We start from the raw sequence: 60,948 nt of genomic DNA, 5'->3' as shown, positions 1-60,948 counted from the left end.
ATCCCAAAGGTGCGAACAGTAATCGAACATTGGTAATATATATGACTTGTACATTTGCTCTAATGATTTTCTTGATAATCTGTATTTAAAACTACGTAGACAATTTACCAATGGACGAACCTTTTTAACTAATTCACCAATGTGGGAGTTCCATTTACAGTCTGATTGCAAGGTTACTCCTAGGTGTTTACGGTAGCCGACTTATTAACTTATTTGTCATGCAAAATTGGTGTGTATATATGTGTGATTGAACAACCCTGTTTACTGAGATAGGAATAGGAACTTTGAACTTCCTCAAGACGTGCACATATTAGTCTGTAAAAGACATTGACATTTATGTGTATATGCTCATGAAAACCTTGTTTGGCAAGATGTGCCTTTCCATTTAGCTATTGGGTGCATGTTCATATTGTATTTCAATTTTGACAAGTACATGTAGTGGGATTGACAAATTGAATGTATCTATACAACATCCCTCTGTATGTCTAGGGTGGCGATAGGGAATGCTCATAGCTGTTGACACATTTCTGGACGTGAAATCTGTGTTACACAATCAGAAGTATCAATACAAACAGTTTGCGCCAAGTCTACTGAGTGTTGTAACTGTGCCGTGTCTATTCAGAGCTATATTTCTTAAGAATACTAAAAGCATTTGTTCCTTACATGACCATAACAGCTCACATATTTGTGTTGTCGTAAGTTTATGATGTACTGAATATAAACATTGAGTCATGCAGGTGGAATTTTGCTCGACTGGTACAATCAAAGTTACACAATGTTAAACGCGGTGAAATCTTTAGTTATCGAGTAAAAAAATGTTAAATGACTGCGCAATATTTCATTTTATGCGAGAGAAAGTCTCATGTTTTAAACTTCAACAGATAAATATTGTGGTCGCCCATGTACGTAAAACGGAGGCTGAAACGTTCTGAGTTTTAGTGCGGTTGACTGCATCGGTTACTAAATATACTGGACAACAATAGTTAGGGATGTATGTAAATTTTGAAATTATGAATAACGATCTATATATTCATTGACACACTGAAAACATATCAATCAATACCAATATCCCTTACTTATTTTGTCCAGTATATTTCAAGCATAAATCCCATCCGAGGTCCACAAACTTCTCAAAAAGATGCTTAATTGAATGAATGTAACTGGTGTAGAATGTCTCTCCCTGGATTTGTACCAATGTCTGTTTGTTTGTTGTTGGTTTCTTTCTTTCTTTTTGGGGGGGTTGGTGGGGGGGGGTGTGTGTGTGTGTGTGTGTGTGTGGGGGATTATATAGATATAAATCATACAGAGGTTGTTTTGCTAGTAAATGGTCTGGTATATATTTCTGCCTTAATTCCTGATAACAATGTAAAATGAATTTCATTTTCTATTCCCACGTTACATAAAGTACAATAAAGGTTTTTCTACCCTCGTCAATCATTAAAAATAACGAACCTGAACCATGCGCAGAATACATACACTATCTACTTTCGTATTTGTTCTCTTCCTTTCTTCAGTTACATGTTATTATAAATGAGTCATGACAGCCCAGCATGACAACAAGTGGGGGCGTAAAGTATGCTTTCATATAGATATAATGCTTTAAACAACGTTGAAAAATCTGTCTGTTTCCTCTGCACAAAACACGTCAGGAACAAAAATAGATATTCCACGTTCTCTGTTGGAAAGCAACTCTGTTTAACCACGTTAAAAATGTGTTTTGTCAAGGTTCGATAGAGCTCGTGTGTCACCATGGACCAGCTCACGATGACTGTACTACCTTTGTACGGAATACGTTTCAGGCTACAGCTTTGAATGAAATCCCCTCTATTTGTAAGAAACAGCCAACATATAATTTGTCACATTTATCCTGAATTCACCGAAATGGTAAACGTCTGGGCATTTTCATTCAAATCTTTTTGTCAGATTGTTGATTTGTCTCGACACACAGAGTTTCCTTGTGAGATTGTGGAGTTGTGAGGCAATGTTAGTACCTAAAGTAGTGTATAGTGAGTGAGTACGTTTTTACGTCGGTTTTAGCAATACGCCAACAATATCACAATGGGGAACACTAGAAATGGGCTTCACGCATTGTACCCATGTGGGAATCGAACCCGGGTCTTCGGTGTGACGTGCAAACGCTTTAACCACAAGGCTACTCAACGGCCCATTAAATAGCTCATTGGCAGAATGCTAAGAATTTCATGCAATACAGCACACATCTAAATACTGATAACCTCAGCTGAAATATATTTAAAAGACACCATTTATGACATAACATCAATGTTAAATTTGAGATTTCCGCGCAATACTATGATAACGTTTGACGAAACAATATGACACAGAGAAGCAAGAGGTAAGAGGTTTTGAATTTCATGCAAAAAGTACAATGTCACAATCAAGTACATATGAAACGCTGTAACCGAATGTAAGGGTGAGTGAGTCTCTCTCGCTCTCTGTCTCTCTCTCTCTCTCTCTCTCTCTCTCTCTCTCTCTCTCTCTCTCTCTCTCTGTGTGAATGTGCGCGCGCTTTTGCGGGTGGGGGTGCGGGTGGGGTGGTCCAGTCGAACTGTTGAAACTTGACTGTGCGTTCTAAATCTCGGTTTATGTTTCGGGTATTTAGCAACATACTCTACCTTTCAGGTTCCATCGCAGTGGAACATGTTTAAGACCTCCATCACTTCAGGCTATCTTGTCCAAGCGGCGATGAGCTCAACTCAGTCACAGTTGGTGTAACCAGCCGTCGCGTTATCTGTGGTAATGTCAGTATTATACCCTGTGGTAATGTCAGTATTATACCCGGGACGCGGTGGGCGAACTGGCTAAAGCGCCAGGCTAGTGATCCTGCGAGCTTGAGGTGACGGGATCGAGCCCACCTGTGACCGGGTGTAAAACCTTGGAGTCAACTTTGTGTGCAGACTCTTTCAGTGTTGTCACAACCCCTAGTGTACTGACACAACCCTGTGCACTTAAAAGAACCCACGAATCCGTTGGTATATGACCAGATGGTGGCCACATGAATACGTGCAAACACCCAGTTGTGGGTACAGCAGTAAACTTGGACAAAGTACTGTGACTATGTGTCCCAGTCCACCCAGCTGTGAATGGGTACCTCGTAAGAATGGGAATGTCACAATAACTCGGTGCGCCTAGTGGCTGCAAGAGTTGTATGGTCCCCAGGGAGTTGAGAATGACAATAAGATGTGCCGTTCAGATTGACATCCAGTGAACGAGGGAAAAACAAAGCGCCTTTGAGCAGCTGAGCTGAGCTGGATATCTGCGCTATACAAATGTTAGTATGTATGTATGTTGCCTAGTTACCTAGATTATTTTGGCTCTGAGAGACCGTGTGTGAGAGAGTGTGTCCGAGAGAGACTGTGTGTGTGACTGAGAGAGTTTCCGTGTCATGGTGTGTGCGTGCGTGCGTGCGTGCGTGCCTGCGTGCCTGCGTGCCTGCCTGCCTGCCTGCCTGTCTCCGTGTCACATGTTTACCCTGAACACCACATTAAAAGTGTAACCTATGTACAGAAATACCACTTGACAAGATAAGGCCATTCAATCGGCATTAAATCACCTCATTGTGGCCTGAAAGGAAAGGCGCATAAAGATATTGTGGGAGGGTTGAGGTTTATACGAGATAAGAGATAAGACAGCACAAGAGGTTGCCAATGTGAAACCGATATTTTCTAGCCGTGTCATGGGTCCACTGCTCCGACGCAAAAATCCCCGGATACCCCGCATCACAATAGTACACATAATATATATCTTAACGAATGTTTAAAGACAGATAGACATAGTATATTAAAGTGGCCTATGTATGTAAACAAGATACAAAATACATATAAAATAAACACATAATGTTTTACATACATCCAGCCTTAACAGACTTATGAGACAGTTATCTGGAAGGTCAAAATATACATCATATAAAGATTTTTATAAAACCACATAATTACATAACCTTGGATAAATTATCTTAAATCTCTCTTCATGTAAACATAGCATCAAAACAAGCTGAAATTCAGTCATATATTTCACTAACATGGTACTGACTAGTCGATTTGAACCACTGCTTCACGGTTCACTGACTACCGTGGATGCATGATATATTCTGCCTGATGATTTGTACTACACCACCCAAGCAGTGTACGACCGTGCACCCGGCATACATGGTAATTTGTTCAAGATCACGGTTATGAAAACCCATTGCGAACTTTTAGAACCGTGTAGAAACGTACTACGAGCTTCTTTAGAACAATGCATTTTGTTTTGAACATATGTGCACGGAGTAGCAACTAAGGACGTTATGCGGTCGAGTTAGGTCTGTCCGGGAACGGGATGGACGTGGTGGAAACTGTACAAACGTATTGCAGTTGATGCACGACTGCACTACGTCCGCACACGTCCCCAGTAAGATTGAAGTTCGGCAATTCCGTTTGTAGTACGGCAATTCCGTACGTAGTACGGGAATCTCGTTTGTCCTCCATCACAATTTAGAACGGGTAGAACGTTGGATATGTTCAATGTTCTGGAGCACCCTTCCGTCCCTAGTCCGACCGAGCCCCTCCACAAAGTTCTTAAGCTGAGTGTAAACAGGTGCCACTACGTCCTGTCCGTTCGCACACAGTTCGAGCATCCGAACATTTTTTTCAAGAACGTACTGAGAACGAGTTTGGTGTGATGGGGGTATTATAATAATGCTAAACCACTTTATGAATGAACCTTATCCTAACTTGGTATCTGTATTCAGTGATGAGTTTCGTTATATCAGTATGATACAATGTGTACTATCTACTTTACCGTCATATGGTTTGAAGTGTCAGTAAATATTAGTCCTATCATTTGGTAAACAGTACATGAATGAATGAACATTTTGTAAAAGGTATGTACTGGAATGTAAATCAACATTTTGTAAAAAGTATGTACTGGAATGTAAATCAACATTTTGTAAAAAGTATTTACTGGAATGTAAATCAACATTTTGTAAAAAGTATTTACTGGAATGTAAATCAACATTTTGTAAAAGTATTTACTGGAATGTAAATCAACATTTTGTAAAAAGTATGTACTGGAATGTAAATCAACATTTTGAAAAGTATGTAAATGTAAATCAACATTTTGTAAAATGTATTTACTGTAATGTAAATCAACATTTTGTAAAAAGTATTTACTGGAATGTAAATCAACATTTTGTAAAATGTATTTACTGGAATGTAAATCAACATTTTGTAAAAAGTATGTACTGGAATGTAAATCAACATTTTGTAAAAAGTATGTACTGGAATGTAAATCAACATTTTGTAAAAAGTATGTACTGGAATGTAAATCAACATTTTGTAAAAAGTATGTACTGGAATGTAAATCAACATTTTGTAAAATCTATGTACTGGAATGTAAATCAACATTTTGTAAAATCTATGTACTGGAATGTAAATCAACATTTTGGAAAAGGTATTTACTGGAATGTAAATCAACATTTGGTAAACAGTATGTACTGGAGTTTAAATCAACATTTTGTAAAACGTATGTACTGGAATGTAAATCAACATTTTGTAAAAAGTATGTACTGGAATGTAAATCAACATTTTGTAAAAAGTATTTACTGGAATGTAAATCAACATTTTGTAAAAAGTATTTACTGGAATGTAAATCAACATTTTGTAAAATGTATTTACTGGAATGTAAATCAACATTTTGTAAAAAGTATGTACTGGAATGTAAATCAACATTTTGTAAAAAGTATTTACTGGAATGTAAATCAACATTTTGTAAAAAGTATGTACTGGAATGTAAATCAACATTTTGTAAAATCTATGTACTGGAATGTAAATCAACATTTTGTAAAATCTATGTACTGGAATGTAAATCAACATTTTGGAAAAGGTATTTACTGGAATGTAAATCAACATTTTGTAAAAAGTATTTACTGGAATGTAAATCAACATTTTGTAAAAAGTATGTACTGGAGCGTAAATCAACATTTTGTAAAATCTATGTACTGGAATGTAAATCAACATTTTGTAAAATCTATGTACTGGAATGTAAATCAACATTTTGGAAAAGTATTTACTGGAATGTAAATCAACATTTTCACTCTGTCGGGCTGCATGCTTCTCTGTGGTTATCTTGAAATTTTCAAAATAAAATTGTGCTACACAGGAAACTGTTCACATACCTTCCTTCAATGCTTCGTGCACCTTGGTCAACCAGTCTATTTTGCAAGACAGGCACATTCCTCCTCGAGAGAATAGCTTCTTGCGCAGAATCACCTTCTATCTTGGCAATGACGTCCTGGGCAGCCGGTCTACCCTGTTGGAAGGCGGCTCGCTCTCTGGAATCCACACCCGCGACAAAGACAATCAGAATGAGAATCGTGTACCGCATTATGCTGAAATGATAAAATATGAAATTTGCCAAACCAGCGTTTACTGATGTTCAATACGATGAAATACATAAACATCAGTACAACATTTCAGAATCAGAAGTTCCTACTGTTATGAGAATGTGTTTTTGTGAATGGAAATGCCACATTGATTAACTTTTCATTATTATGGGTCACAAAATTTCAAAGCTCTGAGTGTGATTTGAACTTGCATCTTGCTTAGGCTATGTAATTCCCCCTGTTGAGAGTGGGTTGATGAGCTGTGCTCGGGAGTTACCTCCTCTTTATTATGCTCCCGGTTTGCTTCTTCCGGTGTAAGACTGTGGCATTCATTCGAGTGAGTTCTACACAATCGTAGTGTGATCTATGGGACGTAGTGAGGCGTAGCTGCTGCTAGAATTATCGAGAACTGTGTGATAGGTATGTCAGGATTGGTTGCTGAGATGTTCGAGACGACTTTGAGACGTCTGCTGACATCGTCCGCTCTCCACGGCTTAACTACTGTCAACAATCTCCACTCAGTACATCGACAAGAATCAAGACTGTGGTACCTCCCTATAGACATTTAGTTGATATTTTAGATTTGTGACCCAATATTTTAGATTTGCGACTTAATAGTATTGTATTAGAAATTTGTAGTGTGATTCATTGTAACCTTGGTCATTGTTTATTCAGTACATTATTGAATATTTTATACTTGTCTGTGTTTTATTTTGCTGGTTTGCTGAATTTTAAACCGTAACACTACTAAATGTAGTTAATGCCAAAAATATTTTGCAAACAAAGTAAGAAACAAGCCCTTTTTAGAACCATATTGTTACATGCATTACCTTACACAATATCTTTACAACAGACACACATGCATTGCCTTACACAGTATCTTTACAACAGACACACATGTAAGGCCTTACACATCATCTTAACAACAGACACACATGTATGGCCTTACACATTATCTTTACAACAAACACACGTGTGTGGCCTTACACATCATCTTTACAACAGACACACGTGTATGGCCTTACACATCATCTTTACAACAGACACACATGTATGGCCTTACACATGATCTTTACAACAGACACATCTGTATGGCCTTACACATGATCTTTACAACAGACACACATGTATGGCCTTACACATCATCTTTACAACAGACACACGTGTATGGCCTTACACATCATCTTTACAACAGACACACGTGTATTGCCTTACACATTATCTTTACAACAGACACACATGTATGGCCTTACACATCATCTTTACAACAGACACATGTATGGCCTTACACATGATCGTTACAACAGACACACATGTATGGCCTTACACATTATCTTTACAACAGACACACGTGTATTGCCTTACACATCATCTTTACAACAGAGACACATGTATGGCCTTACACATCATCTTTACAACAGACACACGTGTATGGCCTTACACATTATCTTTACAACAGACACACGTGTATGGCCTTACACATTATCTTTACGACAGACACACGTGTGTGCCCTTACACATTACCTTTACAACAGACACACATGTATGGCCTTACACGTCATCTTTACAACAGACACACATGTATGGCCTTACACATTACCTTTACAACAGACACACGTGTATGGCCTTACACATTATCTTTACAACAGACACACATGTATGGCCATACACATTACCTTTACAACAGACACACGTGTATGGCCTTACACATTACCTTTACAACAGACACACATGTATGGCCTTACACATTATCTTTACAACAGACACACATGTATGGCCTTACACATTATCTTTACAACAGACACACATGTATGGCCTTACACATTATCTTTACAACAGACACACGTGTATGGTTTTACACATTATCTTTTACAACAGACACACATGTTTGGCCTTACACGTCATCTTTACAACAGACACACATGTATGGCCTTACACATCATCTTTACAACAGACACACATGTATGGCCTTACACATTATCTTTACAACAGACACACATGTAAGGCCTTAGACATTATCTTTACAACAGACACACATGTTTGGCCTTACACATTATCTTTACAACAGACACACATGTATGGCCTTACACATCATCTTTTACAACAGACACACATGTATGGCCTTACACTTTATCTTTACAACAGACACACATGTAAGGCCTTAGACACTATCTTTACAACAGACACACGTGTATGGCCTTACACATTATCTTTACAACAGACACACATGTAAGGCCTTAGACATTATCTTTACAACAGACACACATGTATGGCCTTACACATTATCTTTACAACAGACACACATGTATGGCCTTACACATTATCTTTACGACAGACACACATGTAAGGCCTTACACTTTATCTTTACAACAGACACACATGTATGGCCTTACACATTATCTTTTACAACAGACACACGTGTATGGCCTTACACTTTATCTTTACAACAGACACACATGTATGGCCTTACACATCATCTTTTACAACAGACACACATGTTTGGCCTTACACATTATCTTTACAACAGACACACATGTATGGCCTTACACGTCATCTTTACAACAGACACACGTGTATGGCCTTACACATTATCTTTACAACAGACACACATGTATGGCCTTACACATTATCTTTACAACAGACACACATGTAAGGCCTTAGACATTATCTTTACAACAGACACACATGTATGGCCTTACACGTCATCTTTACAACAGACACACATGTATGGCCTTACACATTATCTTTACAACAGACACACATGTATGGTCTTACACATCATCTTTACAACAGACACACGTGTATGACCTTACCTTGTTAGCTGACTGTAGGCTTTTGAATGGATGGGAAGTTTCCCGTTGGATTTATACACCCTGGAACATATGATCTCATGCAGGCCTGAGATGCCAATTGTTTATGGTTATTATCAACGGAGTACAGTAAATGTTGACGATCAAACTATACCTATGTTATACTATGTTTTCATGGCTCAAATATGAATCTTTCATTCTCTTAATAAAGGATCAAAGGCTTATAGTGCGATGTTTGATATAAAACTGCAATCTTTCTGAAGTACCTGTCTGTCTTATTTTAACTTCTATATCGTTATTGAATCATGGAAACTGGACAATTGATAAAGAATCTTGATGCTTTGCGTAAACTGATGATAGCCATTGATAAAGTAATGGGCGATGTTTGAAGTGCTTTGATCCTATTGATAACAAATGATCAAGATATCGTAATATAATATCATTTGCTTTTATTTGCTGATCAATGGGCGATATTTGATCTGACAGAAAGATACAGGTGTCAGAAAGAGCGTGTGGCTGTCCGTTGGGATTACCAGTAAACAGTAACTAAAATACAAATGATAATAGTCAACTTTTATAGCGCAATTCCAGGAGGAATATCTTCCTGAGAGCACCATTTTTACGGATAACCAAAGCTGCCTGTGAGGCACTAGAGGGTTAACAGTCACATAATTTATCCCACTGGGTACCCATTTTGTGCTGGGTGAAGAGAGTCAATATTGAACAAACTCACCTGCCTAAGGTGAGACCACATGTGTCACATGCGCTTCTTTGTGGGACAGGATTGACGTCCTAGAAACTCTCAGGAGTCAAGCTGCCAAACACAGTCACCCATCCAAGAACTCTGCGCACTCAAGGTTGCTTGATTTGCGACCTGAGCTGTATGCACAGGACCACACGCCACCACTGGTGGCAATGTTATAGTCCTTAACTACATTATAAACTATGTGTGCTTAAGGATGACCAGGTTGAAGTAGTTCCATCCTACAATAGTTTTGGTAGAAGAATTTCATGGAGATGAAATTAAATTTTCGTTGTAGTTCCTGCATTCTGATTGGCCGAATGGGTCACATATTATGGCATTGCTGTATGCAGTGAATGTTAAGAAGAATAATTGGGCATTTTACCTTTTTTGCTGTTGCTGTATGGGACAGCTCTGACTGAAATTCGTAACGTGACGTCTTATTGACCAGAGTAACTTCCCTTAGGGCCATTATACCAGCAGTCATTGGAGACTTTCGTCATCTCGTGGATATCGTCTCTAAAGCACAAGGTAAGCTTCATAGAATTGACATGCCGTGGGACATAATATATTTAGAGAATACTTGTTCGGAGATGGAACTAAAATAACATTAAAATATCAGTAGGTGTTTAGACCAGTGTGTTTGAGAATCATCCCATGGTGTAACACTTATGTAGCTTAGCATCTAGAAACCAACGCATAATGACATCCAGGTTAAACACTGTCTTTCCAGAGGCGAGAACAAGTGATTCCTGCAGACGGATCAGATTCTCCACTCTGCTGAAAGGTGGAAAGATCCCTGATCATTTACCCTAACTGGTGCTTTTCCCTAATTTTTTTCACATGCACTTGTGTTGCACGTATACTGTACGACATAAATGACTCCCTTAATCATTTATCATTTGCTGACTGACAGTCTTCGCAGGATATCTTTCAAGTGTGCCATGTGTCACATTAAAGCGCAATGCTTCTTGAACCACGTGAATACCATAGTCACATTAATTACAATGTACCTGATAAATATTCCTACTCTTAATCTTATCAATGATAGCACAGCCCATTGCAGTTATCTGGTTTAAATATTAAAGACCTTATCTTTACTGCATTTGATCAGTATGTATGAAGTCATCAAACTCTGGTTGGATGACTGGATAAGTGGATTGTGACAGATCAGTACCATCATCAAACGTCATCATCAAAGGTCATCATCAAAGTTTCGCACAATGTCAGTCTTTGATCCCACTTAGACACTACAAAAGCAAACCCTTTCATAGAATAACAACATTAACAGCACATAACAACATCAGTGTTGCATACTCATTGATCGTATGTCAATCACTCTTTTTCAATATCACTAGTACAAACACAATCATTGTGGCATACGCTCATTGTGACGTTTGTCGCGGGTCCTGGCCGCTGATATTCGCCAATCGGACTGAGGCGTGGTTGATTAAAATCTGTTTATTCTGTAAAATACACATGAACATCAATATAATATGATGTATGGCCGAGGGGTGTATCAACTCACCTCGGCCGTGGCGTGACATGAAGTGGCAAATATGAAGATGGCGCACGAATTTTACCATTTATAAAATGGTCTTTATAGCATTTTATGAAATATTGCACTTTGAATATTATGAGCAAAATTAAAGGGAAGCAGACATCACTCACACTTACTTACGTGCTGGTGCCAGTGTTTAATTAGTAATTTCGTGCAACGCGATGCCTTATTATAGAAATATTATAGATATTATAAATACTATGATATCGCGCACCTTTACGATAATACGTTTAGAGGATGACAAAGAAAGTAGACAGAAAAGGTACATACCTGTAAAATACACATGAACATCAATATAATATGATGTATGGCCGAGGGGTGTATCAACTCACCTCGGCCGTGGCGTGACATGAAGTGGCAAATATGAAGATGCCTACGTCACGGAACAGGTAATGCACGAGATGTCACGGAACAGGTAATGCACGAGATACTACTGGTATTACAACCAGAGTAAGAGTGATAGAAGAAGCGCTCGTAAATGAGCAGAGAGGAATAACGTAAGAGATACGCAAATGTATGGGGAAATACATCCGGCGACATCCTCCCCTCCTTTGAGAAATGTTGTCCTCAACATTTAAATGCAGCAACACATTAAAACTGAACAAAACACAAACTTATACAACTAATTACACCTTGAGCGCACAAAATGACAACTCATACAAACACTTCAAAATCCAAGGTACCAGCCACCGCTGGAAAAGTATCAACCAACCTAACCTCTTCAGCTGACAAAGCAACAGGACGACCTGGGGAAGATGGAAAAGCCTGAATACCAAAATTAGTGACCCAATCGCCACTCCTTAACCAAGCTGGTGGAACTCTGGTACGGGTAGGCCTCCCCATATCAGAGTTCGGCAACGGCTCAGGATCAACTGTGTCTTCAACAACGGTATCAGAAGCGGAAGATGTGTTGAGCCCTTGTTCAGCTGAAGCAGATGACTGTTCCACAGGGGTTGATGGGATTGCTAAACTGCGTGATGTTCCAGGTGATTCTGTGAAAGCTGGAGATGAATCTTGAAATCCATATACAGTTCCAACTGTTTCCAACGTAGAATCTCCAGTTCCTGTTACGTCTTGCGCTTCAAATGCATCGGTAGCATGTACTGTCGATGCCTCCGGTATAGGAGTGGCTGGTAGCATCACCATCATCTCGCAAAACACTTCCTTCATCCGAATCGTTCAGTTCTTGGAATTCCATATTTTTCAAGGACATTGACTTTCTCGTTCCTGTTCTTTTGTTTGTCTGTGGCGCTAATGGTTTAACTGGAACTGACACAATAGGAAGAAGCATATTCCGGTGCAAAGTCTTCTTAGAACCTTTGCCATCTTCCTGCTGCACAGTGAAAACTGGGATCTCTTCATTCGGTTGATTAACTACAGTGAATACTTCCCGTCCCCACTTGTTTGCAAGCTTGTGTTTTCCAGTGAGTCCTACTAACCGAATGAGAACTCGGTCACCACGTTGAAGAGTTGAGGCGCGCACCTTTGTGTCGTATCTCTGCTTGTGTCGTCGGCCTGCCTTACGGGCTTCCCTTGACGCACTTTCGTAAGCAAAGTTCAATCGTTTCCTCAGATTATTAACATACTCCGTTTTGTGTGATCACCATGAGTGTTGTCTATTCCCAGGAATGCATCAACTGGCAGTCGTGGATGTCGACCAAACATCAGGTAGAAAGGTGAAAATCCTGTACTATCATGTTTCGTGGCATTGTAGGCATGTACCAGCGGAGATACATAACTCTTCCAATCAGCTTTCCTGTCATCCTCGAGAGTTCCAAGCATGTTGAGAAGTGTCTGATTGAATCGCTCACACATTCCATTACCTTGGGGATGATATGGTGTTGTTCGAGTTTTCTGTATTCCAGTGATATGGCAAAGCTCCTTGATAATGTTGCCTACGAAGTTTCTACCTTGATCGCTGTGTAGTTTGGCAGGAAATCCGTAATGAACCAGGAAATTATCGAAGAGAACTCTTGCTGTTGTCTTGGCGGATTGGTTCTTAGTAGGAATGGCAATGGCGTAACGTGTAAAATGATCAGTGATGATCAAAATATTTCCAAAACCTCCTTTCGATTCCTCCAATTGCAAGTAGTCCATGCAAACAAGTTCCATTGGGCACGTTGTTTGAATGTTCACTAGTTCAGCAGATCGTTGTGAAGTTGGTGATTTCCTTCTGATACAGTTTCCACATTTTCTGATGTAACTCTCCACATCCTCGTTCATTCCAGGCCAGTAAAACCTGTTGCGGATTAAGTCAAGAGTACGATCTCTGCCTTGATGTCCTGAGTTGTCATGAATTGCCTTGAGAACCGTTTCCCTTTGATGTCTCGGAAGAATGACCTGACTAAGAACTTCATCCTTGACCTTCACACGTCGATAGAGAACTCCATCATTCATAGTCAACTTGTCCCATTCCAGAAGAAGCTTTCCAACTGAAGGAGTCTCAAGTGATCTCAACCTTGAAGTAAGCTTGTGACCTTCCATGAATAGTTGTACAACTCTGGAGATGGTTTGGTCTTTGGATTGTTCCTTCTTCCAACTGTTGATGTTAGCTGACAAAGTTATTGATGGTTCTTTGGGTAAAACTGCATTCTCATCAAAAGATAGACTCTCTGCTTTGTTGCAGGTTGTGGTGTGCACATGACAAATGGCCTTGATGCTCGGGATATCAACGTTCCTGGATGCTTCCTGATAGTCATACCGTCGAGACAAACCATCAGCATCTTGGTTTCTTGTTCCCTGACGATACGTAATCCTGAAGTCATACGCTGATAAAGCCGCCAGCCACCGATGACCTGTAGCATCAAGTTTCGCAGTTGTGAGGACGTACGTTAAAGGGTTGTTGTCTGTTTTGACTTCAAATTGATTCCCATAGAGATATTCGTGGAATTTATCAGTGACAGCCCACTTGAGAGCTAAGAACTCCAGTTTATGTGCGGGGTAGTTCTTCTCACCTTTCCTAAGAGCTCGACTAGCATAGGCAATAACTCTTAATTTCCCTTGTTGTTTCTGATAAAGTACGGCCCCAATCCATCTGCACTTGCATCCGTATGTACCTCAAATGGTTGAGTGTAATCGGCGTAGGCTAGAATCGGTGGTTCTGTCAAGTGTGATATCAAAGTTTCAAAGGCATGTTGGTGCTCCTCTAACCATGTCCACTCGTCCTTACATGTAGTCCGTCTCCGTTTCTTCTTTGGCTGTCCAACGAGAAGATCATTCATGGGTTTAGCTATCTTGGAAAAGTCTTTGACAAAACGACGATAGTACCCGGTAAATCCAAGAAATCTTCTTACGTCATCGGTATTCTTTGGAACAGGCCAGGTTTTGAGTGCAGTTGTCTTTTCTGGGTCTGTCTCTATACCATTTACTGATACAATGTGTCCTAGATACTTGATCCTTTCTCTGAACAGTTCACACTTAGATGGTTTCAGCTTGAGTCCATGATCTTTCAAGCGTTGAAACACTGCTTCCAACCTCTTCATGTGTTCTTCAACAGTATCAGAGAATATGATTATGTCATCCAGATATATAAGACATTCTTTTAGATTCAGATCTCCCATGCACTTTTCCATCAGTCTCTGAAATGTTGCTGGCGCATTGGTGAGACCAAACGGCATCCTGTTACATTCATAAAAAACCTAATGGTCCGACAGAAAATGCAGTTTTCTCCTTGTCCTCTTCTTCGAGCTCTACTTGCCAGTATCCCGCTCGAAGATCAAGCTTACTGAACAGTCTAGCACCAGACAAACAATCCAGAGTCTCATCAATCCTTGGAATGGCATACGAATCCCGAATTGTCCGTCCATTAATAGCTCTCAGGTCAATGCAAAAGCGTAAAGTGTTGTCATGCTTCCTTACCAGTACCACGTTAGAAGAGTAAGGGCTGTGGGACTCTCTGATAGCTCCACAAGCAAGCATTTCATGTAGATGTTCCCGAACTTCTTCAAATAATCCAGGAGGGATTCGTCTATGTGGCTGTTTGAAAGGGATGTCATCAGTCAGCTTGATTGAGTGCTTCACAGTGGTACAACATCCTAAGTCTGTGATACTTGAAGACATAATAGAGTCCCAGCGCTGTAGCATCTCTGAAACTTGCTGCTTCTGTGTATCATCAAGTGGACTATCCGACAAATCAAACTTACAACTGCCACTTGAAGAAGTGTCCTGTGGTGATTGAGTAGGTTTGTCTACAGGTACATCAATAGGTACTTGGGTAACAACACGAACCTGCTGTAGCTGACAGAGTTTAGCCTTCGGGGGGAATGGTAATAACTCGGGCGGATAGGTTGCAGCATCTAACTGGAATCCTTGATGTGTTACCATGTTTACCAACCTCTACCACTCGTGGACATATGGAAAGACCTGTCTGTAAATCCGAATCAGCTTCAAGATGTTCTGTGACAGCAGTGTAACTTCCAGGTATATGACGTACAAGACCGGTGATGGTGATCATCTGATTAGGTTGAATGGCTATAGGCTTATTCCTAGTTGACTTGACTGTACCCAATACTCCCTTGTGACAGATGGAATTCAGAGCTGTTGTCCACTCCTTTGGCACGTCCTTCGAAGTATCTTGCAAATCAGACTTTAGACGCTTGATGACATTCACTCCAATGCAAAGTGGAACTCTTTGGTTGTACTCTGTGTCCTTGGTGATCAACACTGGTATCAGATATTCAACATCATAAATAGGAATGTAGATAGGAGCCTCAATATAACCTGTGTATGGAATCAAGTTGTCTCCAGCACCCATGATGTCAAGTTCAAACTCTGTTAATGACTTGCGTTCCAAATCAGATAGTGTTGACTGGTAGTATGCTTCACTTACGGATGTTATCATGGAACCTGAATCCAGAAGGGCAAGACAATCAAATCCAGCAATAGCAACCATAGCCTCATTAGCATCACCGATCATCCTGTCTCTGAGATAAGTTTCGTTATTAGGGCTGTGTTCTCTCTCGGCCTCTACTTGCCCTGCAGTAGGTGGCCTCTCTAATTTAAAGAACCTCCTTGTTTCCCTCTACCTCGCTTACCACGACCTCGACCTCTAACTGGATGAGAACTGTCAGCAGCAGGAGTGCCCCTCTGTGCCTCTAGTACTGTAAGTCGGTCCAAGATCTGTCTCAAGATTTCATTCTCCACAGGAGGTGGTGGTGGTGGTGGTGGTGGCTGTTGTCGCCTAAGTTCCAACTTGTCCAGTTTCTTGATAACCTCTGATAACTGTTGTGCTATCTTGTAAGGAGAATCTGAGTCTGAAGTCTGTTGTGGATCAGTCACCTTAGGTTGATGAATAACCTTGACCTTTGACTTGTGTACATGCAGGGAACGATCCTGAAGCTCATGCTCTATCTCCCTGACAGTCTGTATAAGGTCTTCAAATCCTTGTCCAGAGTGGAAAGCAGGTCTTGTGGCATTCTTCAGAGTGTCTCTAACAAGTCCGGTCCAGAACCTGTTCCTAAGGATACTATCCCTGGTGTGGACATCAATACGACTTCCTCTGTCTGTAGCCTTCTGAAGTAGAGTTTCCAAACGTATTCCCCATGATGCGACAGATTCAGAGTCATGTTGATGAGCTGTGTAGAACTCTTGCATCAAAGTCTCTGGGTTGTCCAACGTTCCATAGAGTCCGTCTAGTTTCCGAATTATAGCTTCCACCGACGCAGTGTGTCCTAACGATAAAAGGATACTTGCGGCGTCACCTTTCAGAGATTTCCTTACAGCCTGGGCTATCAACGCAGGTGGATAGGCGGCGTCCTGAAGAAGACATTTCAGTTCCCATTTCCATGATTCAAATGAGGCTTCATTCTTCGGAACCGGAATCTCTCCAGAAAAGGGTGAAATCCTTGGAAGCTGAAACTGTTGGAGCTGTGGGTTCAGAAAACCTTGATTAAAATATGGGGTACTATACATGGGTATCTCAGGTGGAGTCTGTTGAAACCTCATGTGCGTGTCTGGTTTAAATCCTTGACGCCTTGGTGTGAATTCCTCCATCTTAGGAGTGAACTTCTGATCCTGAGTAGAAGGACATAAAGGAGGAATAGGTCGAATCTGATATCGTCCTGTAGCTGATAAGTAATTGATCATCTTCCTCTCTTCCTCTTCTGAGATGACCTGAGTGTCCACATCCAAATCCTCAACCCCAGAAGCCATAATGATACCAGCTGAATACCTACACAAGTTCACACTGTTCATTCACTAACACTAGGACTAACTAGGACATGTCTAACTATGTATGGGGATATTCAGACGAAGCAGGAATATAACCAACCGCAATAGAAGCCAAGAACCAATGAGTCTGGACCACAAAAATACTATCAAAATCCAAACCAGAATAAATCCACAATGACCCGAGTATCTAAGCAACTGGGCCAAAAGGAAGAATACCAACAACCAAACACTAAAGTATATACACTAGAAAATATGCAATGCCACTACCAAGTAAAAAAACATGTAAACAAAGGAAGCGGATGTCGACCGATGTATACTGAAAATACAAAGGTGTAAAGCATATATCCAACAGTGAAAGTGGATAGTAAGGAAAAGTTATTACTAATGACGAAGGCAATGAAAATGTCAAAAGTAATAATAAAGTAAAACAACAAAGAACCTGTCAAGTTTATTGAACTAACGCGAAGTTGAAAAACCGGAAGCTAAGTAAACCGGAAATACACCTACCGGATGTTTACAAATTACATGAGTAATACGGAAGTATAAGTCCGGAATGTAAACACGCGAAAATAAGTTACAAGTGCTATGCGAAACGCGAGTGTAAGGCACGGTCGCGATCCGAAACGCGCAAAATTGTAAACAATAACACGAAATACGCGAAAACAATGTACTATGATGTTTTAGTATAAGTGCAGGTGAGATGTATTCGCGCACACTCTCAATCACTCCATGATATGAATGTATAAAACTAAGTTGAATAAAACTATCAAAAAGTTAAACACACGATGTAAAATGAGTAACTGACAAAGCCCTAAGAGACAATTAACTAAAAGACATAAGTTGTACAATGTCTTATTGTCTCTCTAAATACTATACTAAGTGTGTACAAACTATAGGCCTGTAGCTAACTAATGCTAACTTATCCTCTGCAGAGATACACTGTATTCTTACCAACTCATAGTAAACACTCAATATGTCTACTATGACGATTTATAAGAATATACAAACATGTTGTAATGTGCACATGAAACACAGCAAAATATTTCACATGAGAATATTGATATCACATGAAATATATCAAAACATAGTTCATATATATATAGAGAAAAGAGCATAAATATCAATATCAGGAAATGTTGAACATATCATAGTTTCAAAATGTCTCAAATGTCTCACATGGGAATCTCAACGTTCAATCCGTGGAAATCATGCATGATTGATGAATCATGAATATGTGAAATGTCATAATATAAGGCACAAATAGTATCACAGCCGAAATAACACATGTCCATACGAAATCACTTGGTAAAAGTCACTGCACAGTCCTAGCACATGAGACATGTCAAGTGGATATGATATAAAATCATCAAAATGTCAAATCGTGGCATACCTATCGCTGAAACTGTAGCGGTAGCAATGTTGGTGCATGACTGTGACGTTGACGTGACGGTGACGGTATGGATGATGATGACCTGGCTGACGGAGCGTCGATCGACCCGATGGCGGAGAAGACATCGATGACATGGGATGATGTGACGTCAGCACTGTTGTCGTTGTGTCTCAACCCTCAGTCCCTGTTCGGGCGCCATTTTGTCGCGGGTCCTGGCCGCTGATTAATCGGACTGAGGCGTGGTTGATTAAAATCTGTTTATTCTGTAAAATACACATGAACATCAATATAATATGATGTATGGCCGAGGGGTGTATCAACTCACCTCGGCCGTGGCGTGTTTATGAAGTGGCAAATATCAAGATCGCACGAATTTTACCATTTATAAAATGGTCTTTATAGCATTTTATGAAATATTGCACTTTGAATATTATGAGCAAAATTAAAGGAAGCAGACATCACTCACACTTACTTACGTGCTGGTGCCAGTGTTTAATTAGTAATTTCGTGCAACGCGATGCCTTATTATAGAAATATTATAGATATTATAAATACTATGATATCGCGCACCTTTACGATAATACGTTTAGAGGATGACAAAGAAAGTAGACAGAAAAGGTACATACCTGTAAAATACACATGAACATCAATATAATATGATGTATGGCCGAGGGGTGTATCAACTCACCTCGGCCGTGGCGTGACATGAAGTGGCAAATATGAAGATGCCTACGTCACGGAACAGGTAATGCACGAGATGTCACGGAACAGGTAATGCACGAGATACTACTGGTATTACAACCAGAGTAAGAGTGATAGAAGAAGCGCTCGTAAATGAGCAGAGAGGAATAAATGTATGGTAAGAGATACGCAAATGTATGGGGAAATACATCCGGCGACAATACTAGGTGAATGTGGAACATACCCAATCTATATCTTGGTACTGAAACTTTCTATCTCATATTGGTTGAAACCCATCTCAGTGTGTCCTCATCGCTATCGATCAAAAGCCTATCAGATGTTGTTGTATTTGCTTGAAAATACAAGAAATAATATAACTGGGCTATGTTAATTAAAAAATACACTGTTTCAACTGGGTCGTGGATATGCATGGACTGGGAAGGGAGCTGGGGATATTAGAGCTGTTTTATCGAACAAATGTGTGACGATTGCTTTCAGCATTCTCTGTTTAAACAATATTTTATGTGTGAAAAGTATTTAACTTTTGTAAATGTAAGGAGATTGAGTGTATCAGTGTCACAGTTTCGATCTGGTTATTATGATTTAATGTGTTTTTAAAAACATTTCATGCTCCTGAGAACCAGTCCTGTAAAATGTGTGACAGTGATAATAGTGAAGATGAATATCACGTTCTTCTTCTTCTCATCTGTCCACATTATGAAGATCTAAAGAGCCATTATCCCATGTTCATCCTGGCCCAAAACTTACAAATTCTCTTTACCAATGTCAACCTTCTTCTATGCACAGTTAAAACACACACGTGCTTGTACCACTCACCCATTATAACTGTTTTTACTTGTACTACTGGCATCTGGCCTACAGTTCAGAAATAAAGAATCACTGATGTTACTTTCGTTGGTTTCAGCAACATGCAGTACACACTAATGGGGGTGATCATTGGTCTCGGCAGCATCACATCCGCCACGGAAGATGCTCCTGTTAAGGAAGCCAGTGCTTTGAAAAGATGGGTTAACAGACATGGACATAGGTGGTTTGATGAGGAGTCTGCCAAGGTGAAAGATGCTCCTTTGAACAAAGTCAGCGTTGTGAAGAGAGGAACGGATGGGATTGGACATGGGTGGTTTGATGAGGAGTCTGCGAAGATGAAAGATGCTCCTTTGAACAAAGTCAGCGTTGTGAAGAGAGGAACGGATGGGATTGGACATAGGTGGTTTGATGAGGAAGCTGCCCAGATGAAAGATGCTCCTTTGAACAAAGTCAGCGTTGTGAAGAGAGGAACGGGTGGGATTGGACATGGATTGTTTGATGAGGAGTCTGTCAAGATGAAAGATGCTCCTTTGAACAAAGTCAGCGTTGTGAAGAGAGGAACGGGTGGGATTGGACATGGATTGTCTGATGAGGAGTCTGCCAAGATGAAAGATGCTCCTTTGAACAAAGTCAGCGTTGTGAAGAGAGGAACGGATGGGATTGGACATGGATTGTTTGATGAGGAGTCTGCCAAGATGAAAGATGCTCCTTTGAACAAAGTCAGCGTTGTGAAGAGAGGGACGGGTGGGATTGGACTTGGATTGTTTGATGAGGAGTCTGTCAAGATGAAAGATGCTCCTTTGAACAAAGTCAGCGTTGTGAAGAGAGGGACAGGTGGGATTGGACATGGATTGTTTGATGAGGAGTCTGCCAAGATGAAAGATGCTCCTTTGAACAAAGTCAGCGTTGTGAAGAGAGGAACGGATGGGATTGGACATGGATTGTTTGATGAGGAGTCTGCCAAGATGAAAGATGCTCCTTTGAACAAAGTCAGCGTTGTGAAGAGAGGGACGGGTGGGATTGGACATGGATTGTTTGATGAGGAGTCTGCCAAGATGAAAGATGCTCCTTTGAACAAAGTCAGCGTTGTGAAGAGAGAGGGACAGGTGGGATTGGACATGGATTGTTTGATGAGGAGTCTGCCAAGATGAAAGATGCTCCTTTGAACAAAGTCAGCGTTGTGAAGAGAGGAACGGATGGGATTGGACATGGATTGTTTGATGAGGAGTCTGCCAAGATGAAAGATGCTCCTTTGAACAAAGTCAGCGTTGTGAAGAGAGGAACGGGTGGGATTGGACATGGATTGTTTGATGAGGAGTCTGCCAAGATGAAAGATGCTCCTTTGAACAAAGTCAGCGTTGTGAAGAGAGGAACGGGTGGGATTGGACATGGATTGTTTGATGAGGAGTCTGTCAAGATGAAAGATGCTCCTTTGAACAAAGTCAGCGTTGTGAAGAGAGGAACGGGTGGGATTGGACATGGATTGTTTGATGAGGAGTCTGTCAAGATGAAAGATGCTCCTTTGAACAAAGTCATATTTCACTGATGCTTTAACCATTTTTGTCTCTGCCCAGTAGAAATGTGGGCACGTTTTATGATATCAAACATCTCATCAATATAAGTGAAATAGCTAACTGCAGATTATGATTCTGGCTTTCTCTTTCTGATTAACTTCTCATCGTTTCCACACTGCACGATCTCATACCTCCGTAGAATGTAATACTGCCGGAACGTCTTCTTCTCAGCTCCTAGTGCAACCTTGACTGTTTCAATCAAATTAAAGTACTCTTCTTTAGTCAACAAGATTGACTTTGAATCGAACTGTCTGCCCTTGATTTCTACTCAGGAGATGTTCACGAAATGCAGAATCCAGGATGATAACAAGAATGAATGTCAAGTCTAGTAAGAAAATACTTGCATTTTATGGCATTTCTAAGGAAGCTTGTGAACTAAGGACTAATCATTTCTAGGGAAGCCTTTGCTTTAAGGAAAATTGGATTAATCTAAACTATAAACATTACTTTATTAAAAGAAGCCTCAGTGATCACAGAACGAAAACTGTGCTTTACACTTTCTAGGGAAGATTTTGCTTTAAGATAAACTGGATTAATCAAAACTATAAACATTACTTTATTAGGAAAATTTGGTTCAGATCAGGCGATTAGGAAGGCCGTCGAGTGTTGGCGTGTTAAAACGGATCCCTCTGGCGGTTAAAGTTGGAGGAGGTGAGGTCGCAGGATTTGGTGAATGTAGCGATTTGCTTTAAGATTTCCTTGAACAAGCACTATCTCTGATCTACCCGTGGTGGACATGGCTCCCCACACCATGACGCTTATTCCACCAAATATCTCCATCTGTCGAACGCAAGTCGTCTCAAAACTTTCGTGTTGACGTCGATAGACACGTTGTTGCTGCGATTCATCGCTGAACAAACGCGTTCCATGCGTTCCCCAAGTTCCATGCCTGTACCCTGTCGCATCATTGGACACGTCGTTGTCGATGTAGCCGTGTCAGGACAGGTCCAACTTTTGGTCGAGAATTCCAACTTCTCTCAGACGATTTCTGATGGTTTGGTCGGAAATTCTTCGAAGATCAGGCACCTGTCCAGCATTGTCTGTTGCTCTAACAAATCGGTGACGTAGGTGAAACACCTGGATGAATCGGTCCTGAGCAGGAGTGGTCACTCTTGGTCTTCCAGTTTTAAGATATCTCTACTTATGTGTCCGACACATTGCACGTGCATTACGTGGACATGATTAACGGGATTCAAACATAGGAATTGTCTGAATGACTATTACTGTCAAAATATATGGAAATGAACTGCTGAAAACGCTTATGCGTTTCCTTATTTTGGAAGAGTGGATGAGTCATGTTAATAGAATATGTGTTATGATCGCGATCTAATATTTGTATTGTATACATCGACAATTTTACATATTGGAAGAATTCTGGTGGTTGTTTTAGCTTGTTAAAACAGTATTGTGACGTGACGATATTATTGTTGCAAGTCATTCTGATCCAGAAATTTATGTACAGTTTTGAACGTGAATTTTAATATCAAAACTCGTGCAAATAGGTCATTATGTCTAATTATAGAGAAATTCTATTCAGACAATAGCAGTCGGAGAAATCAGTCTGTTGGTTCCGGAAGTAGAGTGTGACCCGTTAGAGACTGACTAAAAATTGGACAGATCTGCATCGATATTTAGGCTTAACTAAAACATAAAACAACAGTTCTAGTTGATACGTTTGATGCAAAATACAGACATCACTGCTCAATATAGTTCTGTCCTCTTCAAGTGGATTGTATCCGAGACAATTAAACTCGAACGTTTGGCTGTTACCGTTTCTCACCGAAGAGACCCGTGAAGATCCGGGGAAGAATAGGTCTTCAGCAACCCATTCTTGACATACAAGGCGACTGCTTGTCGTCAAAGGCGACTAACGGGATCGGGTGGTCAGGCTCGCTGACTTGGTTGACACATGTCATCGGTTTCCAATTGCGCAGATCGATGCTAATGCTGTTGATCACTGGATTGTCTGGTCCAGACTCGATTATTTACAGACCGCCGCCATATAGCTGGAATATTGTTGAGGGCGGCGTAAAACTAAACTCACTCACTCACTCACTCACTATTACCGAAGATAAAGTAGCACGGATCACTGTAGTGTTTTGGTCCTAGGTGAGTTTAAAGTAAAAGAAAACTGATACACAACCGCTAAAAACAGAAGTGGCGCTGTGTTTGCACAACAAGCTGTTTTTGCTTCACTGAATGAAAGAGTGCAGCTTCTTGCTTGCAGCAGGATTCGGGTCTACGCCACGTGCATGTTACAGCCCACTGTGAAGCCAACGATCCTATATGACAAACACAGCTTAAAAAGCCTTCTGTTGTTCTCATAGTTTTCAACGATTTGTTTATTGATTCTTGGTTGATATAAATTCATGCACTTCTCACTGTGAGTTAGAAAGTGAATTTAGTTTTAGGCCGCTTTTAGCAATATTCAAGCATTATCACGACGGAGGACACACATTGTACCCATGTGGGGACTCGAACGCGGGTGTTCAGCGTGACAAGCGAACGCTTTAACTACTAGGCTACCCAACCGAGTGAATGAGTGAGTATTGTTCAACGCTGCATCAGCAGTTTTGCAGGTATTTGCGAATATCTCCGTCAAATTGTGACAACAAGCCAGGACTTATTTGTCTGATTGTGTGCTCGATTGGAATCGCAGGATGCACATAGTCATAGAAATACTCCCTCGAACGAGAAACATTCTGTGGTAAGTTCCAGATAGGAGAGATGTAATAAGAAAACGTTGATAAAGACCCACCAAAATGTTAAATTTATTTGTCGTTTATTTGTCGTTTAACGCCTCACTCAGCAATAGGGGTGGGTATTGCAGAGAATGTTCATATTGCGATATATTGCGATGCGAAAGCATATATTGCGATATGTATTGCAATATAGTGCATGAAGTATTTATTTTTAAACAAAAAACTACTTATAATCGAGGTAATGCTTGATTTTTAGAGCAAATAATTTATACAGCAAAATCACTATGCTTGATTAAGCTTTAATAACAACTTTTATTCATGATTAAAAATAAAAATGTAAATAATATTTGGCACAAATGAAAAAAGGAAATATCCGAAGATTTCCGAGTGTTACGAAGTTTTCCGAATGCAAGTCAAAATACCGGTTTTCGATCAGCGTATCGCAATACGTATCGTTTTCATGTCTGAACCGGTAAAAACCGGTAAACCGGTTATATTGCGCAGCCCTACTCAGCAATATTACAGCTATATAAGGCAGCGGTCTGTAAATAATCGAGTCTGGACTAGATAATCTAGTGATCAACATCATGAACATCTATCTACGCAACTGGGAACCGATGACATGTGTCGACCAAGTCAGCGAGCCTGACCACCTGATCCCGTTAGTCGCCTCTTACAACAAGCATGGGTTACTGAACGCACATTCTAACCCGGACCTTCACGGGTCTTTCACACATGAATTGTCCGGATGTGGCTATCATCACCAGGCGTTGCCACACGTGGTGTGCCACTGCTAGGCCTGTATGACGTATTGAGTGTTTCTCTTTATCGTTGCATCAGTCTGATGACAGTTGCTCAGGTGCAGCCGAAGGCTCTGGTTTAAACATATTTTATTCCATTCAGAAAGAAAGAAAAGGATTGGCAAATAAGCCTAAATGGCTTATATTAAAGTCGGACTCACTCTCTACCGGGATCGACTGTCTATCGGGGAAATGGTAAATGACCATGGTCAACTTCCGGTTGAGGATAGATAGGGCTTACCCCCTGTGTGAGAGGATCGTACTGAGGCGTAGCTACTGCAAGAGAATTTGAGGATTGTATAATAGGTATAAGAATTGGTTGCTGAGATGTTCGAGGACGACTTTGGGGACTGCTTTGGATTTAGTCTCGTCCGTCTGCTAACATCGACGTTTCAAGACAAACCGCTCACGAGGCCTCGTCTACAATGACTGTCAGTGTCAACAATCTTCAATAAGTACATCGACAAGACTCAAGACTCCGTCAGCTATAGACATTCAGTTAATATTTTAGATTTGTGACCCGACAGTATTGTATCAGGAGCGGTGGGGTAGCCCAGTGGTTAAAGCGTTCGCTCATCACGCCGAAGGCCCGGGTTCGATTCCCCACATGGGTACAATTTGTGAAGCCCATTTCTGGTGTCCCCCGCCGTGATATTGCTGGAATATTGCTTAAAACGGCGTAAAACCAAACTCAGTCAGTCAGTATTGTACGAGAAATCTGTACTATCATTCATTGTAACCTTGCTTATTGTTTATTCAATATATTATTGAATATTTTAGACTGTCTAATTTTGCGGGTTTAAAGCGGACTCACAAACCTTTCGTCACGGCAATTCTAAACCGAAACAATCTGTTAAGGACAACATATTGCGCTGTGTGAGCTCAGCTCACCTAAAATCAGGTTGACGACACTCATAATGGGTACATGTCATACGATCTACAGGTAACAGTTATCAGTTGGAGCGTCTGTCTAACCAACTCGAATCTGTTAGAATTAGCGAGGCAAAAGCATTGAATTAATGTTTTAGATAAGGTGGGGTGAAATGGGGTTTAACGTCGCACTTAGAATATTTAGCTCATATGTCGACTTGCATGCGTCTGTATGTGTGGCTGCATGTACTAGCCGAGACTTATAGCTCACTGAGATACCATGCCGCAGTTAAGCATGAATACCCCACTCACACACATTACACTGATTCCGAGCCGACCAGTCTTTGTTGTACACATTAATGCCGAGCGCCAAGCAGGGATCAACAAGTATCATATTTTAACGTCTTTTGGTATGACGCGGCCGGGGATCGAACCCGCGACCATCCGCTCTCCGGACGGACGCTCTTACCACTACACTACGGAGGCAATTAATGTTTTAGCCCGTGGTCAGTTTGAAGTAAAGAAACGCCGATAAGCAAGCTCCAGGGACAAATGTGTAGCAGTGTTCGCTGAACAGTTTGTTTTTTGCTTCAGTGAATAAGAGTGAGTGAGTTTATTTTTACGCCGCACTCCGCAATATTCCAGCTATATGGTTGGACCAGACAATCCAGTGATCAACAGCATGAGCATCGACCTGCGCAATTGGGAACCGATGACATGTGGCAACCAAGTGAGCGAGCCTGACCACCCGATCGCGTTAGTCGCCTCTTACGACAAGCATAGTCGCCTTTTGTGTCAAGTATGGGTTGCTGAAGACCTATTTTACCCCGGATCTTCACGGGTATCAATGAATAAGAGTGTGGCAGCAGCTGCACTGGGAAAGATGATTTAGGTTGTCAAGATTGAATTCTACGCACGTCACGAGCACGGTGCCGCCCATTGTGAAACAAACATTCCAATTTGACTGTACAGAGAATATGGAAAACGCCGCAAACAAAACCCTGTGTTAATCCCGAGCGTTGACTGCAATTCAGTTTATAACAGATGCATTTTGTACGGTACCTTTCAGATACGTGATTGAAAACAGCAAGAGTTCCATGCGTTTAGTATAGATCCTCTGCCATGTGACGATTCATCACATCCAACACCATTCAAGTATATTCAAAACACATGCATATGCTCTTCATATGTTTCATGTTTGAGTGTAGATACACATCCGTGAAGAATGGCTTACTCTCACTGTGCCTAGATTATCTAAAATTGCCAATACCTGAAGGATCGTGTAAATCCAGTTAGGGTCTATGCAGGAAGCATATATACCGTAAGTCCCCATGGTCCTTAGTATGGTGATCTACCTTCAGTTGTTGGCAGTCTATAGCCTGTTTAAATTGTATCGTCTTGTATAGATGTTTTAAATTTAATTGCTAGTTTTTAAATTTCCATCTGTGATAAACTATATAGTTGTTTTACTGTCCCTCGGTGACAGATTTTTATAATTTACCTATAATTATTATAAATATATAACTTGATATAGTCACAATATGGCTGACATACTGTCGATGTGCCTTGAATTGTTAACTCACTCACTACTTTCACTGTGCAAACTATCCTTAAACGTGACTCATTATTTGCATTGGAGTGTTTTATTTAAGGCTCCAGTACACTCATCCAAGCCCAACATATTAAGTCATGACTTTGAATCGTGTATTTTAGGGGGAATCATTTGTGGTCTTGTTTTTTATGGGTGAATGGTGCTTAGAGAGAACATCCAGTTGGGACAATAAAGAAAGCCCACTTTAGTTCGCACAATCTTTGATTATTCATGTTTCAATGTTATAGTATGAAGTATAATTTCTGCGGACTTAGATAACGACAGACTTTGTGGATGAACAACTTCTTTATTCAGGTGATGCGACGTTTCGATAGAGATTCCTGTATCGTTGTCAAGCAGGTATGAATCAGGTAGAAAACAGGGTTTCATATATTGTATATAATTAGTAAAAACAACAAGAAGATACTGACTGACTGATTGACTGAGTTTGGTTTTATGCCGCTTTGAGCAATATTCCAGCAACATCACGGCGGGGGACACCAGAAATGGGCTTCACACATTGTACCCATGTGGGGATTCGAACCCGGGTCTTTGGCGTGACGAGCCAACGCTTTGACCACTAGGCTACCCCACTGCCCCTCAACAAGAAGATAACTAAGAAGTGCAGTAACAATGTTGTGGTAAGGGATTGCCTCTAGAAGCCAGTGGGGTGTAGCCAGAAGGGGAAGTTAAACAAGTAGTTAGGGTTCATTGATGAGTTCATCTCATATATAGGGGATTAAATAACCTTGAACTCTGTTGATCAGGGGTCGGGGTCGTTTCATGTGGGTTCATGTACAGGGACATTCTGAATCAGCGTCCGATTCATCAAGTCCTGAATCAGCGTCCAGAGTCATCAAGTCCGTCCGGCAAGAGGACCCAACCCCTCTTCGAGAGACTTGCTTCTTGGCGCAGGATCATCATCCATCTGGGCAATGGCGTCCTGGCCAACCGATCTACCATTTTGGGAGACTGCTCGGTCGGTGACACCAACGACAAAGACGATCAGAATGAGAATCAGGCATCCCATTATGCTGAAATATATATATATATATATATATATATATATATATATATATATATATATATCTATATATATATATATATATATATATATAAAGTGACGTCATAACATAATCCGTTTAACTGTAATCACTTCTCCCTGAAGATAAAAGTGAAACATGTTGGAGAAGATCCGTGTCGTGTGATTTTTTCAGAAACTTCTTCTTATATATATAGCTTAGTGACGTCATAGCTTAGCAACGCCGTTATAAACATAGAATAGCAACGTCATTCTCATGATGATCACATTGACAGTGTGAAACCGGTTAGAATTGAAGAAATTATATCTGTACCAAGGATCTTCAGACTTTTGTCTTTTGTGTGTGTGTGTGTCTGTATTTGTTTACAATATTTTAATTCTATTAATGTTCCCATTTTACATGTTACATGACATAACAAAATGGAAATAGGGTAAAAAGCAGGACCAAAAGGCCTATATCACTGATGAAATATCCTCGGTGTTTTGTCCATCTAGCATTTACTGATGTGTAATACAATGAAATTCATAAAAGAAGCTCAACCAATTCGACAATCAAATGATGAAAGTAGGGTCCCCTGCAGTTAATGTCTTTAGGAATCACAGTTGATTACTAATTACGTTAACTGTATTATTTACAAAAACGGGGAAGACTTGTGTAATATTAAGCCAAAATATTTTACAAAACAAACTATACTCTTCAAAAAAAAAAGAAACTATACATGCTGTTTTGGAGTTTACTTACTGAGTGCATATAACTGATTCAAACATGACATCATTGCTCAATTACAGTAAAATCATCACTTTACAAATTTCCGAAACATGATTATCCAGAAAGTGTTTTGTAAAACCGCAGAGGGCTATTGTATCCGACACAATTAAGAGTAAAATGTCAGTATCTGGTGTGACCACCATGAGCATCGATAACAGCTTGGCAGCGGTGACCCACAGAAGAAAGGAGATGCCGAATGCTGTCTTGAGGAATGTTTTGATACTCTTGCTGAAGAGCTGTATGCAGTTCTTGTAGTGTCTGAGGTGGCGGATTACGCTGGCGCAAGCATCGATCAAGAGTACCCCATAGAATTTCAATGGGGAACAAGTCGGGTGATCGAGTGAGTGAGTTATTATTTAACGTCACATCGGCAATATTTCAGCCATATCGTGACGAGAACACATGGGACATTGAAATGGATCGGGTGATCGAAAAGACCAAGGTAACACCAGAACATTGTTTTGCTGGAGGACGTCCTGTCAAACACGTGCAACGTGAGGTGGAGCATTGCTATGCTCCAAAGATCAACCGTTGACGTTGATGAAGGGAACGACGTGACGTTGAACTGGTCTTCGGGCAAAAAGTCTGGCTTCCCATAGCCAATTGTGCACTGTCTGATCGGAGATTCGGCGCAGTACAGGGATTTGGATTGTTGTGGATGATGCGGCCGGGGTGTTTGAACGAAGATGTCTCAACCAGATGTAACGATCCTGGGCGGCTGTGGTAACTCTAGGTCGACTTGACCTGGGTCTGTCATTAACAGTCCCAGTATTTTTTTATCGGGTCCATAGGTTTGCAATGGTCTGTCTGGACACGCTGAAGTACCTTGCCACCTCATGCTGCGATGCCCGTCCTTGTAAACGGCCGATGGCGTTGTGTCGTTGAGCTTCTGTCAGTCTTTTCATTCTCTTGTCGTCTATAGTGGTTTAAAGCAATGCATGTGGAGTACCACTGACACAGTCATAGGCTTCAGCTGAGGGTAATACACAATTTCATGATGCACGTGCATTTCATGTAGGGTGCGTTTTAACGATTCACTACAGACGTGGGTGTAACGTTAGGTTTTTGTTCAACGTCTTTTTTCAAACGTGTTGTCGTCGGCAACCATTCCCCCACATGTTGGGATTCAGCATGGATTGGTTTATGTCAAATATTTTCCTAACATTCAAATTTTTCCTATGTATAGTTTCTTTTTTTGAAGAGTATAACAAACAAAACCTTTTCCAGAACCACAATGAGACCTCAGTGAATATAGATGTTTACAACAGGCAGACATAGCCTTACCTTGTTTGCTGTATGCAGCCTTTGGAATAGATGGAGAGCACCGAGTAGTATTTGTACACCCTGGAACACATAATTATTTATGCAGCTGAGAGATTAAAATCATTTATATTCAGATTTTTAATCTGAAACCATTCACCTAAAACCTATTGTACCAATCCAGGTAAAGCTAAATTTCTTTTGATAAATAGGCATGTTTTTCAAGGCATATCAACCGTGCATGCTCTTAACTAACTAATTTATTTATCAACGGAGTACTGTTAATGTTGACTATCAAAATATACCGCATGTCATTGTTGAACAGGGATATTTTTCATGGCTCAAATATGAATCATGCACTCTCTTAATAAAGGATCATTTATCAACGAAACACGGCGAATGTTAACAAACAACGACAAGGGGTCGAACACTGGATTATACAGACAAACGTATTCTGTGTATGATCAACATGTATTTACCCAGTAGCTTTTACCCATCACAAACCTCTGCATATCGGCTTCATTTTAGAAAATACATGTGATCCTTTGTCATTCCCACGCGGACAATCAAATAAAGAGATAGCGTCAGTGGTTTTAGAGCTCCATCTGTGTGGGACTTCGTGCGAATACCCCGTGGGAAACAGAGTTCTGTTCCTTTCTGAAACCTGTTTCCCATCTCGAGTTGCATCATATCTCATTCCTAAGTAATCAATGTATGTTAAATACAACAATCCAGGTTTTTGTCCACCTGTCTCTCCACAACACCGGAGAGGAGCATCTTTCATCTTGGCAGCCTCCTCATCAAACAATCCATGTCCAATCCCACCCGTCCCTCTCTTCACAACGCTGACTTCTGTTCAAAGGAGCATCTTTCATCTTGGCAGACTCTTCATCAAACAATCCATGTCCAATCCCACCCGTCCCTCTCTCCACAACACTGACTTCGTTCAAAGGAGCATCTTTCATCTTGGCAGCCTCCTCATCAAACCACCCATGTCCAATCCCACCCGTCCCTCTCTCCACAACGCTGACTTTGTTCAAAGGAGCATCTTTCATCTTGACAGACTCCTCATCAAACCACCCATGTCCAATCCCACCCGTCCCTCTCTCCACAACACTGACTTCGTTCAAAGGAGCATCTTTCATCTTGGCAGCCTCCTCATCAAACAACCCATGTCCAATCCCACCCGTCCCTCTCTTCACAACACTGACTTCGTTCAAAGGAGCATCTTTCATCTTGGCAGCCTCTTCATCAAACAATCCATGTCCAATCCCACCCGTCCCTCTCCACAACACTGACTTCTGTTCAAAGGAGCATCTTTCATCTTGGCAGACTCCTCATCAAACAATCCATGTCCAATCCCACCCGTCCCTCTCTCCACAACACTGACTTCTGTTCAAAGGAGCATCTTTCATCTTGGCAGCCTCTTCATCAAACCACCCATGTCCAATCCCACCCGTCCCTCTCTTCACAACACTGACTTCGTTCAAAGGAACATCTTTCATCTTGGCAGCCTCTTCATCAAACAATCCATGTCCAATCCCACCCGTCCCTCTCTCCACAACACTGACTTCTGTTCAAAGGAGCATCTTTCAATCCCACCCGTCCCTCTCTCCACAACACTGGTTCAGGAGCATCTTTCATCTTGGCAGCCTCCTCATCAAACAATCCATGTCCAATCCCACCCGTCCCTCTCTCCACAACACTGACTTCGTTCAAAGGAGCATCTTTCATCTTGGCAGCCTCCTCATCAAACAATCCATGTCCAATCCCACCCGTCCCTCTCTCCACAACACTGACTTCGTTCAAAGGAGCATCTTTCATCTTGGCAGCCTCCTCATCAAACCACCCATGTCCAATCCCACCCGTCCCTCTCTCCACAACACTGACTTCGTTCAAAGGAGCATCTTTCATCTTGGCAGCCTCCTCATCAAACAATCCATGTCCAATCCCACCCGTCCCTCTCTTCACAACACTGACTTCGTTCAAAGGAGCATCTTTCATCTTGGCAGCCTCCTCATCAAACCACCCATGTCCAATCCCACCCGTCCCTCTCTTCACAACACTGACTTCGTTCAAAGGAGCATCTTTCATCTTGGCCTCCTCCTCATCAAACCACCCATGTCCAATCCCACCCGTCCCTCTCTTCACAACGCTGACTTCGTTCAAAGGAGCATCTTTCATCTTGGCAGCCTCCTCATCAAACCACCCATGTCCAATCCTACCCGTCCCTCTCTTCACAACACTGACTTCGTTCAAAGGAGCATCTTTCATCTTGGCAGCCTGTGTACTGCATGTTGCTGAAACCAACGAAGGTCACATAAGTGATTCTTTATTTCTGAACTGTTGCCCGGAGGCCCGTAGTACAAGTGAAAACAGTTATAATGGGTGAGTGGTACAAGCACGTGTCTGTTTTAACTGTGCATGCTGTATAAACGTAGCAACACTTTGAAGAAGCTGGACATTTTTGGTTGACATTAGTATACAGACTTTGTAAATGTGGGCCAGAACGTATACTTAGATGAAAAAAATTGGCAAATTAGATCTTTAAACTGTAGACAGATGAGACGAACGTGTTGTTTCATCGTCATTCTAGAAAGTGGTGAGGCAAAAATGAAACATGCAACTTTATGGATGACAACTTCTTGTTTATTGCATAGTGCGACGTTTCCCCTCCCATCAAATCAAGTTTGACAAATTAGGAATCCTATCCACCAAGGATACTACACACCATAGGCTTATGAAGAATTAATCAAACTATAGACTCTATCGAAGCACCTTATCAGCTTGTTGCTGCTAATTAATCCCCCGTGTTTATTGGCTTCATCACCAGTCACATTTATTGTTCTTAGTCCCCATATGGCCTTTCCCAATTATGTACCAGTTGTCATTCAGTTAAAAGCTGTTGTTAATCCGCTGTTTATAAAAGTGCTATGTGTATATCCCCCTCATCATGTGTTGGTAGTCACTTCTAGCTTGATATGGGTGTAAGAATCTACATCTAAACGTCGCTCTATGCAGTAAACAAAAACTTGTCATCCATAAAGATGTATGTTTCATTTTAAGAAGAACGTGATATTCATCTTCACTATTATCACTGTCACACATTGTAGAGGATGGTTCTCAGTAGCTTGACATCATAATAACCACAACGAAACAGTGACAACTTTTAATAACCTTTACACGTAAAATGTTGTTTACACAAAGAATACGAATATGAACATTTTCCAGTTTGTATATTCCCAGTCCATTCTTGGAATCCTTATATCTTGTGACGACTGCAACAGGTAGGACAGACAATGCCACGTGTTGATGTTGTCATCGACAGAACTCACAATTTGCAGGCGTATCGTATCATTCTGGAACGGATTTCACAAAAACAGAGCTACATTCAGGCTCAGTACATTCATGATGTTTTTATAATAGTGGCTACTGTAGTACATCAGTTCGGCATATATTCAGTAGAAGTCCATATCATTGTGTATGCTACTGTAGTACATCAGTTCGGCATGTATTCAGTAGAAGTCCATATCATTGTGTATGCTACTGTAGTACATCAGTTCGGCATGTATTCAGTAGAAGTCCATATCATTGTGTATGCTACTGTAGTACATCAGTTCGGCATGTATTCAGTAGAAGTCCATATCATTGTGTATGCTACTGTAGTACATCAGTTCGGCATATATTCAGTAGAAGTCCAATCATTGTCCTGTAGTACATCAGTTCGGCATGTATTCAGTAGAAGTCCATATCACTGTGTAGTACATCAGTTCGGCATATATTCAGTAGAAGTCCATATCATTGTGTATGCTACTGTAGTACATCAGTTCGGCATGTATTCAGTAGAAGTCCACATCATTGTGTACGCTACTGTAGTACATCAGTTCGGCATATATTCATAGAAGTCCATATCATTGTGTATATGCTACTGTAGTACATCAGTTCGGCATATATGCAGTAGAAGTCCATATCATTGTGTTTTGACTGTAAACAGCTATTGGCAACAATGGTTTTCCAATGCTAGCATGAATGGGGAAGTAATTGTATCTAGATGGAGTAAAGTGTAATTTAGAATAATATACAGACTAATAGATTAATTCATAATGCTAAGGGGAGGTGCGGTAGCCTAATGTTTGAAGCGTCCGCTTGTCATGCTGTAGACCCGGGTTCGATTCCCCACATGGGTACAGTGCGTGAAGTCCACTTCTGATGTCCCCCGCCGTGATATTGCAGGAATATTGCTAAAAGCGGCGTAAAACCATACTCACTCGCTCATAATGATATGGCGCTTCTATATACTATATTATTTGACTATACAAGTGCGCAAATACAAATCACAATTTCTAGATGCATTGGAGTCAATTACATGTCTCTAACACATACCTTCACAATTTCACCCTACATATCTTCCTTAGATCCAGTTTGGAAGCCTGATCACCGTGGACGCCTGGCGAATACGATAATCACTGACTTTACTGACGTTACAACTGCTATATTAGTGAGACTGGTCCTAGTTAGTATACAACACTGATGTTGTTATGTGCTGGTAATGTTGATATAGAGTGAATGGTTTTATTTTTTTACAGTTTCACTTCGAAGTGGGATCAAAGACCTTTGATGATGATCTTTGATGATGATACTGAGATCCACTCCGTGTCAAATCCAGTTATAGGTGATATAAAGAGAAAAGTGAATAGTCATTATTTGGTTGCCAACAAAGGGCTTCCATCAAAAACACCAGTTTTTGATGATCGTATGCATAATGATCTTACGCATTAATGACGAAATCGTGAATATTTAGAATAGATAATAGCAATGTGCTAACATTGATAAGATAAGGAGTATGAATATTGATCACGTACATTGTAATTAATGTGACAATGACATTCACATGGTTCAAGAAGCATTGCGCTTTAATGTGACATATTAGACACACTTGAAAGATATTCTGCAAAGGCTGTCGGTCAGCAAATGAAAAATGATTAAGGGAGTCATTTATGTCGTACACTGTGCGAATTTTAGGAATAGGTTTCAACAAAGAATTGTGAACAAAATTAGGGAAAAGCTCCAGTTAACGTAACATAATCAGGGATATTTCTACCTTTCACGAAATTGGAGTATTTGATCCATCTGCAGGAATGAGACTGTCGGTCAGCAAATGAAAGGTGATCACGGTACACGTCTATCTCGCATAATATATATTTGCAAATGTAAAGAATATGTTTTGACAAAGAATTGTGAACATGGAAAAGCTCCAGTTAGGGTAAAGTAAGCTGGGACCCTTCTTCCTTTCAGCACAATCTTGTATCTGACTTCCGCAGGTATCACTTGTTTTTTGCTTAACCGAACGTGCCTCTGGAAAGCCGGTTTTGAACCTGGATGTCAGTATGTTTGTGTGTTTGGAGATTCTAAGCTACACATGTGTCATACTATGGGATGAATAGAGAATCTCACCCAAGTGTCTACTGATATCAACACGAGTGGATAAAGTTACAAATATCCGGGGCCTGCAGAGGAGATTTTTACTTTTATCATTATTAGGGCTCCTTGCCTCTAGGCAGGAGACCTATTGTAATCGTTCGGATTATTATTATTATTATTATTTATTATTCCGCCGATTTTTGTACCAAACATAACTCCTAAACCAATGCTCCGAATCGCTTACAAAAAAACCACACAGATGCACACCGAGGTGTAAATATTCCCCTTAAAAATCTCTAGGCTCTTGGCCAAATAGCAAAGGGGAAATAATTCAAAATTAATTCCAAAATTTCAACGTTTGACAGCAAGTATCTCAAGAACTAATTGTTCCAACACTTCCAAATTTCTTGTACAGATGCCCAATCGAATTCCCAACAATTTTGTCTGGACGGGTCAAGTCGCTAAAACGTACCGTTTGGCAGTTATTTTTGTTTTCAGTTTTTGGCCATGTTTTTCAGCACTTTTCTGAGTAGTTTGCTCCCAAAATGTGCAAATTCTGCACAAAAAGTATGGTAGATGATGTCCTGGTGATTCCAGAACACTAATTGTTTTGAACGTAGACCAAAGAACAACTGAGATACAGCCTTTTAAAGAGGGAACTATTTCTTCTCCGGAACTTCTTAAAAGTTACATGACCCCCGGCTGTATTTGGACGATCCGCTCGCCTGTCAAAACACGTGTTCTGGCTCCGTTTTGGACGATGATATCTAGCTCTCAGGTACAATAGATAGAAAGTCAAGCCAAGGAGACCTCATCGTTGCCTGCAACTATATTTTTTCATTAGTTTCAATGAAAAATATACATCTCTGAACACGGTACTGCCATTAGACTTGCAGAGCAGCGACGTCACAGCATTGTGACGTCATCAAGTTATGACATCATATCAGGGCATTGTACAAAATCTACTGTCAAAACGATATCTCCTAGGAGATATCGTTCGATCTCAGACAATTAGTATCTCCCGGGAAACACAATTTTCGGTGATAATTACAATTCTTAAAACACACAGGCGTAATCACCTATTGATATTCTAATGTTATTTTTGAGTTCGATCTTCGAACAAGTATTCTCTAAATATATTATGTCCCAAGGTCAGCGAGTAGTTTACAATTTTAAACTTGTGCTACAGAGGACACTGCCAAATGAACAAGATGACCACAACCTACACCACAAGTGTTTTCATGGCTGCTGGAGTAATGGCCTTTTGTCAAACGGAAGTTACTTTAGTCAATAAAACGTCACGTTAGAACATGCAGTCAGAGGAGTCCCATACAGGAAAACAAAGAAAGGTAACACTCCTAAATATTATTTTTCACGTTCATTGCATACATCAATGCAATACTAAATGACCAGTTCAGCCATTCCGAATGCAGGAAATAAAACGAAAATTTAATTATATATATATGCATGAAAATAATTTACCAAAACATTTGTTGTATTGAACGACTTCAACATGTTCACCCTTCAAAACACATAGTTTATTTTGTAATAAAGTATAGCGTTACTCCAAATAATGTTTACTGCTAATCCCAACGGATAGCCACACGCTCTTTCTGTCACCTGTATCTTTCTAGTCAGGTATTGTTCAAATATATAATGAAATCATTGAATAACAACATATGGTCGGCAAGTAGAAGCACATTTCATCAATATCACAAAGTATACCTTACTATGACTGATATTATTCTTGATAACTTTCACCAGTCCAGCTGTGTACATAAAATAAACGGTTGGTATAAAAACACCATAATCAGATCAAAGTGTTGTATCATCATTCTTTATCATCATTCTTTATGATTTTTGACAATAAGCATAGCACTTCAAGGGTAGTTTATCAATTGCATCACAGTTTGCAACATAATTCTTTGTCCTTTCCATGCCAATAATGATATAGAGAATACGACAGGAAAGTACTCCATAAAGATTGCGTTTTTGATATTCAACATGACACTACGTTCCATTGATCCTTTATTAAGAGAATGTAATATTCGTGTTTGAGGCATGACAACATCCCTTTTCATCACACAGAGACGTGAGGTATAGTTTAACATTGACTGTACTCCGTTGATAATAATCTTAAAAAAGATTTACCTCTCACGGTCTTTTCAGATCAATAATATGAATATTACAATGATTAGCACCTCATGCTTGCATACATAATTATATGTTCCAGGGTGTATAAATTTTGCTGGAGACTCTCCATCCAATCAAACGGCTACAGTCAGCTAACAAGGTAAGGCTCTGTGTGTCTCACATGACGTGTATTTCTACTGATGTCACCTTGTGGTTCTGGAAGGGTCTTGTTTCATATATTTTTGTCGAAGCATTTCTTACCCGCTCTCGTCAATAATACAGTTAACGTAGATCAACTAGTGCTCAGAAGAAAGTACACGGTGTGTTTGACCAAACTTGAAAAGAAAACCAAGTATAAGTGAACATGTGTTTAATTTCAATAGAGTATTCCATCCTACAGAAAATGTACACAGTTTAATTTCCTACCAAGTTCAAAGTACCGTTTGACTGACACTGAAAGACACGTGGTATCAATGTCTGAACTTTCAGACAAATCAACAAGGCGGTTTGTTCTGCAAAAATCATCATATATTGAATCAACATTCTAGCACGACATTGTGTGATTTTCGATTCTTTTTGGCTGAGAGCTCATCAAAACCGTACTTAAATGGCAGCGTAAGGACTGCTACTTAAAGCGACCGATTCACAACGTATGAATACAATGAACCCGTTGGCCCTTTTGTTTGTAAACAAACATGTGGGATATCGGCGATTTCTAATCGGCAGCATCTTTGGTGTTTTTGAAGTAAAAAGCGAATGGTTTGAAGAAGAATTTCTTGACCCTAATCCCAGTGAAGAAACTACGAAGCTGGAAAATCCGTCAGCAGCGCAAAAGCGGCAGTATTCCGCCATACTTCAAACCGGGTCTAGATCTAGCGGGCATGACGTCGACAACACACGTCGACCCACACGTCCTAACCTGACCGCTTCCGTTCTGGCCGTAATGCCCAGTCCTTCCACTTCCACTGTCCATGATTCCCACATAAAAGTTGGCAGGTCAGGTCTTTTCGAAATTGGGAATAGTAGGGTGGTTATCAACAACTATTTCCGTGAATAAAGTTCACGCCTTAAGTTGGGTCGAGTCGATTGTCATACAGTAGGGGAGATCAATAATTCGCTTGAGAAAAATCAAATAATTCTACTTTCTCACGGTATAAACTGTATTTTTTTTATCTATGTATGCTATTTGTTACAAATACAAGCATACTGGTTCCTGAAATAAAGCATATATTTTGTTGACGATGTCTTATATTATTCATTACACAAACTGTCCATCAACTGGACGATTCCAAATGATTTCCAGGAAAAAGGCTCTTTCACGCCTTGTGTTCTTGCGCGCCAAAGAATCCGGTCTTAAAACGCTTATGAGTCGTGCTAGAATGAAGTTAAAGCTACACTATTTTTAATTTTGTGGTCCTTTATCGTTGATTTAAGACCCCTGAATTACATTTACATTTAACACCCACACTATATGGGCAAGCTCCGTCACAGACACGGAAAGAGTACTCATCTTACTTAAAATGGCAACAGTACCCAAAAAGTACCGTCTGAGTCGCGCGGTAAAGTTAGACACCTGGTTTCAAATTTCTTAATGCGAAATATTTGCTGAGATGTTAAATGTGTACGTTTTATGACGTTGTTCATTATTTGGTACTGAGGCCCACCGCAAAGCCAGAATTCCTGATTTCAAAGATATTTTCCTCTCATATTTATTGAATCTTTCCAAAGTAGTATATACCTGGATGTGAAATGTACTTCACAACGATCATTTAATTATTTTTCTGATAAGTCAAACTGGCAAGATGATCACTCTAATACCGGTATTGCATAGGTATATTGCTGCACGGGATGTCAACGGCATCAAGCATTGTTCTTCAGTGATATTTTACTGATTCGCACTGTTGGAATTTATAATTCACTCCTATAAGTTTGGTCCAAGCTATACGGAACGGAGTGAAGTGGCTATAGCGTCTAATTCAGGACAGCCATCGTCCAAATATTTCCAAAGACTAAAAACTATGTAGCCAAGCCATGTGAGACTTAATTGTAATTATTTAATCTGCAATCTTAATCCTTATCACTACCACGGTGAAACATTGTCTTGTCAGCCACCCTGTACCACTCTGTCACTTTCATTAATTATTATATATGACATTTATTGCCTTAATTGGTCATCCCCCTTGGCCGTGTGTGAATCACACCAACTGGTTCTAGAAAGTACTATAGTTTCTCTATATGTCCATTGCTGAGTCGTCGCCTGTCCATTGTTGTCAAGAACTGTATATATATATGCTCACGTCTATATTCTCAAGGAGTCCGGTATTCCCACTGTCTGTGTAGGAAACGCCCTGGGGGTTGAGCTGGAACTCCGCTCACCTCATTCATGAATACTTTATCATGTACTGTAGAACCAACTGAAGAAGTTTGAACTCAACTATGCCTTCGTCTTCGTCCACGGACACTTCATCTTAATTCCGAGCTAGTTCCGCTGTGTCGTCCATAGGTACGCGTTGACAATTGTATCAGTCTGATGACAGTTGCTCTGGTGCAGCCGAAGGTTCTGGCAATGACTGTGTGGTTGGCTCCTTGTTAGACCATTCCGACAGCTCTCTCTCTTTCTCTTTCGATTTGCCTCAAACGTGGCATGTTCTTTTTGCTACTGTGGTGCTTATGTGTGGCGTAGGCTGTTTTATACCCTCACTATTCACGTGCATTTCGTGTTGCATCAGAAAAAGTCATTTTGGATTTTGTGCGACGTTTAGGTGATTCTTTAACTTGTTTCGCCGTGTGTTCCCGGAAAGGATGGGTCTGTACGTGTGTTCCCGGAAAGGATGGGTCTGTACGTGTGTTCCCGGAAAGGATGGGTCTGTACGTGTGTTCCCGGAAAGGATGGGTCTGTACGTGTGTTCCCGGAAAGGATGGATCTGTACGTGTGTGACATGGCTCAGGTTTTATCACTTCATTTTTATTTTTGTTAATTTTCATGGTGTATACCTTCCTTTGAGCACTAGTTTAGTAATTGGAAAACATTAACTATAGTGGACCCTACGTTTAGTAGGAACTTGTGATTGTTGAATAGTTTTAGTGGTGTTTATGTATTTCATTGTATCACACATCAGTGAATTCTCGTGGATTGGCAGACCAATGAGCATACTTCATCATTTCAGCATAATGCGCTACATGATTCTCATTCTGATCGTCTTTGTCGTTGGTGTCGATGCCACTGACCGGGCAGACCAGGACGTCATTGCCAAGATGGAAGATGATCCTGCACAAGAAGCTTCTGTCTCGAGACGGAATGTGCGTGTCTTGTCAGATAGACAGGTTGCCCAAGGTGCACGAATCATTGAAGAAAGGTATGTGGACAGTTTCCTGTGGAGATGTAAGTTATATTTTGAAATGTCCACGATAACCATAGAGACACGTGCAGCCGGGCTGGGACACAGAAAAATGTTGATTTACACTCCAGTACATACTTTTAACGAAATGTGAGACAATGAGTATATTGATTTGGTTAATGAACGCACGAGACGTCACCACAGACATTTACACAATTAACCAATACCTTGCAGGGAGAAGGAAGGAACATTCTACAGCACAAATTCCGTGGAATTATTTAGTCTTTGTGGAGGAAATGCTAAATTTCACCCCCGTAGGAAGCACATTAAATAAAACAAGTTGACCACATTCCTGGTTATTTTCAAGGTTAACATGTACACCTCTTTTATGAAAGGTCACCTGATTCAGGGATGCTTGTATTCGTGTTTTGTATCTATTGTATTTTATTCTATTGCAGTGACGATTCTTCGCTTGAACATTCTACGTCGTTTGAACAATAGCATCATACTGTAACCAGATAGCCAAGGTGCACGGGGCCTTCAAGTTTCGTTTGGAGCACTAAATCATATTTTGAAATTTCCAAGATAACCATAGAGCACACATGTGCGCATTAACAACGTTGATAAAGACTAATATTTACACACATTTCAAACAATATAATAGTAAAGTAGTCCATGTGTATGTATGTATGTATGTATGTATGTATGTATGTGTATGTATGTATGTGTGTATGTGTGTGTGTGTGTGTGTGTGTGTGTGTGTGTGTGTGTGTGTGTGTGTGTGTGTGTGTGTGTGTGTGTGTGTGTGTGTGTGTGTGTGTGTTAGAACTCATCCCTGGATACAGATACCAAGTTAGGATAGGACTCATTCATAAAGTGGCTTAGCGTAATTATTAACATACTTTGAGTTTATTATCAACTTTTAAGGATCTGTGCAGTAGTATGATTTTGTTAGGACTAAGGCTAGCCGTTTTCATCATTTCTACACAAATATATCGGAATTATATTACTTACAGTGTGTCATCTATTAACATGTACACAGAATACGTACAATATGGCGCACACAGGACTCCAATTACACAATGAATCAGCGCATTGCAGGGAGAAGCAGAGAAAACTCAACAGGAAAAAGTCCTTAGACGTATGCATTCTTTGCACAGGAGGCATACAGGGGTGTTAACAGTAAACGGTTGTCACATTGGGTTCTGATGGGGACGCAAGCGCATTTAGTTGAACACGTTGCTGTTTTTTCCATGGTTAACATGTGCGCTTCTCTTTAGAAAGGTCACCTGATTCAGAGATGCTTGTATTCGGATTTTGAAGCTATGGTATTCTCTTCTATTGCAGTGACGATTCTGAAGGCGCAGGTTCTTCTCTTGAAGAATGATGTCATACTGTAACGCTGAGACATAAATAAAGATCACAGATTGTGCGTTGAAAAATGTTAGTTTTTCCTAACTGTGTATTGTCTATCGGCACCATTTGACCATAAACACAAGACAACAAATGAAATCCCTCACATTGACGCGATTCTAAGTCATGACATGTGCTACAAGTGGAAATATATGACAGGTCGAAAACTGGGAATGAGTGAGTGAGTGAGTTTAGTTTCACGCCGCACTCCAGCTATATGGCGGCGGTCTGGACCAGACAATCCAGTGATCAACAGCATGAGCATCCATATGCGCAATTGGGAGCCAATGACATGTGTCAACCAAGTCAGCGAGCCTGACCACCCGATCCCGTTAGTCGCCTCTTACGACAAGCATGGGATACTGAAGATCAATATTCTAACCCGGACCTTCACGGGTGGAAAACTGAGAAAGAACAAGCTCTCATATGGTCGATTCCAACGAAAAGTGTACACAAAATGTTTGGGACCATAACATTTTAGCATTACTATCTTCACTTATTTCGGGTGGCCTATCACATCGGCACAAGTGAGACGATTCGGGCCTTGTATAACATGACTATTTTTGATTAAAAAAATAAGCTTATGGGAGACAAAAACAGGTCATTTCTATTCATTTTCACTTATTTTTTACAAATGTTTTGTTGACAACATGTTGTGTGTTAAATACTAGTCAAACTGGATGAACAGATGTTTATTAATCTGATTGCCAAATATTTCGTGAATAAATCCCCCGAAATGATTTTGTCTAGGGCTTAATTCGTAATTTCGGTAATTTGTTTTCAAGTGGTATTTTTTGCGTTACCTACGATTACAGTTTTCAATGACTCTGTCAATTTATGTAAATGCAACACAAGGTTATGTTTTGTTTTACTTTTTACAGCATTAATATGTAAAATACTCAAATGCAATGGCGTTACATAATATTTCTTACAGGTCATAAACTAAAAAATTGTTAGAAACTCAAGGTCTGATTTGGTAAAAAGAATCACGTTACCTACAAATACCATTAAATATGTTGCTGTTTCCACAGATGAACACATTAGTGAATGATATCCTAAGTTCAAGTGCAAAGGGCCACACAGTATACGTGTGCCACATCTGAACATTTTCTGTGCTGTTTTTACGAAGATATCACACAAAATAACCTGTATTCGTAGGTAAATTTTAACTCCCAAATGTTACCTACAAGAACCAACAACTGATCACATTCAAATAGATTGGTGGAATGACAACACGTGACATGTGTTCCATTTAGAAGTCATCGTAGATGAGACCAGACAATATATGGGTGATTAGTAAGTGTATTTTACATTTTCTGTAAGAATGTTATATAAATAAACCCATGTCACAATAACATAGGATGCATATGACACTTGTTACAACTAACCAACTTTAATTTTAGTGAGGTTTTAAGTCTTATTGTTGTAACAAAAAGCCTCTGACTGCATGTGGAATTGACATGGGGGCTCAAATTGGTAAGACATGGTGTCCCGCTGGGATTTCCCAGGTTGCGGCACACGGTATTTGTACGTAACATGTATTCGTTGTTAACAAAATGAAATAGAGAACACAATACGCTACTATAACATAATTTATACTGAAGACAACTATTGCAGATCATAAATAAACTGATTAGGTACGCAGTACTGCATATTAATTGATTGAAATGGTTCCTTAGAATTTCAAATAGCTACATAACTTAGCGTTCAATAAAAATGTTCTATTCAGGGATGCACTGCAGTTCGTTTCGACTTTATTATAGTGATATAATGAATTCGTTTTGATTGAAATGTCAGAAAACAAGTTGATCTTGGTGATAAAAGTAAAAGTTTGCATGATATCACGCGATCAACGGTTGATTCGTTGGTAACATGAGTATTCGTTGGTAACATTCCGTATTTGTAGACAACATCAGTCAGTGTGTTTGAAGTTGTAAGTCTTGTTCAGGACTGTCACCGATGCACTTGCGAACATAGGAGAATTGAGACTGTAGTAGAAGTTAGTTGCATGGGTTTAGTAATTAGATTTGTCAAAGGTATGTCGTATTCGTAGGTAGCTCGTTTTTGTAGTTGAAACTTTCTGTAAATGTCTATCTAATAATAATTGTTATTGCAAGATATGGGTAATTAAAGCAGAGTTATAGTTCAGTAAGACGCATAATGTATTGATTGTTTTAGTGACATGGTATCTGTACATAATGGTATATGGTATACGGTAATAATTCAAGAGCTTTAAACATATGTGATGTGCATTCTTTGAACACAAATGTCAGTTGAACCATTTGGTAAATAAAATTTCAGGTGTATTGAATTTAGTTCAATTTCTATACTTCTCATCAAAAGTTTAGACTCACTAGTGTAGGTATAGCCACTTACTTCAAGCAACTGTTTTAAACTAAATTTTGCAAAATATTCCATAATGTTTAAAGGAACTGTTTACACATGAACTGATGCATTGTAAAACAAATATGTAACGTTGAAAACATTATTGTCATGAGTTCAATAAATGATAAAAATCAGTGAAAATTGGCGAATTCTGAACAAAACTTTACACCAAATTGCACCTGTTCACATGTACGATATTTGCACATGCTTTTCGGCAATTTGACATGCATGATCCTCGTGCAATTCATCTGCATAAGGTTTGCAGATGGTTTTCCAACTATATATATATACATACTCACATATAGTGAGTGTTTCTAGTGAGTCTAAACTTTTGATGAGAAGTATACTTCCATCAGTTAAAATGACATTGCTACTTTCCGACATACACTGAGACAAAACAAAGAGAAAGCCTTAAACCGGTTGTAAACAATCTCTATTCACATGTCCTATGCACTTAGATAAACGATTTCCAAACGGTTCGATGTTTTAATAAACCAGCTATGATTTAGTATGACATATATAAACATTTATGAAATACAAGGAATTATGTGATATTTGTTACCTACTTTGTTTTTTATCTTCCACCGAAAATTTAGTTTTTGGTGCATTTTTCAAATTTGTTGTACTTACCGAAAGTTCCACCCGTTGTCTCTCAGATGAATATGATAGATATGTAATAATGATTTGTTTGTGAATAGAACACTAAGTGGTGCTATCTCACTTACATCAAACAAAGGTACCAAAATGGTTCTATTTTCGTAAAGCTTGAGGTTATAAAACATGAAAGAAACCATGATATGGTTTCAGAGTTTCTATAGTCATTAATATATTGTGCATGCAGAACAACAGTGAATTTGGATGTTAGGCAACATACAATCCATCTAATCACAGGCTATACAAGGTATGATCTTGGTATTTGTAGGTAATTCAGAAAATGAGCGTCTTTCATTGCCTAATGGTGCTTACAATCTGGACAAGAACTGGGCAGTGTCATAATACACAGAACCACGGGAACACACTGGTATTCTAGTTTTGACAGGAGATTTGTGGATTTTAATGGTGGCACGTGCATAGGGTTGTTGAGAGTTTATGGGGTTGAGTTTGTTGTAGATGACATCGTTGATCTCATTGTTGCTATGGAGGGTCTTGCGTTGTTTTTTATGCTTCCGCTCAAGTTTGGCTGTGGGATCCTTGTCAAGGATCTTATAGGTGCTGTTGTTCACTAGGCTGATGAACTCGGGGGTGTCCATCACTACAGCTGCCTTTCCTTTGTCGGCTTCCGTGATGTTGATGTCCGGGTCATTGCGAAGTTCGGTCATGGCACGGCGTTCCTCCTTTGTGAGGTTCCTTCTGATCTTGTGTGTTTTCACATAACTGTTTTCCTATCGTTGTTTTCATAAGTGGCTTCCATCATCCTTCATTGTTTTCATAATTGGCTTCGAATCAATCCTATCATGTATATCCAATCCTATACACTGTATAAACATTCTGTCCCTCCTTTGGATAAACATCTCTTTGAACTCTGCACATCTCACCTAAACACATCACTTAATCTCTGTACATCTCAATCTGTAATACTATCTCACTGGCTTCCTGTACATACTATATATTCTGATTGTATCATATTCTGTCATTCACCTGATGAAGGGGCAAGAAGTAACTCAGAAACGTCGTGTTGTAATATTAAAGAAGTTGTAAATCCATACCATACGTTGTTGTATTGTCTATATTGTTATAATCACTATAGAAGGGGAACTCGTGTCTCACAGCAAGACCAGCAAGAGTTTGAGACCATTCTTACCCAGAGTACTCCGCCCAGACCATTGTTGCAATGTGGTGCATATTAACAGCATTGTATGTAACCACTGCCTTTATATCATACAGCCTTCAAGTCTAATGTGAATAACGAATTGCGTGCTTTTGGATTTAGTGCTATGACATATTCTGTTTTTGAATAATAATGTAATGAATATATATGCTTTAAAAATAAAACTCATTTGTACTTTTACTTAAAACGTGTATTCTTCAGACTTGATCTCGTCACTATATGGCTGGAATAATGCCCATGTGACGTAAAACCCAAGTCAACTCAACTCAGCTCAAGTCTGTACTGCCACTGTGTACTGCTACTGCAATACCTCTGTAGAAAGCTGTGGTAATCTGTGCACTTTGTTAACTTTATAACACAGTTGTTAGCTACATCATATTGCTCTGCTGTTTGTTTGTTTCACGTCTAGTTCTCTTCCTGACCTATTCTGGTTAGCTCTTGCCCAGTTTCATCTTGTGAATCAACACGTCACAACGGAAACATATCATAACAAGACTAAACAGCACCTGTCAAACACAACCTTTGTTCAACATTGTGCAATGTTAAGAAACCTTTTAGTGGGGCGGTGGGGTAGCCTAGTGGTTAAAGCGGTCGCGCCTCACGACGGAAGCCCTTTGTTCCATTCTCCGCATGTATACAATGTGTGTCCCTCGCCGTGGTATTGCTGGAATATTGCTAAGAAAGGCGTGACACCATACTCACTCAGTCACTTACCCCTTTTGGGGACCAATAGTCGTGGCCGTCTTGCTTAACTACCAAGTGTCGGATTTAGCAGGAGGCACTGTGGAAGGTAAACTACATCATTCACAAATGTTAGGCCTCAAACTGAAAAACGATCTGTAGTGATATGAGCGCAGATTCAAAACACAATGGGTGCATCTCGTACCATGCTAGTGAATGTTGATTTTAACCTCGATTTCATCACCCTGAAAACTATACCCTCACGACAATCCCACATTCGGATACAAAGTTACGGACATGTCATTTTGTATAAACCGGTGTATTTATCATTTAACTAATATTTATGCAGAACAGAATGGTTACTCGTCGAAAAAGACAGAGAACCTATGCCAAACATATACCAAAAAGCCTTGTTATTGTCTGTATTGCCTTACCCGTTCCCTATTTCCAGGCATCCTTTGTGGGTGGAGGGGTAGCTTAATGTTAAAAGGGCACCCGTGAAGAGCCACCTCCTCGTGGTGGGTGCTGCGTAACGCTAAGCGCTCTTCAAGCCCCCGTTGTGGACCCGGAAGTATATTTGGTCCACCAACCCGTTTGCCGTGGGTTGCGCCCCTGTGTGGGTGGAGGAAGGGATTCTGGTGGTTGAGGGCACTGGTTCCAGGAACAGTGTTCCTTTGCCCAACACACCACTTCGCCCCTTACTTCACCTAGACGGGTGGTAGAACTGGCCCGGTTCTATCAATCGGCTGGTCACGCCAAGCCCTGTGCTACGACTGTGTACTATTGCATATTTTTTTAGAATTATTACATCTTGTTTTTAAGTCTTGGCGAATGTTTTAACTCAAAATTTCAAATACACAATTTCATGTATGTTTTTGCCTAGAGTCGTATGCCCAGAAGGCGGGGGCTCACGGGCCAATCTGGTGGAATCATTAATCTTTTAATTTTTCTGCTGGAGTATATCATCCGGGTATCCTTGGTGCTGCAAGTCGGAGATCCGCTTGTTTTTAACATTGTCCTTGTGATAGTCCGTGGTGGGTGGGGAGCTCGGATGACGAACCTTGAAAAATTAACCATGGCTTACGAAAGCCCCCTGAAAAATAAAACGTCCACTGGACACTGATCCAGTTGATAATGATCAAAGACTGTCCACGTCCATTGAATACTCGCCACGATTTCTTGTAATTGAAACTGTTGACAAGACACCATTAAAGTTGAACCCTTTTGCCATATCTAAGGGTATTCAAGACATTGCCGGTGAAGTTAATGATATTAAACGTTTACGTTCCGGTGCTCTGCTGGATGAGTGTGGAAAACGGCAACGAGCCACCAACCTTGTGAGTACAGAATCGTTTGCCGGCGTTCCAGTCACAGTCACGGCCCATAAAACTTTAAACACAAGCAATGGAATCAACAGAGACTGTGGTCGATTGTTTGCAGATATGTTAGAACTTGACATAGCCTCTGAGAAGAAAGATCAAGGCGTACTCTATGTAAAACGTTTCACAACCCGGAAAAATGATGCTGTTCTAAAAACCAATACCTACCTGTTTTCACTTTCCTCACCAAATGCTCCAAAATCTCTTAAAGCAGGTTATTGTAACATCAATGTTGACACATACATTCCGAACCCACTAAGGTGTTTTAAATGCCAAAAGTTGGGTCATGGCGTCAATACTTGTTCATTGTCTGTTGTATGTGCTCACTGTGGTGAGAAGACACATACAACAGAAGATTGTGACAGTACTGTCAAAAAATGTACAAACTGTGCAGGGGATCATTCCTCTTACTCTAAAAGCTGTCCTCTTTGGAAACATCACATGGAGAAAAATAGAACTAAATTCACCCAAAACATTAGTTTTGCAGATGCAAAAAAACTTGTTCAAAGCTCACAGCATAAGCAAAGCTATGCTTCTATCACCAGAATACCGTCAGAAGCAACCACTAGAATAACAAAGTCATCTGCATGCTGTCAGACAAACTTGACCTGGGTTAAATCGGAATCTCCTCTGATATTTTCACCTGCAATATCTACACAAACAACAGAATCACTTCCTGGTACGTCTAAAAGCCAATCTGAAACATCCCCAGATCACGACTCGTCATCTCAGGCGAACGCAAAGTCTACACAGCTTAAAAACAACAGTAGGAAAACAGATTCTTTGAAAAAACTAAGTGGCAGAGCAACAAAGGGGTCGGAAAATCAAATCAACCTACAACAAATATGGATCCCTTGAGGACATGGATGTGTCCGAAACTGTCCGTTCTATGGCACACAGCTTGTCACCAATCCAAAAAGTACGGGGAAGATCCCCAATAAATCCTCCCAAAAGAAGGTTTATCACAATCATATTAAGGGCTAATTTCAGCTAATTACAACTTTTAGTCCAGCATTTAAAACCATCAGCGTTCTGTCTGCAGGAGACGTATTTAAAACAGACAGATGCTTTTGTCCTGCGTTCTTTCAATGCATTCCATCGTTTTTCACCTGGGTGACCACTGGAGGATCTTCCATCCTGGTCAAACAGAACGTTGCACTTACCACTAATCTTCAGGCTGTTGCAGTGCGACTAACTTTGCAGTTGCGTTTACATTATGCTCTCTCTATATATCTCCGTCTTCAACGTTTCACCAAACTGATCTTCAGGCTCTATATGACCAACTCCCGAAGCCCTGAATTATTATGTGAGATTTAAACGGGCACAACCCACTCTGGGGTAGTGCAAATACAAACGCTAAAGGTAAATTACTGGAGGAGTTTTGTTCAGATAATGATTTTATGTATTTATAATGATGGTTCTAACACATAAACTGACGAGCAAAAGAAAGTACACATGTGTAATTGTTGTTGCAATCCCAAATATGCGTTTTAACTAATAAAAGTTTTGAAAAACATTGATTGTATAGAACGCAGCCATCATGTTTCATTTGCCAACATGCAACCAAAAACATTTGTACGTGTTTTGCACGAATTTCTGCAAAATTGTGATTATTGTCCCATGCACCAGCACTTTTCTGACAGAGAGTATAAAACCTGTTTGTCGTGAAGACTTGACAGAAATTTCACGAGGCAATGCCAAGATTGACGTCGGCGCAACGAGAACGGGCCAAAGGAATGGGTGCTTTCAACAGCGATATTGCAAGGACATTGGGTTGCACACGACAAACCATAATTCGGCTGTTTAACCGTTGCTGTACGACAGGCCAGACATGTGATCGACCCAGAAGTGGACGTTCCGGAGTCACAAAACCCCAAGAGGATCGCTATCTGCGGGTTATTCACCTACGCAACTGGATGTTGACGGTGACGTCATCAGCAGCCACATCATTGGGTCATCGCGTAAGCCGATTCACAGTGACAAGACGACTTCGTCCTGCTGGCATGTATGGGCCCACCGACCGCTGCGTGGAATGGCCTTGACCTTCCAGCATCGTAGGAACCGTCTGCAGTGGTCATCACTGCATCGCTGTTAATTGTTACAATGTCATTTTGCTGATAAAATACGTGTATTGCAGTGTGCTTCAACATACATTTTCCATTTCATCAAAAGGTTTTGTTGTTTTTATCTTATTGGAAGAAACGTAACCTGTTAAAGCGCGGCGTACCTTTAAACAGAATAAACGCCAATCTTGGCAAAATTATGTATCCAAAATAAATTCTCGAACGCCCATGTTCAAGGTATGGAACATTGTCCAGAAAAGTAAAGGTAAAGGTACTAAATCTAATGTCAATCATCTTAAACATGGAGATCAATTACTTACCAATAAATCAGATATTGCGATAAACCTGGTGAAACTCTCGCTAAACACTCCTCCTCTTCTAATTATGTGCCTTAATTCAAACAATATCAAAAACAACAAGAAAAGAAAACTTTTGATTTCAATTCAGATAATGGGGAATATTATAATGAAACATTTTCTATTCATGAACTCCATAGTGCTCTTGTGCAAGGTCACGATACTGCTACAGGTGCTGATAACATACATTATCAACTCCTGAAGCACTTACCAGAATCCTGTCTGGAAACCCTTTTAAATATTTTTATGACATTTGGTTGTCAGGTAAATTTCCTTCCTCATGGCTTGACGCTATAGTAGTACCAATACCTAAACCTGGACGTGATCATACAGATCCGTCAAATTATCGACCGATTTCACTAACTAGCTGTGTTTGCAAGACCATGGAACGTATGATAATTAATCGACTTGTTTGGTACTTGGAAACAAATAACCTTATAACAGATATACAATGTGGTTTCCGTAAAAACAAAAGTACTGTCGATCACCAAGTGCGTTTAGAATCATTTGTTTAAAAACGCTCTAATTAATAAACAACACGCTGTGTCTATCTTTTTTAATGTTGAAAAAGCATATGACACGACGTGGAAAGATGGCATTTTAAAAGGTTTTCATGGCTTCGGATTGCGAGGCCGTTTGCCTCAATTTATAGCTAACTTTTTAAATGACAGACAATTTTAAGTCTGCGTGGGTTCTACCCTGTCTGATCATTACAATCAGGATCAGGGTGTCCCACAAGGCAGTATTTTATCTGTGACTTTGTTTAGTATCAAGATTAACAGTTTATCAAAGGTATTAAATGATTCAATTGATGGATCACTTTTTGTAGATGATTTTAATCTTTCTTGTCGCGGTAAAAATATGTGTACTATTGAACGGCAAATGCAGTTGTGTCTAAACAAAATAAATAAATGGTGTTTAGAAAACTAAATTGCATATATTTTTGCCGTAAATACAAACCACATAAAGACCCTGAACTATTTCTAAACGGCACACCTATAAAGTTGTAAAAGAGACCAGGTTTCTCGGTTTTATTTTTGACTCCCACTTGACGTGTTTGCAGTATATTAAATCTCTTAAGACTAAATGCTTGAAGGCACTCGACTTGTTAAAAGTTGTTTCCAATTCAAAATGGGGAGGGAATCAATTTACCGTATTTCATTTATACAGATCACCCATTCGCTCTAAACTTGATTATGGCTCCATTGTATATGGTGGAGCCTGCAAAAGCAACCTTAAATGGTAGATCTATCCATCACCAAGGTCTCAGACTTTGTCTTGGATCTTTTGAACTTCTCCTGTTGACAGTCTCTACGTCGAGGCAGATGAGCCATCTCTTACACAACGACGTATAAAATTATCTTTACAATATACTGCAAAACTATACTCTAACAAATCGAACCCTGCGTTTAATTGTGTCTTTGATCCCCTCTATGAGGATTTATACAGTAAGAAGCCTTCTCTTGTTCCGCCTCTTGGACTCAGAATTAAACCTTTCATTTCTGCTGCCGGCATTAAGCTGGACAATATATCTCCTTCCCGTCTTCTTTCTTCTCCTCCTTGGCAATTGGTTAGGCCCCAAGTTGCCCCAAGTTGACCTAACATTGACCACATTTAGAAAATCAGAAACTAATGAATTACAGTATAAACACGAATTTAGTCAATGAAGAAATAATTATAATACATATAAATCCTTATTTACAGATGGATCCAAGGATGGTGGTCATGTAGCTTGTGCCACTGTCATTGGGTCCAGAACAATATCTTCTCGATTGCCAGCTCTATTTTCACAGCTGAAGCTAACGCAATATTAACAGCCTTAAAATATATTAATACACACCCTAAATATAAACAAAATATAATCTTTTCTGACTCTCTTTCTTGCTTTCAGGTGATTAAAAATCTTTCTTCCAAACATCCACTTTTAATTGAAATTATTGAATTACATAATGATCTTGCTACTGGCCAATACGACATCGTGATCTGTTGGTTACCCAGCCACGTTGGCATTTCCGGGACCACAATGGCCGATCTTGCTGCCAAGGCAGCACTCAACAAATCTGTGACACCACTTCTTATCCCGTACTCTGATTACAAAGCTAGCATTAGAACCTACATCCGTGATCTGATGCAGAAGAAGTGGGACACCCAGGTAGGTATCAATACATTACATGAAATTAAACCCTATGTCGATTACACTTACTTGGGTTGTCAGTCCAGATTTGAAGAGGTCATCATGCGACGATGTCGTATTGGCCACACAAGATATTCTCATGCATACCTATTGAAAGGTGAGGATCATCCGTTTCGTATCCCTTGTGATGAGAGAACCACGGTCAAGCATGTCCTGCTTGACTGTGTTGAATTCTCCATCATAAGGGATAAATATTTCAATATCAGAACAGTAAAGGACCTTTTTAATAATGTTAATTATCATTTAATCAATGATTTTTTTAAAGGGATAGATTTGTTAGATGAATTTTGATATCTGTTTTGTAAATAGAGAAAGTTTTATAATTGGTAGTTCAGATTATCAACTTAGATTGTTTGTGGCTGTATCCCCAAAGGGGGTTGAAGTAGCGTAAAAGTATTGTCCTCCTGAGAGGATACGTAAGTCCCAAAACTTTCCAAGTCAATTTCGCTCAACCATATTTTTTAATAGTAGTATTTTTGTTATTTCAAATTTCGGCTAAATCTTCCTACAATCGCCAGCGGCTGAGGGGATGGTGTAAATCCAACTAGGGTCCACGCAGGTAGCAAAAGTAATGTCAGTCCCCATGGTTCCTAGTATGGTGATCTACCTTCAGTTGTTGGCGATCTATAGCCCGAGTATTGTATTGTCTGCTTTAATTAAAATATTTTAATTTTCCATGCTAGTTTTATATCCATATCTGTGATACTCTAGTTATTTTACAGTCCGTCGATGACTGGTTATTTACCTTCTTGTATTTATTGTGTATGCCCAACATTTCTCGTCACTATATGGCTGAAATATTGCCGAGGTGACGTTAAATTTTAACTCACTCACTCACTAATATTTAAAGAGTTCGCTCATCATGCCAAAAGCCCGGGTTCGATTCCCCACATAGGTACAATCTGTGAAACCCATTTCTAGTATGCCCCGCCCTGATATTGCTTGAGTATTGATCAGAGTGGCGTCCCTCTCAACCCAAGGCATTACCCTTATTTGATGGCGATTCATAAACACATACTCGCGATAGAGTCGCATTTAGTATTACATTATTTCAATATTTTGGTCAATTCTTCATATTTGATAAGATCAGCATAGAATTCCTATAGTGTATGTATGTACAACGTCAAAGCAACGGCGCTTTTATGTCTTCAGTATGAAAACACAGGTTCGTGATAAGACTTCAACATACATGTTTTCATTACCATTGCAGCAATAGAACTATACAATAAATATTTTAAAAAGCCTCAGTTCTATGTCCTTTGTTATTATTAGCAGTATTGCAACAATGTTGCCACAGTTTGTGAATTCCGTAACACGTCCATCCGACAATAACGGTATTGAAATTTGATTACAACATTAAAGCACTTCACAAGAGATAGTATATGGTATTCATTGTCCACTGTGTTTTGTAGCTAAATGATCTTTTGAGAGCATGCATGAATGATCTTTGATCATAAGTAGTGACAAAGCTAGAATGCATCACAAAGAACTCAAAACAATAACATGCCACTGATTTAAAATCTGATAAAATTACTGATGTGAAGATTGAAAGGTATGCTACACATAGCTATTACGTATAGACGATATGCAATCATTCTAGAACATACATGTTCCAAGGTGTATAAATGCTACAGGACACTATCCTTCCTTCAGAAGAGAGCTGCTGATAACTGCCAGGTCGTATGTGTTTCTTGAACATGTAGTATATATTTCAGTTATGTCTTTGACGTTGAAGAGGGAAATGTTACGGATAGACAACTTCTTTATTACAATGAATGCAACGTCCTAGAGGTTGTCTATTCATCCTTTCTCTTCACCAAGTTTATTTTGTTCCGGACAATGCTACATTTTGTGTTGCATTCCTGTTGGTCAGAGATCAACACATTATTTATGATTTCTGTGAAAATTCACAATGACATCTGCATTTAGCAAAAACTTCTTATGCTTATGGAAACGGTTTTGCTGCTTTTAATAGTTGGAATGGATTTTACATAACTAAGATGGTCATTGTTAGATTATACAACTACGATATTTGATATTTCAGCAAAATGATGTACGTGACACTCATATTCATCGTCATTGTTCATGGTATCAACGGCGCCAATGAACCAGCACGGGAACAAGGAGAACTTGTTGGTGCCAGAATGGTGGCTGATCAAATGTCTAAAGCCGCAAAGGTGAAGAGAAGTGTTGGTGGTCGCTATGGAGGAGGAATTGTTGACCAAGACGTTGGTGCCAGGAAGGTCGCTGATCCTATGTCTGAAGCCACAAAGGTGAAGAGAAGTGTTGGTGGTCCCTATGGAGGAGGAGTTGTTGACAAAGACGTTGGTGCCAGGATTTCCGTTGATCTTATGTATGAAGCCACAAAGGTGAAGAGAGGAGTTAGTATTGGCCGTGGGGGAGGAATTGTTGACAAAGACGTTGGTGCTAGGATGGTCGCTGGAGCCACAAATGTGAAGAGAGGAGATGTTGGTGGCTTTAGAGGAGGAATTGTTGACAAAGACGTTGGTGCTAGGAAGGTCGCTGAAGCCACCAAGGTGAAGAGAGGAATTGCTGGTGGCTTTGGAGGAGGAATCGTTGACAAAGACGTTGCCAGGATCGTCGATGACCCCGAGTAAAAATATAAACACGAAGGTAAATGGGGGCTCTTTATCACGGGATCCATAATATATATCAAGTTATTCTCACGAAACCCATCACTGCAGAGATATTGGTAATTCAATAGTCACGCATGCCGAAATGTATGTGACATGCACGCTTCTACAGACACACATAAGCATTAGGATATAAGGGCGAAAAATCATTTGGTCGAAACAACAGCATACTGAAAACCACATATAAAACACATTCTTTAGACAATATCTCCAAGCTACTGGTGGCATCTCCATGGACCGTGAAGGCGCCTTTTACATGTGACTATGAAGTGTGGTTATAAAGTGTGTGCACTAGAGTTTTCTGGTTAACACTGATTTAACGGCCAACACTTTGATACTACTATTTAACTTTTCGTAGATGTAAACTTTCATAAAATGCACGATTACAAGTTATTGATAAGACCTGGAACACCGAAGAAAATCAATCATCGTAACTTCTGGTTTGAGGGAACGTTGCCCGATCAGACGTCCCCTCCCCACAGACAGTCACACAGAGGAACGTCTGGAGTGGTGCAGCCTCCGAGAAAACCACAACTTGAGGATACGGCGTAAGGTTCATTGATATGATGAAAGTCGGTATTTTCTATGCGCTATCGACGGCCGATGGCGACGTAGTAACGAGACAGTTCCCCAGGAGATGATCGATGCAGCTGAACCCTCTGGTAGTGGTTCATTGATGATTGCGGTTTGTTTGACTGCAAGCTGGATCTCATTACAGTTTATTGGACGTTCAGTTGCCAACGTTTTCAACAGGAAGTACTTGATACGTCTTTATGTAACACATTGTGATAGCAATCCCCATGGCAGTCGTCCTATATACCTCACCGTCTTCGGGTAATCTTCCATTTTCAGAACGCCTCGAAACAAAATCATGGCATGAAAGTAGCCCCGATACGAACATTAAACATCTTTGGGTCCATTTTGAATACCAAGTGCGAACTAGAAATCCTCCTGCTAAATTCAGCAGGTATTGATGCAGGTATTCTATGAGAAATGGCAAAAGACTATAATGCTTCAATTCGATTGCCAAGGATGTCGATATGCTATCTGTGCAAGAGGTGGCTACACCAAGTACTGAGGTTGTTTTCAGCGGTGGTTCCTGCAATCACAACAATATTTATTGAGAACTGTGTGCCAATCAGACTGGTGACGTAGTCAGGACCATTCCATTGCTGATATTTTACCATTTTAATACACGGAATGTGGTCTTCAAAGCATATACAACAACCTATGGAGTCTTCACAGCACTATCGCCTCTGTGTAGCCTCAGACACCAATAAAATCTGGTACAGAGAATAATCGACCCAGCTACTTGTGTTTGGGTGTTAGAATTTTCGCGGTTATTTTCTCAATTACTCGTGAGACTGTTTGAAATTTAAAGCCACTTTGGCAGTTTAAGCCTTATATACGTTAAAAACATTGTTTTAGAGATACAGTAGTGTAATATTTATAACTTGGGATCTATTTGTAACCAGCCATTTGAAGCGATTGCCTGTTTACAAGGAAAAGGAAAACTAGGACTGTCCTAACGTAGTACCGTCCTGGACACAACAGCCAAGTTGTCTCTGCTAAACTTAATTGTTTGTCAGGTATAGAAACATAAGGTCCAAGTACCGTTATACACGCCTCTACCAACACCCCCACCCTCTCATCTGTGTAATGATCTAATGTATTTTGTATATAATACAAGGCCTTTTTATACTAATTATCATTTTAATGAAAATTTCGTATTTCTGTTGTACTTCAGAATGGTGGATACAGAGTGGAGTTACAGACCATGGGGTTTCTATTTAATAACCCACTCAATAAAGAATTTCGGCATTCTACGTGTATTGTTATTCATTTGGTCTTTGCTTTGTTTCGGTTTTGGGGGTCGGTTGGGTAGCCTCGTGGTTAAAGCTTCCGCTCGTCACGCCTAAGACCCGAGTTCGATTCCTCACATAGGTACAATGTTCTATTGTGTGTCATGTTTGAAATCTACTATTTGTCACGGGGAGACCGACATTTTTTTAACATTATGGAAGAGTGAAGGTAATAACTTTTACGTCTTTGTTAAAACAATCTTGTGATGTCACGATATTATTATCTGTAGATATTATTGCACGAGCAAGTGTGTCACACGGCTTATACGAGACTCGTGCATAATTGCACCCACACTCGTTTCCTCATGTAACGCACTTGCTAGTAATCATTTCTTTATTATCCATTTTATCCATGTACAATTTTGCAGTAAAACAAGGTAAGCAAGTGTGACGTCACGTTCAATTGTCTCATGACGTCACAGACGACGAAATATAGAAACAATGGTAGCTAGGCAAAAGTGATATGTGCTCATGAGCACATGTGGATAATAAATATTGTATCTATAAAGATTATTACACGAGCGAGAGCGAGGGCAATACACAATTTTGCACGAGTTTCGTATAAGTCGTTCGGCACATTTGCTCGAGTGTAATAACTTCTTTATTATCCATTTTATTCATGTACAGTTGTGCAGTAAAATATGGTAAGCAAGTGTGACGGCCTTGTTCATTGACGTCACGTTAAATTGTTTGATGACGTCACAGACAACGAAATATACAGAACAATGGTTGCTAGGCAAACGTGATATGTGCACATGTGCATATATGATATATATGACACTGGTTATGTTTAACCATATGGGTAATAATGTTGCATATGATTCTGAGATAGGAATCCATTGACAATTCTGGGCGTGCATTTAAATCACAGCTATAGGTCATCATGTAAATTACATGGGCATCATCTACAGATAATAGCAGTCCTAGACATCATTCGGATCTGCTGATTCCGGAAGTGGAGTATGGCCCATTAGGGATTTACTAACGATTTGACTTTTAGACATTTTGAGGTTTTCTTCGATATTAAGGAAAAATATACTGTCTTCAGTGGGTGTCTCGAGGAAAGATCTGGATATAGTTGGGGTGGTGAACCTTGGTCTACCAACTGTCAAAGGATCTCGGCTTAAATTGAGGCAACATTGAACGAGATATGTTGATGTGGTGTACGCTGACAAGTGAGTGAGTAAAAGGCAAACAAACAGAAATATTGCTAATATTGCTAAAGGCGGCGTAAAACCAAACTCACTCACTCATCTGGACTGATCACTAAAAACCAGCGTGGAAACGATGTGTTTGCGAAAAGGGTTAGCCTGCCCCATCTCCTGAAGCTGCTGTTATAACCATCTCCAAGTTAGAGCCACAACTTTAAGGCTTCGATATGTTTTCCACATTCATCTTAATGCTGCTACAATGAGCTGAGGAAGTGTCAGCTGTCAGCTGATATGAGAGCCTAATTTATCAAAGTTGTAATTGCATCTGATTGTTTCTCTTAAGATCCTACAGAAGTTCGGGACAATTTGTTTTAGAAATAATTACGTGTCAAAAATATCTGTAAGTAATATCCGATGTAAGTAGTGGCGTGAATCTACCTGCTACCTTTAGATGTTCTAGGAGGCTAGTGTTATTATAATACCATGGAGTGCACGTACTGCTGTCAATCGCTATTCAATGTGCTTCATCGGGTGGCCCTCGAGGACCAAGAGCTTTGTGACAGCTCTGTACTCAAGCTTATCCATTGCTGCCGTTTCAATATGGGTACATGTGATTAGATGTCACGTGAACGGACACTTACGACATGTGCATGTCAATATTACGTTTTTGCGAATGATATAAACCATTCTTCAATATCATACAGTTATATTTATCATGCACATGTCAGAAGTATTTTAGGCTCAATACTTTTTGATAGCCCCTCGTACATATTTCACGATTCTTACTGTATTTGTGCCCAGAAAAATTACATCGGATGCATGATTCTCTGAAGGTGACATCTCCACAAGTCTGTTCTACCTGTGAGAATGGTCAAATGCTCTTTTCAATAAATCTATAAAAAAAACAACAACCCCAAAACTAC

General features: G+C 40.0%; 1 protein-coding gene across 1 annotated transcript; it reads right to left on the bottom strand.

Annotated features, from left to right (window-relative positions):
* Nucleotides 1-22,200: 22,200 nt before the first annotated feature.
* On the bottom strand, nucleotides 22,201-33,441 carry LOC124273716. Its single transcript, XM_046709019.1, has 4 exons — nucleotides 32,770-33,441; nucleotides 32,018-32,468; nucleotides 31,192-31,251; nucleotides 22,201-22,397 (listed from the first exon to the last, which is right to left on the bottom strand). The coding sequence occupies exons 1-4, from the start codon at nucleotides 33,439-33,441 to the stop codon at nucleotides 22,201-22,203; spliced, it is 1,380 nt and encodes a 459-aa protein (XP_046564975.1).
* Between the last annotated feature and the right edge of the window lie 27,507 nt (nucleotides 33,442-60,948).

Source organism: Haliotis rubra, unplaced genomic scaffold, assembly GCF_003918875.1.
Source record: "Haliotis rubra isolate DU_JTF1 unplaced genomic scaffold, ASM391887v1 Scf1036, whole genome shotgun sequence".
NCBI lineage: Eukaryota > Metazoa > Mollusca > Gastropoda > Lepetellida > Haliotidae > Haliotis > Haliotis rubra.
This window is presented reverse-complemented; position numbering and strand designations above follow the sequence as displayed.

Coding starts and splice junctions, on each gene's coding strand:
- LOC124273716 (XM_046709019.1), bottom strand. CDS start 33,441: ATGAAAGATGCTCCTTTGAACGAAGTCAGTGTTGTGAAGAGAGGGACG. Junction 31,252..32,017: donor AGATGCTCCTTTGAACAGAA/GTCAGCGTTGTG, acceptor TATGTGTTCCAG/GGTGTACAAATACTACTCGG. Junction 22,398..31,191: donor GGCTGCATACAGCAAACAAG/GTAAGGCTATGT, acceptor TCTCCTGAGTAG/AAATCAAGGGCAGACAGTTC.